General features: G+C 43.2%; 1 protein-coding gene across 1 annotated transcript; it reads right to left on the bottom strand.

Annotated features, from left to right (window-relative positions):
• Window positions 1–20,317: 20,317 nt before the first annotated feature.
• Window positions 20,318–64,554, bottom strand: LOC138250286 (eukaryotic translation initiation factor 1A, X-chromosomal). The gene is made up of 7 exons (XM_069205009.1): window positions 64,334–64,554; window positions 48,535–48,618; window positions 47,798–47,901; window positions 47,071–47,121; window positions 27,961–28,042; window positions 27,780–27,871; window positions 20,318–22,794 (listed from the first exon to the last, which is right to left on the bottom strand). Exons 1-7 carry the CDS (start codon window positions 64,347–64,349, stop codon window positions 22,789–22,791), a joined length of 435 nt encoding a protein of 144 aa, XP_069061110.1. The 5' UTR covers window positions 64,350–64,554; the 3' UTR covers window positions 20,318–22,788.
• Window positions 64,555–72,089: the final 7,535 nt, after the last annotated feature.

Below are 72,089 nucleotides of genomic sequence, written 5' to 3'. Positions count from 1 at the left end.
TACATCATAAAGTGAACATATTCCATATTGGAATCTTATGATAACATATCTAACCATAGTAACCACCTTCCTCTTTTATTAGCTGCTCCCGTACAGATAAGTACCTGTATCCTATTTCTCAGAGTTTATGATGTATCTCTATTCTTAAGGTTTATGTTTGGGTTAGATTGCCAGATGCCATTCTAATTTATGGAAAATGCTATTGCCTCTAGTGTTAGGAAAGTTTGTTGGGTGAATCTTGCAGTATCCGGACAGACCACAGCTCCTCGGCACCTCCAGGTGGATTTCTACTCCTTCCAAGCAGGTTGGACCCAGGAGGGAAGAGGTTTCCCACATCCCCCTATCCTCTGTGTACCCTGGCTGATTTTTGCTCCTCCCGAGGAGATCGGACCAAGGCCTCTCTGCTTCCTAAATGGCTCCAAACATTAGAGAGGAGCAGAGAGGCACTGTTTGGGCACCGGACCCAATCAAGGGAAGTGTTTTCCCATATCCTGCCTCTCAAATGTTTTTTTTTTCTGCACATACCGCTCACTACTGCACAGACGCAGGCCTCTTCCCACACCCATTTTTTTTTTCTCACAAAAACTAAAGACAGACTAAAGTCTGCCTTTGTTTTTGATCTCATTGAGGCTTGTTTCTATGGCTAGTTGCCAAAGTTACCTGGCTTTGATAAAAAAGAAAATAGCATACGAGGTATCCGTCTTACCAGACACCATTATATACACATAAGAATATTTTCTCTTCATACATTACAGCCAGAGTCGGTTTATTTGCTTATAATCAGGAGTGGTTATTATATTTGGAGTGATTATTACTATTTTTTCCCCCCAATATTACTATATTGTCCCCAGATTTAATGACTGGGGAGAGTAATGCTCCTCAGCTAGAATTTGGCAAAGAAATGTTTTAAAAAATATATATATGCAGAAGATGGTTTGAAGAAAAAAAAAACATTGAGGAAGCAGTTCAAGCTGCTATACGTAAAAGAGAGATAGAGAAGTAGCCCCTCCAAGGAACATTTCTCAATTTCTGATGAGAAATCTAGCAGCGTCCCCAAGAAAGGTGGTAAGCCCCCATGGAAAACAAGACATCTTAAGAGACCCCATGACTCTGGGTCGAGGACAACATAGAATGATACCCAGTCCTCAAGGCATGGTAGCCATAGCTCTACAAAAGACACTGGTGTCCAACACAGCACAAGAGACCAAGGTGTCTTCCACCACACAATAGACAACCAGGACGCTCCAAGCCTCGATATATTTGATGCCATTGATGATAAGGACACGGATGAATTTGTTTTTGATTTAGAAGAGGACCCCGACACTCTGGGCAGCCTCGATGACGACTTACATGGTACTTCTTATAAAAGGCCAGTTAAAGACCCCTTGGGTAATGAGATGTTTTCACTTTATTTGATTAAACATCCTTAAAGCTCAGAATGGTGGCCACTCGCACATGGCAACATTTATTAAACAATGGAAAAAGACCACTCGAGACACACAAAAGAAGCCGGAGGAGGGAAGAATGCCCAAGACCAAATATTGACAAAGCATGTCAGACACCAAACCTGGATCCAGAATAGCTAACGTTCTTATTTAGATCTGTGAAGGACCCACTGAAGGGTCTACAACATTGTTTGCAACTATGCCAGGACCGCCTACTAGATGTAATGGGGCCTTTGGCTAGGGCATTAGACTTGGCTGAGGAAGCACACATAAATCAGAAATAGATCTGGAGCTCCTCAGAGGATGAGCCAGAGAGCAACTTGTATGCTCAGAAATGCCAACGCAGCCCTCATAATGGAGGGAAAGAAAGCAATCCTTATGAGGATGAGCCCGAAGTTAGCTGATCTAGGCGCCAAAAAAAAAAAAAAAAAGGGAGATTGAAGGAGAACTTTGAGGGCTACTGTTTGGTCAAGATTTTATTAAATCAGTAAGCAAGTATGTTTTCACATTTACCACTCTGAGAAAAGCCCAGTACAAATTGAGACGTGTTTTTGGAAGGGCTAACAGGAGGGGACTGGCTGCCAGCCATTTTGTCAACAGGTCCCATTTTTATTCCTGAAATCAGCAGCACTCTCGAGACTTCAGGCGATATGGTACAGGCTCACAGACCCCAACAGGTTTTTACCCACAAAGAGAGAGCTCAAGGTTTAGAGGAGGCAGATCTAGATCACACAGAACAACTCCCAAAGGTAGGTGGAACAAATGGTTTGGGTTCTTCCCCAATAAAGGTAGGTGGAAAGTTGAAAAAGTGTATTCACAGATGGGAAGCTATAACAAACAATGCCTAGGTCAAAAAACACTAACAGGTTTCAGTATTGATTTCTTGGAAATACCCTCCCAAACAGCTCTGCCCAGAGAAATTGTTTGACAAAAAATGATGTTAGTAGATGTGAAGGTTTCACAAATTGTACTAAAAGGGGCAATAAGGGTGGAAGACTCCCACGGTGGAATTGTAAGTGCAATTTCTTTTAGTGAAAAAGACAGACTAGGGATATGGTCCAGTTATAAATCTGCAAGAACTAAACAAATATCCGTTTTACAATCATTTAGAAATGGAATGGATACACATGCTATGAGATGTTTTACAGGAAGTGGATTAGCTATCGAAACTAGATGTGAAGGATGCTTATTTCACGATACCTATGGCAAAGATCTCAGATTCAGATAGAGGGGAGTGTAATATCAGTTCTGTTGTCTTCCCTTTGGTCCTTCCTCTGCTCCATGGTGTTCTACCAAGTTGTTAAGACCTTTGGTGGCCTTTTTAAGAAAAAGAGGAAATCAATTAATATACCTAGGCGACATTCTGTGAATGAGTCAGGTGAAATCAGATTTATTAAACCATTTACACTTATCAAGGAATCCCCTGGAGAGCCCGGGGTTTCATTTTCAACACAGAGAAATCAATTCTAGTTCCAAGTCAATTGCTGGAGTTTCTGGGATTTCAGGAAGATACACTACAAGCTAAAATTTTACTTCTACAGAAAAAGATAACCAAGAAAAAGATAACCAAGATAAAGAAGGAGGTGAGACACGTTCTAGCAAGACAGAATATGCCTATCAGATTTAGCAAGGATCACTGGCCTGCTTTTGTCCCCAATTCAGGCTATTTCACAAGGTCCCCTACATTACAGGGCCCTCCAGAGACTGAAGACAGTTGGTTTACACAGGGACTCTGGTATGCAGATCTAACTTGTCCCCAGAGACTCGTTCAGATTTGGAATGGTGGCTGAACAACCTAGAGTGTTAGATTGGGATGGCAATTTTTGGAAACATGCCAGAGTCTATCTTGGAGACAGATACCAGTTCTTCGGGTTTGGGGTGCCCGCTTCAACAATTTAGAAGCAGGTGGCCATTGGTCTGGCTCGGCAAGTTCTTTGCATATAAACTGTTCGGAGATATTGACAGGGTTAAACGATTTAAGGAGCGTCAAGCTTAGTTGACAAACAACTTGGTCCTAATTCCCATGGACATGTCAGCAGTGTCCTCTAGCAATAGAAAGGAGGGAGGGGGTCAAAGATAGAAAGTTTAGCAGATCTAGCAAAATAAATCTGGTATTTTTGCTGGGAACATAGGATTGTATTGTCAGCAGCTCTTATCCCAGGGAGGTTGAATCTGAGAGCAGATTGGAATTCACAATACCACAGGGACTACACCAACTGGAAACTAAATCCAGTAATATTCAGGAAAATTCAGAAACTTTGGGGGTCCGATAGTTTTAGATCTTTTTTGCAAGGAGGCATTGGGTACCCAGTCAGGTTTTTCCAGTTGGAGACCAGATCCGCTAGCCATGGCAGTAGATGCATTTGTGCAGGATTATAAAATCAGAGAAGTTATGCTTTCCACCGTGCACAATGATCCAGAGGGTAATATGGAATGTTCAGGAAGAAAGATGCAAAATACTTCTAGTAAACACCCCCCCCTCCCCCTTTCTGGAACTCCAATTTTGTTCCCAGGACTGCTAGATTTAGCAATGCAGGAACCACATCCCATTCCAGCCCATTTGGGTTTGTTGATAGGCTCAGGAGGAGAACTTCCACTGGCCGTAAAAGGAAAGCTGGACCTTCTTGTTTGGAAAATTTCAGAAGCTCAACAGGACTCTGATCTTTTGGGAAAGGCTAGAGACTTACTGAATGAGTTACAGGCACCAGGAACTAGGACAAGATATAAGAGAGTTTGGTATAGATGGGGTAGATGGTGAATAGAAAGGAGTCTGGATCCCATGGAAGAAAGGTTTATCCTACAAGACAATTAACTACCGTAGTTAGGGTATTTCACCTGGACACACCTTATTAAGCAACAGCACAATTGGGAATGGCCCTATGATTTGCAATAATAATAGAAAACAACTTACCATAGAGCAATTTAAAAAAATCATCATTTATAAGAGTTTCTGATGTGAATGTTTTGGAACTTTGTAACGGGTTTTATTCTTTAGATCGTGTACATTTTGACATATGGAAAAGGACAAAGAATATGTCTAATCATGATTTTTTTTACCTTTTACCCCTATTTAAGGATTGCCCAAAATTATTTGTGGTAAGTTGTACTAAAGTAAATGAACAAAATATGTTAGAATGTAGAGATCATGGTGAAGAACAACTTTTGATATCCTATGTTAAACCACATAAAGCAGTACCTACCACCACTATAGCCAGATGGATTAGAGAAATAACTAGTGAAGCAGATGAAGACCTGTCACATTTTGGTGCCAATTGGGCAAGGGGTGCTACGGCCCGTAAAGTATTGTGGGCTGGTGGTACTCTAAGATTTTAAAAGCAGCGGACTGGTCAAATGCCAATACCTTTGCCAGTTTGGATCTAAAACCAGTTAAGCATGTAAGTAGCTTAATTGTTGATAGCTTTAAACATGCAGAATGATAGCCTCTGGTTTTGTAATGAAATGGAGATTCTCCAATTAACATGACGAGAATCTGGATTTCATTAAAGACAGCAGAGGCTATCCTCATACCACCCCCCTCACCCTGTTTAGGTTATATCATATCAGGTGGGGTGTGGTACTGAGTGTGAGTGTGTGTGAGTGTGTGTGAGTGTGTGTGAGTGTGTGTGAGTGAGTGTGTGTGAGTGAGTGTGTGAGTGTGTGAGTGTGTGAGTGTGTGAGTGTGTGTGTGTGTGTGTGTGTGTGTGTGTGTGTGTGTGTGTACATATATATATATATATATATATAAAGAAAATGTCACTTACCCAGTGTACATCTGTTTGCGGCATGTTCCGCTGCAAATTCACATGCTGTGCACTGTTCCTGCCATCTAGTGTTGGGCTCGGAGTGTTACAAGTTGTTTTTCTTTGAAGAAGTATTTTCGAGTCACAGGACCGACTGACTCCTCCCTTTCGGCTCCATTGCGCATGGGCATCGACTCCATCTTGGATTGTTTTCCCGCATAGGGTGCGGTAGGAGTGGTAGAATGAGAATAGTAAAGATGTCCATGCAATGGAATAGATATGTATGTACATAGTTTAGTCTAAAGGAATGTTTATTTACATATGTACAGTTTTCAAATTGCAACTTAAACGGCTACAGGCTCCCGGGGAGGTGGGAGGGCGCATGCAGGACATGCCACAAACAGATGTATACTGAGTAAGTGACATCTGTTCGATGGCACGTGTAGCTGCAGATACACATGTTGTGCATAGACTACAAAGCAGTAATCCTCCCAAAAAGCGGTGGTCAACCTGTAGGAGTTGAAGTGGTTTGAAATAATGTTCTTAGTACAGCCTGTCCTACTGTGGCTTGTTGTGTTGCTAACACATCTACACAGTAGTGTTTGGTAAACGTATGAGGTGTGGACCAAGTGGCTGCCTTACAAATCTCTGTCATTGGTATGTTACCTAGAAAGGCCATTATTGCTCCTTTCTTCCTAGTGGAGTGTGCCTTTGGTGTAAATGAGTAGTTCTCTTTTAGGTAACAAGTCTGCATGCATTTAACTATCCATCTGGCTATACCTTGTTTGGATATAGGTTTACCAGCATGGGGTTTTTGGAATGCGAACAACTGTTTAGTTTTCTGAAATGGTTTTGTTCTGTCTATATAGTACATTAGAGCTCTTTTTATGTCTAATGTATGCAGTGCTCTTTCTGCTACTGAGTCCGGCTTTGGGAAGAAGACTGGAAGTTCCACTGTTTGGTTTAAATGAAACTGTGAAATGACCTTTGGTAGAAATTTTGGATTTGTGCGTAGAACCACTTTATGTTTGTGTACTTGTATAAAGGGTTCCTCAATAGTGAAAGCCTGTATTTCGCTAACTCTTCATAGTGAGGTGATAGCCACTCGAAATGCTACTTTCCAAGTTAAGAATTGGATTTGACAAGAATGCATGGGTTCAAAGGGTGGGCCCATGAGTTGTGTAAGTACAATATTAAGGTCCCACGAGGGTACCGGTGGTGTTCTTGGCAGTATGATCCACTTTAGTCCTTCCATGAAGGCTTTAATAACTGGTATTCTCAATAGTGATTTTGTGTGTTTAATCTGTAAGTAAGCAGAGAGTGCAGTGAGATGAATTCTGATGGAAGAAAAAGCGAGATTTGCTTTTTGTAGGTGTAGTAAATAACCCACAATGTCTTGTATGGAGGCATCTAACGGTGTGATTTTGTTTGTTTGGCAGTAGAAAACAAACCTTTTCCATTTATTAGCATAGCAATGCCTTGTGGTAGGTTTTCTTGCCTGTTTAATGACTTCCATACACTCATTTGGAAGATTTAGATAGCCAAACTCTAAGACTTCAGGAGCCAGATTGCTAGGTTGAGCGCTGCTGGATTGGGGGTGTCTGGTCTGTTTGGGAGTTTGATGTGAGGTACCACTGAGGTCCAACAGTGTGGTGTACCACAGTTGGCGTGCCCACGTTGGTGCTATGAGTATTAGTTTGAGTTTGTTTTGACTCAGTTGGTTGACTAGAAAAGGAATGAGCGGGAGAGGGGGATAAGCGTAAGCAAATATCCCTGACCAATTGATCCATAGAGCATTGCCCTTGGACTGAGGGTGTGGGTACCCGGACCTGAAGTTTTGCCATTTTGCATTTTGTTGCGAACAGATCTGTCTGGTGTCCCCCCCCCACTGGTGAAAGTATTCTTGTAGTATCTGGGGATGTATTCCCCACTTGTGAGTTAGCTGGTGATCTCGGCTGAGTTTGTCCACTAATTGATTGTGAATGCCTGGCATATATTGCACTATTAGGCGAATGTTGTTGTGAATTGCCCAATGCCAAATCTTTTGTGCTAGTAGGCATAGTTGTGATGAGTGTTTTCTCCTCTTCCTCCCCCCCGTTTATTTAGGTAGTACATTGTTGTCATATTGTCTGTTTTGACAAGAATGTGTTTGTGAGCTAGAAAAGGTTGAAATGCTTTTAGTGCCAGGAACACCGCTAGCAGTTCCAAGTGATCGATGCGTAGTTGTTTTTGTTGCTTGCCCTATTGCCCGTGTATATTGTGATTGTTGAGGTGTGCTCCCCACCCAATCATGGAAGCATCTGTTGTGAGAATGGCATGAGGCACAGGGTCTTGCAAAGGTCGCCCTTTGTTTAAATTTACAGGGTTCCACCATTGAAGAGAATAGTGTGTTTGGCTGTGTATCAACACTAGATCTTGAAGTTGACCCTGTGCCTGTGTCCATTGTTTCGCAAGGCACTGCTGTAAGGGGCGCGTTTGAGACAATTGCGATGCATGATGCCATCATGCCTAGGAGTTTCATGACAAATCTGACTGTAGTGCTGATTTGGTTGTATGTTTGATAGCCAGGGTCAGCTTACCCAAAGAGGTTACCCAGAGCTGGAGTAACCCCACCATGACCAACAGGGTCAGGGGGCCTAACATGCTATTTGGCATGGGGTCAGACCACCATGCCAAGGATAGTGCAGCCATAAAGGCTAACACCCAGCAGAGGCCACTGACAGCTGTCAGTGCCAGAACCACACCTTTAGCTCTTCACCTACAAGGGAGGGGGCTAAGTTGCAGGCTTCTTTGGGTTCAGGGTGCCGGTCTGCTGTATTAGAGTGGGGAGTTACCACATCTTGTAGTAAACACCCTTCTTCCACTCTTTCTTCTGTTAGCTGAGGAGCCACCCACTCAGGCTTAACAGTTGCCTGACTAGCCAGGACTTCTTGTGGGTCAGGTTGGACTTTAACAGTGCCATTTTTTGGAGTTCTCCCCTACTGGAGCAGAATCTCCCTGGCTTGCTGGAACCTTGGCTAAAGGTTGTCCACCTTTCCTACTCTGTTTTCCTTTCTTTTTCTTCTGGGGCCTAGTTGCAGTTACTGCAGGGGTAGCACCTCCAGAGTCCTTGGGAGAGGACTGGCACTGGACCAGTTCCTCTCTTGGGCTCTGACTAACCTCTGGGTAATCATTTCCAAGGAGACAATCAAGGGGGAGGTCTGTACTGACTACCACCCTTCTCCAGCTAAAAGTCCCACCCACTTCTATGGGCACAAAAGCCACAGGCCTATCAGTGACCCTGTCTGGGCTAACTCTTACTCTGGCCATCTCACCTGGGATGTACTGGTTTGAGAACACCAGCCTGTCATGCACAATAGTGTGACTGGCACAAGTGTCTCTCAGGGCAGTGGCTGGGATTCCATTCACCAGTAGGTGGTGGAAGTGTCTACTTCCCTCTGGAATCTCCAACTCACCTGTTGGGCCCTTTTTCCAGTTGAAGGCTATGAAGACCTCCTCATCTGAGGAGTCATCCCCAATGGCTACACTGGTCACCCCTGGGATTTTGCTAGGGGGTTTGTTTTTGGGACAAGAAGTGTCCTTGGTGTGGTGCCCTGTCTGTCTACAGTTATGGCACCATGCCTTAGTGGCATCCCAGTTCTTACCCTGGTACCCACCTTTGTTTTGGGTTGTGTCCCGGGGCCCACCCACCTGGTCTGGTTTTTGGGGGCCTACAGAGGACTCTTTTTCTTTGTTTCTAGTGTCACCCACTTTCTCCTGAGGAGGTTTTGTAACCCCTTTCTTTTGGTCACCCCCAGTGGAAGTTTTGGTTACCCTAGTCTTGACCCAATGGTCCGCCTTCTTTCCCAATTCTTTGGGAGACATTGGTCCTAGGTCTACCAGATACTGATGCAACTTTTCATTGAAGCAGTTACTTAAAATGTGTTCTATCATAAACAAATTATAAAGCCCAACATAGTCATGCACTTCATTTCCAGTTACCCAACCATCCAGTGTTTTCACTGAGTAGTCTACAAAATCAACCCAGGTCTGGCTCGAGGATTTTTGAGCCCCCCTGAATCTAATTCTATACTCCTCAGTGGAGACTCCAAAGCCCTCAATCAGGGTTCCCTTCATGAGGTCATAAGATTCTGCATCTTTTCCAGAGAGTGTGAGGAGTCTATCCCTACACTTTCCAGTGAACATTTCCCAAAGGAGAGCACCCCAGTGAGATCTGTTTACTTTTCTGGTTACACAAGCCCTCTCAAAAGCTGTGAACCATTTGGTGATGTCATCACCATCTTCATATTTAGTTACAATCCCTTTAGGGATTTTCAACATGTCAGGAGAATCTCTGACCCTATCTATGTTGCTGCCACCATTGATGGGGCATAGGCCCATCTCTTGTCTTTCCCTTTCTATGGCTAGGATCTGTCTTTCCAAAGCCAATCTTTTGGCCATCCTGGCTAACTGGATGTCCTCTTCACTGAGGCTTTCCTCAGTGATTTCAGAGGTGCTGGTCCCTCCTGTGAGGGAAGCAGCATCTCTGACTAACACAGTTGGAATCAGGGATTGAGGGTCCCTGGGTTCCCTAGTTAGGACTGGAAGGTGGGAATTCTCCTCCATGTCACTAACATCATTCTCTGGGTTATCATCCTCAGAGGGGTTGGCTTTTTCAAACTCTGCCAAAAGCTCCTGGAGCTGTTGTTTGGAGGGTCTTAAGCCAATTGTGATTTTCTTTATTTTGCAGAGTGACCTTAGCTCCCTCATCTTAAGATGGAGGTAAGGTGTGAGGTCGAGTTCCTCCACATTCACATCTGCATCAGGCATTATGTTTCTAAAAGTTGGAATACTTTAAGAATCTAAAACTAGTTCTAGAATCTAATTCAAACTTTTACAAAAAACTTTTAAACTCTAAAAGAAATGCTAAACAGGGACTAACACAAGGCCCTAGCAGGACTTAAGAATTTAGAAAAATTTCAAATTGCAAAAAATCAATTTCTAATGACAATTTTTGGAATTTTTTCGTGTGATCAGGTATTGGCTGAGTAGTCCTGCAAATGCAAAGTCTTGTATCCCACCGCTGCCACCAATGTAGGAAGTTGGCTCTGTATGCACTATTTCAAAGTAAGGAATAGTATGCACAGAGTCCAAGGGTTCCCCTTAGAGGTAAGATAGTGGCAAAAAGAGATAATAATAATGCTCTATTTTGTGGTAGTGTGGTCGAGCAGTAGGCTTATCCAAGGAGTAGTGTTAAGCATTTGTTGTACATACACACAGGCAATAAATGAGGAACACACACTCAGAGACAATTCCAGCCAATAGGTTTTGTTATAGAAAAATATATTTTCTTAGTTTATTTTAAGAACCACAGGTTCAAATTCTACATGTAATATCTCATTTGAAAGGTATTGCAGGTAAGTACTTTAGGAACTTTGAATAATTACAGTAGCATATATACTTTTCACATAAAACACAAATAGCTGTTTTAAAAGTGGACACAGTGCAATTTTCACAGTTCCTGGGGGAGGTAAAGTATTGTTAGTTTTTGCTGGTACGTAACCCACCTACAGGGTTCAGATTTGGGTCCAAAGTAGCCCACCGTTGGGGGTTCAGAGCAACCCCAAAGTCACCACACCAGCAGCTCAGGGCCGGTCAGGTGCAGAGTTCAAAGTGGTGCCCAAAACACATAGGCTTCAATGGAGAAGGGGGTGCCCCGGTTCCAGTCTGCCAGCAGGTAAGTACCTGCGTCTTCGGAGGGCAGACCAGGGGGGTTTTGTAGGGCACCGGGGGGGACACAAGTCCACACAGAAAGTACACCCTCAGCAGCGTGGGGCGGCTGGGTGCAGTGTGCAAACAAGCGTTGGGTTTGTAATAGGGTTCAATGGGAGACCAAGGGGTCTCTTTAGCGGTGCAGGCAGGCAAGGGGGGGGGGAGGGGCTCCTCTGTGTAGCCACCACCTGGGCAAGGGAGAGGGCCTCCTGGGGGTCACTCCTGCACTGGTGTTCCGATCCTTCATGTCCTGGGGGCTGCGGGTGCAGGGTCTTTTCCAGGCGTCGGGATCTTAGAGTCAGACAGTCGCGGTCAGGGGGAGCTGTGCAGTGTTGCAAGTCTCACGCTTCTTGCGGGGATTGCAGGGGTCTTTAAATCTGCTCCTCTGAGACAAAGTTGCAGTCTTTGTTGAACAGGGACGCTGTTCTTGGGAGTTTCTTGGTCTCTTGGAAGCAGGGCAGTCCTCTGAGGATTCAGAGGTCGCTGGTCCTGGAGAAAGCGTCGCTGGAGCAGGTTTCTTTAGAAGGCAGGAGACAGGCCGGTAGGACTGGGGCCAAAGCAGTTGGTGTCTTCTTTCTTCTTCTGCAGGGGTTTTCAGCTCAGCAGTGTTCTTCTTCGGTAAGTTGCAGGAATCTGATTTCCTAGGTTCTGGGGAGCCCCTAAATACTGAATTTAGGGGTGTGTTTAGGTCTGGGAGGGCAGTAGCCAATGGCTACTGTCCTTGAGGGTGGGTACACCCTCTTTGTGCCTCCTCCCAAGGGGAGGGGGGCACATCCCTATTCCTATTGGGGGAATCCTCCTTCTACAAGATGGAGGATTTCTAAAAGTCAGAGTCACCTCAGGACACCTTAGGGGCTGTCCTGACTGGCCAGTGACTCCTCCTTGTTTTTCTCATTATCTCTCCTGGACTTGCCGCCAAAAGTGGGGGCTGGGTCCAGGAGGCGGGCATCTCCACTAGCTGGAGTGCCCTGGGGCATTGTAACACGAAACTTGAGCCTTTGAAGCTCACTGCTAGGTGTTACAGTTCCTGCAGGGGGGAGGTGTGAAGCACCTCCACCCAGAGCAGGCTTCATTTCTGTCCTCAGAGAGCACAAAGGCTCTCACCGCATGGGTTCAGAAACTTGTCTCTCAGCAGCAGGCTGGCAGAGACCAGTCAGTCCTGCACTGAACAATTGGGTAAAATACAGGGGGTATCTCTAAGATGCCCTCTGTGCGCATTTTTTAAATAAATCCAACACTGGCATCAGTGTGGGTTTATTATTCTGAGAAGTTTGATACCAAACTTCCCAGTATTCAGTGTAGCCATTATGGAGCTGTGGAGTTCGTTTTTGACAGACTCCCAGGCCATATACTCTTATGGCTACCCTGCACTTACAATGTCTAAGGTTTTGCTAAGACACTGTAGGGGGATAGTGCTCATGCACATATGCCCTCACCTGTGGTATAGTGCACCCTGCCTTAGGGCTGTAAGGCCTACTAGAGGGGTGACTTACCTATGCCACAGGCAGTGGGAGGTTGGCATGGCACCCTGAGGGGAGTGCCATGTCGACTTAGTCATTTTTTCCCCACCAGCACACACAAGCTGGCAAGCAGTGTGTCTGTGCTGAGTGAGGGGTCCCTAGGGTGGCATAAGACATGCTGCAGCCCTTAGAGACCTTCCCTGGCATCAGGGCCCTTGGTACCAGGGGTACCAGTTACAAGGGACTTACCTAGGTGCCAGGGTTGTGCCAATTGTGGCAACAATGGTACATTTTAGGTGAAAGAACACTGGTGCTGGGGCCTGGTTAGCAGGGTCCCAGCACACTTCTCAGTCAAGTCAGCATCAGGCAAAAAGTGGGAGTTAACTGCAACAGGGAGCCATTTCTTTATATGTTTGATACCATGGTTTGGCATGATTGTACTCTTTGTGGGCTTGGAGTGGCAATCGCTCTTTGAGTGTTGCTCCCAATTATTGTTGTAATTGGCATGGTTGTAAGTGAGATTTTTGGTAATTTATAGAGAACCCTAGTCTGTGTGGGGTATCTATTACATACTGTGTGTGATTTTGACACTGTTTTTGAGTGTTTGCTTTTTTAGCCAATCATCGAGATATTGGGAATATGTGCATGTGATGTCTCCTTATATGGGCCGCTACTACAGAGAGGCATTTTGTAAATACTCTGGGGGGCTGTTGTTATCCCGAAGGGCAATACTTTGAATTGGTAATGTTTCCCCTGTATGACAAACCTGAGGTATTTTCTGTGAGACGGGTGGGGGGGGAGGGGGGTAATATGGAAATACGCATCTTTTAGATCCAGTGTTGACATGTATTCGCCGTGTTTTAGTAATGGGACCGCATCTTGTAGTGTAACCATGTGGAAGTGTTCTGATTTGATGAATAGGTTGAGAGTCCTGAGATCTAAAATTGGACTTAGTGTTTTGTCTTTTTTGGGAATAAGGAAATATAGGAAATAAACCCCTGTTCCCTTTTGTTGGTGAGGTACTAGTTCTATGGCTTGTTTTGTTAATAGTGCTTGCACTTCTATTTGTCTAGATGTTGCGCCAACAGTTTGTGCGCTCTTGGGGGGAAATGTGTGAATTCTATACAGTGACCATGTTGGAGAATTGATAGGACCCATGTGTCCGTGGTTTTGTCTGACAATGTTTGTTGTAAAATGTTAGTCTTCTCCCGCCCCCCACTGGTGATATGTGTTGGGGAAGGGTGATGGGCAAGTCACTGTTTGTTATTAGTGGCCTGCTTAGTGGGCTGAAATTTTCCCCTTGACCTTGGCAATTGTCCCCTGAAGGACCCGTGAAAGCCCCCTCTCTGATATTCGGTAGGTGGGTTTTGCTTGAGAGGTGGATGCCTCTGAAGGCTGTTGTCTGAAACCTCCCCTATATTGCGGTTTCCTGAATGTCCCTCTATATTGGGACGAGTAGAGTGCGCCCATGGCTTTGGCCGTGTCAGTGTCTTTCTTCATCTTATCGATGGCTGTGTCCACTTGTGGCCCAAACAGTTGTTGCTGATTAAAGGACATGTTCAGTACTGCCTGTTGTATCTCACGTTTGAACCCTAAGGACCTTAGCCAAGTATGTCGTCTAATTGTGACTGCCGTGTTCACTGTTCTTGCGTCAGTTTCTGCAGAATCCAATGCCGAACGAATTTGATTGTTCGATATTGCCTGCCCTTCCTCTACCACCTGTTGAGCCCGTTTTTGCTATTCCTTGGGGAGATGCATGATATCATCACTCATCTCATCCCAATGAGCTCGGTCATAACGAGCGAGGAGGACTTGAGAATTTGCAATACGCCACTGGTTGGTAGCCTGTGAAGCCACACTCTTTCCTGCTGCATTGAATTTCCGACTCTCTTCATCTGGAGGTGGTGCAACTCCTGATGATTGTGAGTTGGCTTTTTTTCTTGCAGCACCAACCCCTACAGAGTCCAAGGGCAGCTGCTGTGTGATTAACACTGGGCCCAACAGGGGTGGCTTGAACTTCTTCTCCACCCGAGGGATGGCTCTCCCCTTCACAGGCTCTTGAAAAACTTGCTGAGCATGTTTAAGCATGCCTGGGAGCATAGGCAGGCTCTGGTAGGAGGCATGCGTGGAGGCCAGGGTTTTAAAGAGGAAGTCATCCTCCAATGGCTCCGAGTGCATGCTAACATTATGGAATGCAGCAGGCATGGCCAAGACTTGGGTGTATGAGGTGCTATCCTCCAGTGGAGACTATTTTGAAGGGTAGCACTCAGGGTTATTGTCCGAGACAGGGGGGGGGGGGGGGTGTGGTGTGGGGTGGTGGGGTGTGTGTGTGTCAATAGGTGACCCTGTCCTTTTTGGCGAATGTGGGGGAGAAAGTTCTGGCAAAAAATGGCAAGTTGGCGATTTGTCCCGGGCCACTTTGGCCTTTCAAAAACAGAGACCGATCAGCCAAGAGCTAGTTTTCTCTTGAATTTGAGAGGAGGGGCAGTTTGGATCTTCACAGTATCTTATGGATCTGTCTCATCACCTGCTTTTGATCAAACTCTTCAATTTGAAGTTCCTCCTCAAATCTGTGCCTCTCTTTTAGCTGCTTAGAGAGCCCATGTTCCTCGGTGTACGAGGCCTTTTTCGGCTCCAAAGCCGGTTCTCAGCACCAAAATGCCCATGCTGATGGAAGGCCTCTGCTCTGAAAGGCTCTTCTTTAGAGGCTTTGCCGACTCAACAATTCTGTGTCTTGTTTTTTTCTACGCCGGGTTCTCGGCTCGAGTCCGAAGACATAGGCACGATTTTGGCCTTTTTCAGTGCCGAAGGTGTTGCTTGGCCACCGCTTTGTTTTTTATGGGTCGAGCCATGGCCTTCAGGCTGTGGCATCCCGAGGCCTTATGTTTCTTAGGCTGACTGTGCTTGGGTCGGGGCAGACGTACTCACTTGTTGGCCTGCTGTAGGTGGTCGGTCTCCGTCCGAGTCCGATCCCTGGATGGAGATAGCCACCTCCTCCTCTTAGACGTCTAGGTGTACCCAAGTTTGACAACATCTGCATCCGCCTCCCTCTCCGATCCCTCAAGGTCTTCTTTGATCGAAAGGACTTGCAGGCCTCGCAAGTATCTTCTCTGTGCTCTGGTGATAGACACAGATTACAGACCCGATGCTGGTATGTATAGGGATACTTAGCGTGGCACTTCGGGCAGAAGCGGAAAGGGGTCCGGTCCATTAGGCTTCGACGATGTCTGTGGTCAGGCCGACCAAGCCTCGGCTAGGCGCAGAAGCCGCAAAGGGCCACCGAAACTGAGTCTCGTTGGTGGAAGATGTTTCCCCAATCGCAAATAATACAGACACTTTGAGGATTTATAGTCTTTTTCCCGATTCAAATAACAGAGCGAAGAGGAACACGTCCGAACCCGATGGCGGAAAGAAAATCTGTGATGGAGTCGATGCCCATGCGCAATGGAGCCGAAAGGGAGGAGTCACTCGGTCCCGTGACTCGAAAAGACTTCTTAGAAGAAAAACAACTTGTAACACTCCGAGCCCAACACTAGATGGCAGACGTATGCACAGCATGTTAATCTGCAGCTACACATGCCATCGAATGAATATATATAAATAAAAATATGGGATTATTATTTTTTACATTTTAAAGAGGCAGATTATCTCAAACATTTTTTCTTTGTAGGGAAATCTACAATCCTCTAATTGGAGGACGAATACGATCTCAAGTTCCATGTTTTATCACAAACAATTGTATTTCTGTCACAGCCTAAAAGAGGAAGTTGCTATGGTTAGATATGTTATAGTAAGATTCCAATATGGAATACATTCACTTTATGATATATGTTTATTCTTTAAAGAGCTGCATGTTGGGGCAGCAATAAAGGACTTATGCATAGTTATCTTTAATGAAATCAAGATTATCTTGTCATGTTAATTGGAATCTCCATTCCTGACCAACTGTTGTAACAAGAGAGGACTTATTAGAGTGCACTATACAGGTACACAAACTTGTACAGCGAACTGACCATGACATGATTCTTGGGAGTGCCAGAAACTCCTGACTTAAATCTTGATTGTACCTGCTCTCCTGTAGTACTTGCTGTAAAGCCTGAAAATATACAATATTATGAATAATTAAGTAATTATTTTATGCTGAGAACTGTTGGTAAACTATTTGTTATTTCCAGGGCACTACATCCACGCCAACAGAAAAGGTCCAAGGAGTGCAGAACCTCTTACACAGTGTTGCGAGGTAACAAAGCAGGACTATTGCCGCGAGTATATTGTTTGTTGTTCCAAGTCTTATTACATCTCCCCCCCCTCCCCCCCCCCCAATTGGGACTGGCATGGAATAACTTTCTAAAGGGATCCACTACTCACTGCTGGAGACTCCCAACATAATTCACCACTGCATGTCAGTTAGCCACATACTGTATCACTCCTTTTCTAGTGACGTTCACAGAAATCATGACAGTAATACAGTTTCTCCAGACAGATCACTGACAACATGACTAACATGTTATTGTTGCACCAATGCTCCAGCTTAACTTTAAAAGTTAACAGCCCATCACAGTCTAAATAGAACAAGTCCTAGGAAGACACCTTTATAAACCAATCTTGCTTAGCTCTTCAAAAATGTCAAAATATATAACACTCACAAGCAGCATAGGACAGTCATCCAAGTGTATGAAGGAACATAATTGAGGCAATAGGACAAAATGGGGAAGGGGAGCATATGCTTGTGAGATCTGAATAGAACACACAAGCCAACGATAGACCCCCAGGATATGGGAACTTTGCCTTCCATCTTCCCTGCTATGATGTGCAGGGTCAGACTGGGACAGAAATTAGGCCCCACACCCCAAAATTAAAGCAGCCCCCATTCATGAAGAAAAAGTGCCTCATATTTGCAAATTGGGGCCACAGTGAATTTATAAAGACACTCCAAGCACTTTGCATGGTGTGGGAGGCTGCATGTATTTGAGTTTGTTGCAGGAAATGTTTGTTTTAATACCAGGAAATTCAAAAGCAAACCTACAAAAATTAAGCATGCTCAGACCAGCCCATCTGGCACTGCCGGAATGTCCAGGTGGTCAGTCCGATCCTGGTGATGTGGCACTGAAACAAAACTGAAGTAGGATAAATCGTGTTAAAACTTTACTGATGGCAATGTAGCAGCCACAGCTTTCCTTTAACTGCTTTCTTCAATTATTACACTTGTATTAGGGATTTGCAAACTAGAGTGTTAGACATGATTTCATGTGACTTAAATGTTAGGACGGTCTAGACCAATTGGGTACCGAAATTAAATCATACACGTAATGCAATGAGATTTAAATATATTCCATCTTACCTTAAAACTGAACAATGGAAATTTTACTATACGTCTATGCAAGATCATAGGACTGTTTGAACCAAAGCGAGGGCTCAACCTTCTGAAATCATTGGGAAAAATGAAAGGAAGTCAAAAATACTGGAGCATGTCACATGCAAAAAGAAATTTGTATACCCAAGCACAAATTACAGACGCAACAGTACTCTGAATCGGTCACAGACTACACTTGTAGAGATGTGGAACTTAATAAAATATATACATGTACATGGGACAGGCCACATAATAAAACTTTGCCTGTTTAAAAAAAATACAAAATACTTGTGCCTTTGGTGCCATGTATTGCGGCAACAAATTATAGCAGCAATCTCATTAAATAAGAGATCTGATATCCACCTCTCTGATTATGCCAGGGCTAATGCCATAATAGAGCTTGAACTAGCAATTTCCTTAGTTTGCCACCATTCTGCAGATCTACATACTGCTGCTGGAGGTAGCGATAAGCAAGTGCTCCAGGGTTGGAATGCCCTTTTGAGTCTGCAAACCTACTAACTTGTCTTTTAAGGGTTTTCACCAGCTCTTCTCCGATTTTTTTTTCTATGCTGAGAAAAGTTGGAAATGTACTCCTGTCAGGGACAGCTCCCACAACAATATAGTTTTACAAAAGCCATTTCAAAATAACACATGCATTGACAAAGCTATAAGAAGGGCCACTTGAATTGTGCGGCAGGAGAGAGTAAACTTATGCAGCAGGAGAGAGTAAAACTATGCGGCAGGAGAGTAAATTTGTGCGGCACAAAAAGGCAAATTATGCTGCATAATTTGTAATAGTATTACTTCATTATTTTTAAATTTAACACTCTAAGCATTGGTTACAACTCAAAAGTGTCAGTATAACACCCAAATATAGCAGTAGGCAACAGAAAAATGACAAACCCAGCTTTGCAAAGGGTCTTCCACTGATTGGCAGCACGTGTCTTTGCATTTTTAGTAACTTTTGGACCATTTGAGATAGAAACTAAGTTTTTGTTAAAATCTGTAAATTAAGCAGCAGATGACGGAGGATGTGGCAAATTTATAATTATGCAAACATTGATGCAGCAGCACAATCACATAATTCCAGTGGCTGTGGCCATAAGACTGACCACCAGTTTAGGACGTAATGGCTTTGCCAATGCTGGTTTATTTTCATGTTTCCCATAATCTTGTTGAAAATGGTTACACTGATTTTCAGTTAAGAATATTTTTCGGGAGTACTGCCATGCATCAACACATTTTACTAAATGATGCTGCAAATAAACAGTACCTGAAATTTCACAGTAATTTTGCAAAACATTTTTTCCTAGATGCATTTTTTGTGAACATCTTATTTTAAAAGCAAAAAGTCACCAATCTTGATCAAGCTTCTGCAAATATTTGGATCTTATCAGTGCATTCTGGGAGCTTTACACGCTGCCTCATTTTAAAAAGTTTCAAACGTGTGTGTACATTTTTTTTTTTTTTCTGGCACTGTCAGTAGTGGAGTCCAAGCTTACATTTATATTGCTCACTCCTTTAACAAAGGCTTTGCATTAATGAACCATAAATACAAGTTCGATCAACATTAACAGATGGACACAAATATTACCTGAAATGCAGACAATTCCCTTCCCTGCTCCATAGTGTAAACTGGCAGCCAAAGTGTTTGTGCTGTTGGGCCTACTTGTCCCAAGGAGAAAAACATTGAAAACCTGTTGTCCTTCACACCAAACAATATGTCCAGGACCTGCAGCTGGCAAAATTCAGAAGCAGGTGGGGGTAAGCCTCACGACAGGTGTTGGTGGCAGGCAAACTGGTGCTATGGAAGTTGCAGTGACAATACTAATAAAAAGTTATTTACTAAGGCATGCAGTGTTTTTTCCACACTTCTCACCTTGCACCTATATAGTCAGTCAACTGTACTGTATTTGCATAGTTCTTGTATTCACATGGCATAGCAATGCTTTCAGATGTCTTGTTGCGTCACCCAGCATTAAAGACTTGTTCCAGGTCTTCATACAGTAACCTGGTCTGTCTGTATTAGGTTAGGTGGCAGTCTCAGTCAACGAGTTGTGGCTGTATATGTCTGGAAGAAAGCATTTACTGATTGCTTTGGCACCCTTTTAGGGTGGACATATGCTCTTTGATTAGAAATTACAGTGATGCAACGAGGGACGGAATTCAAACAAACTCATTGGTCAATGAAATATGGTATTTTTTTTTTTTTCTTTCTCAAGTAAACATGACATTCCGTAATAGGATTAAAACAGAGGCACAAATCAGGAGGCGCAAAAAAAAAAAAAAAAAAAAAAAAAAAAAAAAAAAAAAAAGAAAGTGGTCAGTACAACTATAAGAATGTTAGATATACACAAACCTCACTTGTGAATCTGCTCCTAACTAGAGATATCCATTGTCACAATTCGCAACACATGCATATAGGAGGCAGGCCACAATTCGTCCCTGCAGACAAGAGCTAGTTTCTTAGAAACCTTGTACTATGTAGTAGAATAACTATAGTAAAATAATTCAGTCATGCAACATCTTTCATCCAATTCCAAAAGCTTGAACAAAACAGAGCCTGTATTGTGTAGATAAACATGACAGTCTTTATTTGTGGTTTTGCAGTCACATCAATCATTCAAAGATTCTGGTTTTAACCCCCATTAGAGGATATCAACGTATTGGGATAAGTGAAGAGCTTTCTCCCTTCAACAGTGTGCTAATATTGGCAATATATAGTAACATTCAATGTTGGGACTCGCAGCAACTACAAAACCCTAGTAAGGGTTTCAAGGGATAAGGGACAGAATAACCATGCATCTTAGGCTGATGTCTTAACTACAGTCTACATATGGGTGTATACAGTCTCACTATTTAACAGTATACTCCCTAAGTCTTAAGTCAATGACCACTGCAGACTTTTGGAAGTAGTTAGGTTGGCGCATGGCACAGCAACATAGGCTGGGGAAGTCCATCGATGCCAATCACAAGGTTATCAGGCAGGAAAAGTAAAACCCTTGAGGCCAAAATAGGTACATCTTGATCAGATTCTTTTCACCTACATGCTACAAAGCTTAAAAGGATGGCATAGCAAAACATTTTGCGACAAATTATTTGTAGGGGTTGTTGAAACGAGGCTACATGAATATTACAAAGGCTCTCGGACTGCATTAAATGGAAGTAGTAGCATCACACTTAACTTTCTCTATCAAGCCAATTGATTTTGATGTAGTGCAAAAAAAAAAAAAAAAAAAAAAAAGACCGACAAGAACTAGTTCATTTTGGCGAGCATTTCTTAAAATGGGCCGTTGATTACGATCCACAGCTAATGTTAGGGTTAAATATAAATGGTCTGAAGCGGGTGACAAAGGGTGTACCAATTTAGATAAAGATATTAAAAAGTGGAGAAAGATCCCAAGCTAGTGAGAGTATTAGAGAACAATTCTGGCTTCACCAGCGTGCAACAAGTGAATCAACTGTGTTGGGAGAACTCTTCAACCAAGAAAGCAGGTAGCAAGCTCATGCAGAGTCTGGAACAATCTGTGCCACCTGGCTTGCACTAACGCTTCAAATCACCTTCTTACTGGAAGAGTGAATAAGGCTTTTCTAAATTCTTAAGCTATGAATAAAGAATATGCAGCAATAAGTGGATTAGGTATCTAAAAAAAATTTGTGATGGTTAAGTTGTTACTGCTCAAATATCTAGACAGGACTTTTAGCTTTAAGGTTAGAATTACATTTTGAAATTGCAATCTGCTAGACCTATTTTGAAACACAAATGGTCAGCATACATTTAGATTTGGGCAACTTAAAAATAAAAAAAAGAAGTCCTATACAAAAGGTCTGTTGTATAGGGATGAAATTCGTTCAAATACAGATGTGCACAAAACTGTTTAGATTAGAAAGCAAATCAGTTATTTGGACACCAGATAGCAATCAAACTTTTAACAGAATCTTTGCTTGAGAATGTTTCGAACAAGGCCCAAAGTTGGTTTCCAAACTAGATTCATGAGAAAATACAAGCATATTTTACCTGTGTAGGAGCCAAGAGGGTGTATTGTTTGGGCAAAAGGGTGGGAGCTATTTTATTTGTTGTTAGAATGCATGACGTCGCCACAAGAGTCTGAGGTCACTAAATACCAACAATGAAGATGCAGATTTACCTTGCTCGCAAGATCTAGATTACGTGCTTACTCAGTTTAGTGAGCAGTCGATGCACTACAGTGTAAAACCGTATTTCAGTTTTGCCCAGGGTCAAAGTCTATATGTGTAATAAAAATGATTTTTATTTTACACATTTGTATACTGTAAAAACATCCTTATAGATTCAGTTCAATACTTCAAAAGAAAAAAATAATTCAACCACCCACTGCTCCAAGACTGTCCTACAAGAAACAAAAATTTCTACAACCAATTATATTCTTTGAATCGGCACCACTCGACTTAAACCTTTTATCTACTGCACTTGTTCAGCAGCAAATGTACTAGTTTTAAGCAAAGGCAAAATTGGAACCAAGCCCCTTCAGGTCACGGCAAGAGATGTAATCTTTTTTAAGAAACTTTATTTTCAAAAGTGTATAAAAATAGCCAAGAGACTAAAATAGTAGTGCCTTACATTGGTCAATAAAGATGTCCGCCATAAGAAAGAAAACCATATAAATTAAATGGGCAGTGAGGGAGGAGGAGCGACACTGACTGTAGCTGGGCACCATCTTATGATTTCCATAATTAGACTGAAAAGTTTTTTGTTTTTTTTAAGCAAAACTACCGGCACACAGGAAATATACTGCAGCGAGCATGAAATTCAATGATCCAGACTGCACAAAATAATTCACATCCGGATGCAAGTGTTTTAATCAGTAAAAAAACCATACAGTTCATAGATGTTCTGGCTTGCAGGTTATCCAGTTTGAGCCGGCCTCCTTGAAAAAAATTTAAATACATTAAAAGAAATATTGAAAAGCTGACTTATGGAGAAGTAGACAGCTTCTCAAGGGGAAGTCTTCGTCAAAAATCAACACTGCAGAATCACTGGAATGGAATAGTTGCTCAGTTTAGATCTGTGAAAGGAGAAAAAATGAAACATGGCTTCAATTACATTAAGACAGAAAATTTTAAAACTGCAGTGGTGATTTTTTTTTTATGAAATCTGTATTTTGAATAAAGCACAATGGTATGTATGCACATTTCTATAAGATGTGCATGTTATCAATCTACAAAAGTAACGTACTGGGACCAATACGTCAACACGTGTCCCATCTCCCTCAAAGATTTAGCCAGAAGGATTTGTTCATTTTGAGCTAAAGTATTGGGGACGCAAAAAGGACTTCTTCCCTCTACCCATCACAAAAATGGCCTTACAACAGTCTTTCTGCCTTAAATACTTACCATGTCCATCATAAGGTAGTTGAAGGCATGAGGCCAGCCTCCAGAGAAAAACAGAGGAAATGCTCTAGTCTCTTACTGCCTAGTCAGCATTCCAAGCTGGTGGTTGGCTGTGTCACACAGGGAAAACTAAAGAACTGTAGAGGTAGCCAGGGGCAACTTAGTGGTGGCAATGAAAAAAGTGATACAGCACTACAATCAGGGAACCAGAGGGATTGTCGAAGTAGTTTGTGAACCCAAAGTCTCATCACATAGCAGTGGTCTTCAGTCTGTAGGGTAGGTACTCTGGGTGGAGGGACGAAATGTAATGGGTTTATCCTAGGCAGAGAGGGCACCAGGCTCTAGTAGACAGCAGCACTGAGCATGCTCTGACAAGCAGAGAAGCTAAGAATAACCATAATAAAGATATAGAACTGCTTTAAGCCACTCTTTAATGGCCGACCAGTACAACTTTTGACATTCATGTTCTAGCTGACAGTAGGTGTCAAAGGAGAGCCTATATATTGTGCCCAACACTTCACACCAGTAGGATCAAAGTGGACACAATATGGTGAAATGTATGCCTGCAGAGTGTTTACAATCACGTATTTACACTTGCGTTCTGTTATCCCTTTTAAATGTGCAAGATTCAAAATTATCTATATGTTCATATTTACCAAGTAGTCTCATGTGTAGTACAACACCTTCAACAAGTCTCGTTTTTTGCTTAATATACTGCATTTCGGGATTTGTAGTTCAAATTCAACATTTACTATGGGCTCAAAAATCTCACCACACAGGTTTCAGCTAAAAAGCAAGTACCTCTGATGTCACAGGCAGGGGTGTATAATTTAATAAAATATCTACTAAAAAATAAAAATCTACTTGTTCCTTTGGTGCCATGTAGTGTGGCAACAAATTATGGTGGCAAACTCATCATGTATGAGCTTTGATAACAGCCTCTTTGATTATGCCAGGGCTACTACTGTAGTAGGGCTTGAATACAAGCAATTGCAATAAAGTGACCAGATGTAATGACGTTAAGTATATTTGACCACTGACTGTTTCACCACTGTGCATATTAGTTGTTCAATGTTCACCAGTAGCACATTACATTCTGTATTCAGTTTAGCTGCCTATTGGCTTTAACGTGGCACTAGACATTTTGTATTCAATTTAGCTGCCTATTGGCTTTATCATGGCGTTAGACATTGCAGATGAGCTGTTTTTTTCCACAAGGTAAACCAAGCTGTGTTTTTCGTAGATTCTCTCACCGAACACTAATCATAAGGAAGCGCATATTTTGTGTTTTTTCTCTAGTGCAGCCTTGGGAGAGACAGCCTTGAAGGCCTGGCAACCTTCAACACTGGTTTCTTCCAACTCTGACATACAGTAGCCAGCATGTTTTGACTATTAGGGGGAAGGGATAAAAAGGTGTCGCTAGGCAGCAGCGATGGGAATTTTCAGAGACTTCAGTCAGGAGCAGACGTCAGCTGCCTGACCTGTCACGTACTGGTGGAAAATCTTTCTCGCAGTTGAACAGGAGTCATCAACTTGCAGACACGAGAAAGATGACGAGCAGTGATAGGCCCTACGGTGATGAATTTTGACTTTTCTTTGCTCTGAAATTATGCTATAATATAATCACATATATTTGCTGTGTACATTGCAATTGAGAATCACTTTGATGTATTTTCCTTTCATTGCTGTGACTATTTTTAAACGTGTGCCTCCAACCTACTAATCTCTTCTCTCAGGAACCTCGTGGTGAAGTAATAATAAATGTCTTCTTTAAAGTAAGAAGTGCATTCCAGAGATTGTTTTCCGCTCAGTTATTAGTGAAAGCAAACCACCAGATTAGATCAGATGCTCCTATACCTTCTTAAATATTGGAAGATTCTTAAACTCCAATTGGGTCACATATGTCTTTTTTGCAGATCTTAAGTTGGCATTCAGGAAGATTCCTAGGTCGGAGTTATGGGCAAGCATGGGAGTGCACTCAATAGTATTTTGCCCATACTAATCATTGACTATACACAAACTATACCCTGGTCAGAAGAGGGGCGGGGGGGGGGGGGGGGGGGGGGGGGGGGGGGGAAATGTCGAAGAGAACCATCTGATCGATTTGCTAACAAAAAAGTTGTTAGAGAAGTGTGCTGGTGGCAACTCTTTCTCTATTCATTAACGGTGTTATAGACCATTTAAGCACTATTACAAATGATGCTCAACAATAGGAAGGTGATAGGTTTCCTGCTCTTCACTGAGGACATCAAAAACTCCAATTGGATTTCAATGCCTACTGGATACGTTTGTAGTCTACTACAGTGACTAACCTGGAGTTAAATCATTCCACACCGAAATATAGGAGCTTTCATTCCCACAGACATAAGTGACCACCGACCCTGGGTAATTCAAACTACAAAAAAGTAAAACGTTTGGCACTTCAAGTATTTTGGGGTAAAACTCTAGCAACAGGTCATGGCCTGCACAAATCTCAAAATGCCGGTTAGCATTATAGCACAAAGCCTCAGAAATATTAAACATTTGTATATGTACCAGCTCAAGATGCAGGATATTAAAATATATATATTTTTTTCAGATCTGCCAGCTCCAGATCAGCACTGGAGGAGTACCGTGCTAGAGCCTTGGGAGCTCCTTTATATGGGGCATAATTGCAGGCGATAATGTTCCAGGAATAATGAACGTTAAAAATACGTTTCTCAGGGTGCTGGTCAACCTACCCCAAAGTGGACACATAGTTAATCAGTATATTGCTAAGAGTATAAAAGGCACACAGGACAAACAAACCTTGGACTTACTGGTGAAGATTACGGTACTCAGAGCCTCTTGAAGATATGCTCTATAGAGTTTCAATTCCTCAATCTTTGAAGAGTGCGAGTCAGACGGCTAGAAAACGTGAAGGCATGACTATATACTCTGGGGGAGATATTGGCCATGTGATCAAAAGTAAGCATCGCTCATGTGAGTTGGAAGGCACCATTGATTGTTATTTACTTCTAAGGCACATTTAAGTTTGAGAGCTTTATGGACATTAGCCCTCCTGTTACTAAAAAAAAAAAAAATGTAAATAAAATGTATATAAATTATTCTAACATTAATTAGCTTTACTTGCAATGGACTGGCTTCAGTATTAGCCCCTCTTCTGATCTTGCCCTACATGCCATTAAAGGGCAACAGAAGCACATTTGTTCTTCTGTTCTGTTTACATACAAGAGCAGAAAACGTAATGGCTTTGGTCTAACGATTGATAGTTGTGTCATGATACATACTTGTGCTACATATACTCCAAGCAGACACGAGTGAGCCAGTTATGTACAGTGTGGCACTATTGTTTTGGGAAGCATGGTGCTGGAGGGAAAGAAAGTGATGTTAGGCAAATATTAAATGAAATTTTAAGAGTTGAGCTGACCTTTTATACTTTGTGTTTTGGTCTTGTGTGGCATTTATCATTGTGATATGTACTTGTTTTAAGGGCTGATTCCCCAAAATAAAAAATAAAAATCGATGGAGCCTTTGGCTATATGCAAAAGGCTCAGGAGAGCCCCTCTAAGAGGTCTCCCTGGCAGAAAACGATGTATCTCCTTTAGATGGCTTAAATATAAAACAACCGGGGTTCCCTCTTTGAGCAGCACTCTTCTTCCATCTTGGAAAAGTAATTTTTACATTCAAATATATTTATGATCAATCATAGTAACCCTAAAAGCAGGTCCACCCGAAATGTTTTCTATAAATTCACCCACACCAATATTGCCAAACACAAGAAGGGGACGGTCTATGCAAAGCGCAACATTTCAGTTTACACATGAAGGCCTTTAGGCAGCTTGCCTTAAACCCACTGAACACCCCAAATGACATTCACTATGTTACCACCACCCATGGGTCATGCAGATGCATCTAAGGAGGCCTACACTCTTGTGAATACAAGGGCGGAAAGGAAAATGGCAGCCTCCTTTTTGCAGGATTCACCAAAAGGGGTACCCTTACAACCACTAATCTGATTTGAGGGGTCCCTATGAATTGAGGGTCCTGCAAACTATTGCTAAATGAAACATACATGGCAAAGTCGGAGGTTCTAAATTTCATATGGTCAAGGGGGGGTGGAGTGAAGCTTAAGGATGACCTTTGTTTTCCTTGGAAAACAGGGCTTACTTTAGGACACGGAGATGGGGCCCTTGGCAGCCATTTCACCTTTTTTAATCACTCCAAGCACAATCTAGGCAAATCATGTTTTTCACTAGATTTTTTCCTCTTACTGGGTGAGGGTATTTAGAAGCAGAGGGGAGGAGGCTGAGATCGTGGAGTCACAGGAAATCAGCTTCATGAGCATTTATAAATAAGCCCAAAATAGTGTTTAACTTTTCTAATCCTCACTGAGTGACATAACAAGGGATGAACCTGCCTGAGACAGAATCCTAGACATAGTTAACGAGCGATAACCAGGAGCAAGACTGAAAACTGTAAAGCAATACAGACAGCAAGAGACAGATTATGTAATAAAGTACAGTTTAACATTAAAACTTATCTGTTGAAGTTGCCTAAACATTAAGCTTCAGATGGAGAAAACATGAATGTCATGGATCACAAACACTTCTGATGGGGGGCAGCAGGCTCAATGAACCACTCCACACAGCTGGTACGTGACCAGTGCTGCACTACTTACATCATCAATGTCTTCATCATCATCTCCAATATCATCGAACTGAATGTCTTCATCATCACCAGGACCAAATGTGTCTGTCTCATTGATTTTAGCTACAAAAAAACACAAACAAAAAAACAATTACTAAATGTCTTGTATAAACAAAACAAGCAATTTCCAGTGAAGAAGGTAGGTGTGTTACCATGTTCAGGAAGTTCCCCATATGCTTTCAAGCTTCTGGCTTCATCTGCATTATATTTCAGGATGACATCAGCCTTATTATCCTGCCAAAGAAGAACACTTCTCAGTATATGGCTGAAAATGCACTCGAAAAAACGCACAAATGTCTGTTTCAGGACAGGACCTACCACACATTAACAGTAGATATTTATGCTATCCAATAGTTACAAGAGCCCTTGTATAGAACAAGCACTATCACAGCCAATAGGTCTTATGTTTGTGTCCTGCTGGTCTTGACAATACCTGTTGGTCACACTGTACAGGATTCATATTACTGAACAGAAAGTGTAGATAAGGGGGGGGGGGGGGGAGGGTTACTTTGTAAATCTGCACCCACAAAAAGACGTCTGTGCTTTTTATTCCCCTTTAATTTGCAAATCCAACTCAGACAGGCACATAAAAGGCATAAGAAAAAGTGAGGCTATTTCTTTTTTTAAGTTTGTGGGGGGAAGCAAGATGGGGCAAAGCACATGGAGGCGGACAAAAGCAATGCGGAAGTCAGTGGGGCAGTTTGGGGTCAACAAAGAGGGGGAGGAAACAGGTGACAGGGGGAGCAAACAGGGAGAGGGGGAGCAAGAGGGTGAGGCGAAAAGCAAATGGGCGACAGAGCAATGTGGAGCTGGGAGAAGCACAGGGACAAGAAAATGCAGGTGGGGGGGAGGGAGCACACAAGGGTGGGTGCAACAGTGTGACCTGGGGAGAACCACATGGGTGAGCGCGCAGTGTGGAGAGAAAGAAGCACACTAGCGAGACAGCTGGAAAACAAACTCATGGAGAGCTAAGCAAAAAGAAAAAAGTAGCACCTAAAAAAAAAGGTAGCACTGTAAGGACACGGTAATGGGCCCATGCTCCACGGAAGGGACAATCACAAGCCCACACATGCTAACAAATAAGAAGCAAGCAATTGTGACCGGCAGTAAACACAACCAATGAATGGGTTCCAAGCCCACTGTAAGCTACAAATGCGCCATCTAGTAGGCACGACCTAAAAAGTGGTCTTCTATACAACCTAAATAAAACTGCTTGGAGAGGGGAGTGGAAATTGTATTCCCCAAACAACTAATGCCCCAGATCACCAGCTCTGTTAGAGGCATGACAACTAAAGTTTGTTATCTCAATTTTTTTTTTTTTTTTTTTTTATAAACAATGAAGCATAAAATTAACATTATGGTGTGTGCTTCGCGAAAATATTTCCAAGTATCAGCCCTTTCGAATGGAAAGCAAACTGTACAACTATTTTAAAAGTAACCAGAAGTATCTTACCTACAGCACAGCAGCTGGTCTATCCACGACAGACCAATTAAGGAGAAAAGGGATTAAACAGACATTCGGTTTGAACCAAGGCAGTTGCCTCCATACAGCTACACACTGTCCATTTTCCCCAAAATGTTTGGTAAAAGTGTTTGGTTTGCTTCACATTCAAGCAAATGCATCTCAGACAGTCTCAAACAACTACTTAAAATAGAATAGTTGAAGTGCATCGAGAAGAGTGCATTTTGTCATACTGAAGTTGTCACTTATCACTAGTTATTTTTTTTTTAATCAATTACAAGAAATATGAAACAGTTCTTCAAAAATTGTTACATTAAAGTGTTTATTTGTAGAAAGTCAAGACATTCTCCGAGGCGCAATGAAGAGGTTAGCAGATGGCATAACGACACAATCACAAGCATTTGGTCAGAGTGAACTGGGAGCGCAGTGCAATTCTGCTCGTATGTGGGGCGATAGGGAGTGAGCAGCACTGGCCCACTATGGCCTATCTCCCGCCCTCATCTTTATTTAGGAGCATAACAAATCCCGATTCTACAACCCACCCCTTTTACATACAAGTTTTGCTAGACAATGAGCTCTCAAACTCTAATGGACCGAGTTATGACCAAGTTAGAACAGTCCACTACAACCTTTCACAGCTCAGCACTGCAGTACCTGTCAAGTACTGGTGAACGAATGCTCAAGAGTCCAACCAACTCGATGCAGACCACAAGTACACTACCCCCCCACCCACCCTCATCAGCTTTTAGCGAATCGTAATTTTGTTGCAAAAATGTGGATTACCGCAATGCCCACAATTGTTTTAATAAACATGCCTCAAAGACAAAAGAAACGGTCTCCGTGTGGTGTTTAACTGTTTTGCTTATTGTGTGTGAAACTGATACCAGGCCACACGAGAACAAGAAAACAAAAACACCTCTGGCAGGCTCATTGTCTGTGGAGCATTACACTTATAGTGCTTCACTCCATTTGGCCTTTAGAATTACACCCAGGACATCCCAATGGCCATAGTATTAGCATAGCAAGTATTGTCAAGGAGCAGACAGGGATGACCCCGTCAAACATGAACTCTCATTTACCCCCTGCCTCAATGCACCTTCCTGTGCTATGTAAATTATGATTTTTGGGGGGGGGGGGGGGGGGGGGGGGGGTGGTGGGGGGGGGAGAAATAATACTAAGCAAACACCCAGCAACTGTTTACTTTCAATACAAATCAATGGGTGAGGTTCGGGGGGGGGGGGGGGGGGGTATAAAATCTCCCTCTTTAGGTTTCAAAATCGCCCTCTTTCTAGAGTCATAATTTTGGCATGTGTGCCAAATGTGTGGCATCCAGATGTGCAACATTTCTAAGCTGTTCTTCAAGTCAGACATTATTACCAAAAGGAACACTGTCAAAAGCAATAAATCAAACTTTTATGGGCTGCAATCTCCAAATACACCACTCCTCCCCCCCCCTCTTATATAGACACCACTCACTGAACAAGTTGTTCACCCTACAGTAACAGACAATGCTTATCCAGAACTCACAAGAGCGCACCTTTCTGCTGGACTGAAATAGTACACAATGCACTCTGAACTCAGAAGCACTCTTTGAATCCACATCTCTACAGGCCTCATTCTGCATGCAACTCTCCCTGCATATATAAAAGGAAAGGCATGAAACTCTGGCACTTTGCTCACAATGCAATCACACAGGCACGTCTCCATACTCTACTTAAACACACCCCTTGCACTCCAGCATATTGCTCACTGTGCACTCAGACACCACTCATTGCATTTTCCCATTGGCAGTGGCTCCTTGCAATCATACCTCCATATTCCCTCAGACAGCCCTAACCTATCCTGGGCGGGAGAGGGGACACAAGACACTTGACAGCCTGCTCACCCCTCTGTTTTGCCAACAGTTCCCTTCGGGGAATCTAAGCCTGGTAAGTGGAGGGCAGCTACACACTGGCAGGGTAAAACAAGCAATGGCAAAGCCAAAAGGTCTTGCTTTTTTTTAGTGCCCTGTAGTTATGTACACAGTTCAGACTTAGTTTATACATTAATATTTAGTTTTTATAAATAGTTGTCATTTTTTGCTTTATATTTTAATTGCATTAAAATATCACATTTAGATTAATGTTGGTTATGCCATTGTATTTATAATACATTCTATTCAAAAATTCTCTTTATTGCACTAAGATTGTGGCAATATCTTAATATTTGTTTAATAATTCTGCTGCAGAATATTACTGCAAGAGTGAGCTAAAGGGGTTAAAAGTGGCTGTACATCTTAAAAATGCCCGAGATGGCTTTAGAATAAATGTGGCTCAGTCACGTTGAACTACAACAGCCACACATTGCAAAGGAAAACTTTAGGCACCAGCACGTGATTATTTACAAATTAATCACTGCAAGAGTGAGCTAGGTTAAAATTGGCTGTATATATATATATATATATATATATATATATATATATATATATATATCTATCTATCTATCTATCGAAAAATTGCTTTTCAAGCCCGATAACATTCATAATCAAGATCAAAATAAGGTATCATCACCTAGACTGTTCTTAGAGTTTAATTCTCAACATTCGCATTTAAATAATATCATACAGAAAAATTGGCATGTTTTGAGACATGATTCTGCCATCAAGGACAGTATAGGTCCACATCCATGTATCACATATCGCAAAACTCAATCTTTGGGTAACCATCTTACCAGAAGCCTATTTCAGAGTCCCAAAACTAATATGTCATGGTTGGCTAAAAAAAGCTTGGGCTTTTGGAAATGTGGACATTGTAAATCTTGTTTGTATGCACAGAATACTCAGACATACACCACGTTTGAAGGAAAAATTTGTGACATAACTGAACGTATCACATGCGAAACTGAATACGTTGTATATGTCATTGAATGTGGGTGTCGCAAAAAATGTGGGCAGTACCATTCATAAACTGAAAGTCAGGTTCCTGCAACATCTCAGAGCCATTAAGAATCATGATCCATCTTATCCTTTAGCTAAACACTTTTGGGATGTACATGAAGGTAACTGTAGTTCCCTAGCATTTTATGGTGTTAAAACCATTGCGGCCCATCCCCGAGGAGGCAATAGAATTGCACATTTGAGACAAATGGAGTCCAAAACTATTTTACTTTTAGGCACAGAACACCCTTGGGGTCACAACTTGGACGCAGAGCTTCATGTACATCTGTAAGTTTTTAGATTTTCCCATACAGATATATACACATTTTTTCACACAGATTTTGTCCAATAGAAAACATGAAATGAAATTGATGACTTTTTTAGAATATTGTGTTTTGTTAGGATCCTTACTGATTGACTTTATCGTTATGATTATTATTATTATTAGCATGTTGCCGGATTGAAACTTAGTGTATTTTGGTAATCATTTTTTATTAATATTTTATTCACTTTTAGGGTGTTATACTCATCTATTTTATTCCTATACTGTTGCATAGGTCTTTGGGGAGGATAGCGGCGCACATATACATTCTCCTGTTGCTGAATTTGTGGGGTTTATTTACAATTTCCTAATCGATAACAATTTGACCTATGATATGGATCTATTAATTAATCTCTTCAGATTCCTTTTAGAATATATTAATTTATAGGACTATGACTAATTTAATGAATTATGATGATGAATATCCATTTATTTATTCCACGTTGAAATCCCTTTAACCTGTATTTTATTTTGTATTTTTAGAATTGACTGAATTTACTCTATTTATTTGTCATCATTTGTCATCTATTTATAGCCTGTATATGGAGTGGATGTATTGCAATCAATTGGCAGTACATATATTTATATTATTAATTACATTTATATATCAGGCTTTTAAAATTAAAACTAAAATCAAAATCATTAGGTATAAGTGGGCAATATGTGGACATCAAGAGTAAGAGGAAAAAGGAAAAATGAAAATTGAAAAAGAAAGAGAAAAAAATAGCATACATGGGATTTGTTTTGTATTCCAGAATTGTAGACTGTGATTACAATTAATTAATTTTTTAGTGTTCACAGGTGACCAGACTATATTTGTGATAATGTATTATAATATGAGAGAAATATATAATGTCACATTTTTAGTTCATAGTTTATTTCAAAACATGCACAGGATTAGGAGTTTCTCATTTTTAAGTTAAAATTGTGACGTTATAAAATGGCCGCTCCATTTGCACTTCTCTTGAGCTATGCAATGAACATCAAAGAAGGACTATATGGTTTAAATAGTTGAGTGTAAAATGTCTGCCAATGTCCTGTTGAAGGCTTCGGCCGAAAATTTGATTGGGACAGCGTGTGTGTCTTTTGAATGGTGGGCACATTGTCGATCTTCTTTTTGTACCAACTTTTGCTGGTGTGATTTACCTGCAATCTAATCTTTTTTCAATAAATAGCAGCCGATGAATTTATCGATAATAAGTGGTTTTTTGAGTATTTTACCAGCTGGTATTGAATGATGTGCAGCCCTTGGTGTGCGATTTAAATACACCATTTTTCTGTATATATATATATATATATATATATATATATATATATATATATATATATATATATATATATATTTTACAGGTAATTAAGAAAATGGAGGTGAGGGAGCCATGCCGAAAGAAAGGCACAGCCACCATATGTAAACAAAGCACGGCGTGCCATGCTGCAACCAGGGGGGAAAAAAAAGTAAACAAACCCCCCCCCCCCCCTAACAAATGAAGAATGCAAGCGGAAGGAAACTGTAGTTCAGCAGTGCTCCGCTACGAAAAACAGAAGTGACGTATGGCTGCATAAACCACCTAGGAGGCAGCAAAGAAGCGCAACACTGGACTAAACCAATGGAAAGCAGCAGGTGGGAGCAAAGGCATTTTTTAATAAATCCAGTCTTCCAGGCAGTGCATGCGCACTGTTTAGGTGTGCCCTAAAAATTACATTTTCCAAAAGGAGGCTCAGTAAGACAATGAGGCAAGAGCCTGGCCTGCAATATGTGAAAACAATGTCCTGTGCATTAGGGTGTTCCGTCAAGAAATGTACTAATCTCTCTATGATCTGACAAGAATAAAGTTGTGTACTTGCACCAATAAGCAGACACTGGATTGTTTATTTATGAAAGTGGTGTGAAGCTGCATTTGATTTTTTTGTATAACCAAGAAATACACTATTGAAACATGAAATATTTCTACTACTGCTGCCTTCTTTGGGTAGCACAAGTTTGTCTTCTCAGTGACTGGTCAGTAGACAGGGCTGGATTAAAAAAAATAAAAGAAATAAAAAAAATAAAAAAAGTTGGAAATGCTAGAACAGAGTAATAGTTTAAGGTTCCAAGTAGAACACAAAGTCAATGCAGTCCAGAGAGCTGTTCAGATATGTAGTGATTCAGGTGGTATGGTCACTTAGGTTCACTGTTTAGATTCCTGTAAAATACCTTTATTGATTTTCCTAAAAAAATATTCACTCTATGCACTTCTAGAATTACAGCAATGAACCCGAACACTTGCTGCAACGTACTTGATTTCACCAAGTGGGAGGCTCTGTAGCAAGAAAACAGCCGTAATTAAAAAAAAATTAAAAAAAAACTAAAAAAAAAAAAAAAAAACACAAACACGTTATTTTCGTTTTTTCATAAATGTTTGTTTTCTGTAGAAAAAACAAGATAGTGGCCGATAAACCATGCCACGCCCCTCCATACGTTACTGTAATTACCAGATACATATTGTTCTGAAACAGTTTAATCATACATCTGGTTGTACATTATGGGAATAATCGTATAATGGATCCCATATTTTGAGATTTTTCTTTCGCAGCCATATAACCAAAACATTGATTTTTCAGCAGCCGCAAAATAAACCATGCTTTTCAACCATTTGCTGAGTGGAGGGGGAGACACTACATACATGTAATGTCTACCAATTCGCTTTTGGCTTCCATCAGCCCAGCTTCAACACTGGACCAGGCCCATTATTTTTTTTTTTTTTAAAGTGCCTAATAATGAAAATGTCACTTACCCAGTGTACATCTGTTCGTGGCATTAGTCGCTGCAGATTTACATGTTTGGCACAGTCCGCTGCCTGGTGTTGGGCTCGGAGTATTACAAGTTGTTTTTCTTCGAAGAAGTCTTTTTGGTCACGGGACCGAAGGACTCCTCCCTCTTTGGCTCCATTGCGCATGGGCGTCGACTCCATCTTAGATTGTTTTCCCCGCAGAGGGTGAGGATGGAGTTGTTTGGTATAAATAGTGCCCATGCAATGGAGTGAATATGTATGTATGATAAGAGTTTCTAATAATTATTTACAAATGTTCAGATGTTTAAGGTTTATGATCTACTTCTAAACGGCTACAGGCTTCCCGGGGAGGTGGGAGGGTACATGTGAATCTGCAGCGACTAATGCCACGAACAGATGTACACTGGGTAAGTGACATTTTCAGTTCGATGGCATATGTTGCTGCAGATACACATGTTTGGCATAGACTATAAAGCAGTTACCTCCCCTAAAAGCGGTGGTTTAGCCTGTAGGAGTTGAAGTAGTTTGGAATAATGTTCTTAGTACAGCTTGGCCCACTGTAGCTTGTTGTGCATTTAGTACGTCTACACAGTAGTGTTTAGTAAACGTATGAGGCGTAGACCAGGTTGCAGCCTTACATATTTCGCTCATAGGAATGTTTCCTAGAAAGGCCATTGTAGCACCTTTCTTTCTGGTTGAGTGTGCCTTTGGAGTAATAGGCAATTCTCTTTTGGCTTTAAGATAGCATGTTTGAATGCATCTGACTATCCATCTAGCAATGCCTTGTTTAGAGATTGGATTTCCTATGTGTGGTTTTTGAAAAGCTATGAACAGTTGTTTTGTTTTCCTGATTAGCTTTGTTCTGTTAATGTAATACATTAGTGCTCTTTTGATGTCTAATGTATGTAGTGCCCTTTCAGCCACAGAATTTGGTTGTGGGAAGAACACTGGCAATTCTACTGTTTGATTTAAATGGAATGGTGAGATTACTTTTGGCAGACATTTTGGATTTGTTCTTAGAACTATTTTATTGTTGTGTATTTGAATAAATGGTTCTTGTATGGTAAATGCCTGTATTTCACTTACTCTTCTGAGGGATGTGATTGCAATGAGAAATGCGACCTTCCAGGTTAGATATTGCATTTCACAGGAATGCATGGGTTCGAAAGGGGGACCCATGAGTCTTGTTAAGACGATGTTAAGATTCCATGAAGGAACTGGTGGTGTTCTTGGTGGTATAATTCTTTTTAGCCCTTCCATGAATGCTTTAATAACTGGTATTCTAAATAGAGACGATGAATGAGTAGTTTGTAGGTAAGCAGATATAGCTGCGAGGTGTATTTTTATAGATGAAAAAGCGAGATTTGCTTTTTGCAAATGTAGTAAGTATCCTACTATGTCTTTAGTAGAGGCATGTACTGGTTGTATTTGATTGGCATGGCAGTAGTAAACAAATCTTTTCCACTTAGATGCATAGCAGTGTCTAGTGGAAGGTTTTCTAGCTTGTTTTATGACCTCCATGCATTCTTGAGTGAGGTCCAAGTGTCCGAATTCTAGGATTTCAGGAGCCAAATTGCCAGATTCAATGATGCTGGGTTTGGATGTCTGATCTGTTGTTTGTGTTGTGTTAACAGATCTGGCCTGTTGGGTAGTTTGACATGCGGTACTAGTGAAAGGTCTAGTAGAGTTGTATACCAAGGTTGTCTTGCCCATGTGGGTGCTATCAGTATGAGTTTGAGTTGGTTTTGACTCAACTTGTTTACTAGATATGGAAGGAGAGGGAGAGGGGGAAAAGCGTACGCAAATATCCCTGACCAATTAATCTATAGAGCATTGCCTTGTGATTCGCGGTGTGGGTACCTGGATGCGAAGTTTTGGCATTTTGAGTTTTCTCTTGTTGCGAACAAATCTATCTGGGGTGTTCCCCAAATTTGAAAGTACTTGTTCAGGACTTGGGTGTGAATTTCCCATTCGTGGACTTGTTGGTGGTCTCGCGAAAGGTTGTCTGCTAGTTGGTTTTGTATTCCTGGAATAAATTGTGCTATTAGGCGAATGTTGTTGTGAATCGCCCACTGCCAAATTTTTTGTGTTAGGAGGCACAATTGTGTTGAGTGTGTTCCTCCTTGTTTGTTTAGATAATACATTGTTGTCATGTTGTCTGTTTTGACAAGAATGTATTTTTGTGTTATTATGGGTTGGAAGGCTTTTAACGCTAGAAATACTGCCAACAGTTCTAGGTAATTGATATTAAATTTTGTTTCGTGTATATCCCATTGTCCTTGAATACTGTGGTGATTGAGGTGTGCTCCCCACCCTGTCATGGAAGCATCTGTTGTTATAACGTATTGAGGCACTGGGTCCTGAAATGTCCGCCCTTTGTTTAAATTTTTGCTGTTCCACCATAGAAGCGAGAGGTATGTTTGGCGGTCTACCAACACCAGATTTTGAAGTTGACCCTGTGCCTGTGACCATTGTGATGCTAGACACTGTTGTAAGGGTCGCATGTGTAGTCTTGCGTTTGGGACAATGGCTATGCATGATGACATCATGCCTAGAAGTTTTAGCGCAAATTTTGCTTGTATCTTTTGGTTTGGAAACATAGCACTTATTAGCTTGTGGAATGCCTGCACTCTTTGTGGACTTGGAGTGGCAATTCCTTTTGATGTGTTGATGGTTGCTCCTAGATATTGTTGTGTTTGACACGGTTTTAGGTGTGATTTTGTGTAGTTGATGGAAAACCCCAGTTTGTGAAGGGTTTGTATGACAAAAGTGGTGTCGTTTGCGCATTTTTTTACTGTGTTGGTTTTGATTAGCCAGTCGTCTAGGTAAGGGAACACATGTATCTGTTGTCTCCTGATGTGTGCTGCTACTACTGCTAGACATTTTGTGAACACTCTTGGTGCAGTTGTTATTCCGAATGGCAACACCTTGAATTGGTAATGTATTCCTTTGAATACGAACCGTAGGTACTTTCTGTGAGAAGGGTGTATTGGTATATGAAAGTACGCATCCTTTAGGTCTAATGTGGTCATGTAATCTTGCTGTTTGAGCAGTGGAATGATGTCTTGTAGTGTGACCATGTGAAAATGGTCCGATATGATGTAGGTATTTAGTGTCCTGAGATCTAATATTGGTCTCAATGTTTCGTCTCTTTTTGGAATTAGAAAGTACAGGGAGTAAACTCCTGTGTTTTTTTGTTGTACTGGTACTAATTCTATTGCATCCTTTTGCAGTAGTGCTTGAACTTCTAGTCCTAAAAGTTCTAAATGATGTTGTGACATTTTGCGTGTTTTGGGGGGGATGTTTGGTGGGAAGTTGTGGAATTCTATGCAATAGCCATGTTGGATTATTGCTAATACCCAATTGTCTGTTGTAATCTGTTGCCAAGATTGGTAGAATTGGCTTAGCCTTCCCCCCACTGGTGTTGAGTGAAGGGGTTGCGTGACTTGAAAGTCACTGTTTAGGTGGAGGTGTTTTTGGAGTCTGGAATCTTCCCCTACTCCTTGGGAATTGACCCCCCCCGATATCCCCTGAAACCTCCCCTTTGGAAGGAACCCTGATATGGTGTGGTTCTTGATTGTTGGCTGGTGGTGTCTGTGGGTTGGCCACGAAACCCCCCTCTAAATGGAGTTTTTCTGAAAGAGCCTCTGCTCTGCGGGGAGTAGAGTGCGCCCATGGCCTTGGCCGTGTCTGTGTCCTTTTTAAGTTTTTCAATGGCTGTATCCACTTCCGAGCCAAACAGTTGTTTCTCGTTGAAGGGCATATTAAGGACAGCCTGCTGGATTTCAGGTTTGAAGCCTGAAGTGCGTAGCCAAGCGTGTCTCCTTATGGTGACAGCAGTGTTGACTGTTCTTGCTGCAGTATCGGCTGCGTCTAGTGAAGAGCGGATTTGATTGTTTGAGATTGTTTGTCCCTCTTCCACTATTTGCTGCGCCCTTTTTTGGTATTCCTGGGGAAGATGGTCTACGAGAAGTTGCATCTCGTCCCAGTGTGCGCGGTCATATCTGGCCAGCAGCGCTTGTGAATTTGCGATGCGCCACTGGTTGGCTGCCTGTGATGCCACTCTTTTCCCTGCCGCGTCAAATTTTCGGCTTTCTTTGTCCGGAGGTGGGGCGTCGCCAGATGTATGTGAATTTGCTCTTTTGCGAGCTGCCCCTACTACCACAGAGTCGGGTGGTAACTGCGAAGTAATAAACACTGGGTCTGTGGGTGGTGGTTTGTATTTCTTATCCACCCTTGGGGTGATGGCTCTTGATTTTACGGGCTCCTCAAAAATTTGTTTTGCGTGCCGTAACATCCCTGGTAGCATTGGGAGACATTGATATTGGCTATGTGTAGCCGAGAGGGTGTTAAATAAGAAATCATCCTCTATAGGATCGGAATGCAGTTGGACATTGTGGAAGTCTGCAGCCCTAGCCACCAGTTGCGAGTATGAGGTACTGTCCTCTGGCGGTGACGGCTTTGTGGGGTATGACTCGGGATCATTGTCCGGCACTGGGGTGTCATACAGGTCCCAAGCGTTTTGATCCTGATCGTCATGACTTATGGTAGTTTGCGCTGGTGAGTGCATTTGTGGCGGTGTTTGTGCCGGCGATGCCTGTGGAGGAGAGGGCGGAGGCGTGACTTTAACCACTTTGGCTTGTGGTTGTGTGTCATCCTTTGGAAGTCCGATCCTTCTTTTCCTCATGATTGGGGGAAGGGTTGATATCTTCCCTGTATCTTGCTGGATGCACAGTCTCTTTTGTGTGTAGTCCGATTCTACACTTTGGAGCTCTTGTCCAAATTTGTGCATTTGGCCACTTAGTCCTTGTTCCTCTGAGTAGGATGAAGGTGTGGTATTTTTCGGCGCCGAGAGAGAATCTTTTTTCGGTTTCGGCACCGACAGAATTTTTGTTCCTTTCGGCATGGATTCTCGGTGCCGATGTTTTTCGGTGCCGGTATCTTGTTTTTGTCTCTCGGAGCCGCTTTCTCGGCTCCGAGGTTGCTCCATGGCGGTCCCTCGACCGGAGTCGGGTGTCTTCGCTATGGGCGTGCCCTTTTTCGGCCCCTTCGACGGGTCGCCTGATTTATGGGTCGAGCCATGGCCTGTTGGCAGTGGCGTCCCCTGGGCTTTCGGTTTGTCGATGGATTTACTTTGACGTCTTACTCACAGTTTGTTGCTGTTGTTCGACGTCGGAGTCTCCGGATTCTGATTCCGGAACCGAGAATGTTTCCTCTTCGTCGTCGAAACGTTGTTTTGTCGACGTGGACGCCATTTGGTGACGCCTGGCTCTTCGGTCCCGGAGTGTTTTTCTGGACCGGAAGGCTCGACAGGCTTCACAGGTATCCTCCTTGTGCTCGGGGGACAAGCACAAGTTACAGACCAAGTGCTGATCTGTATAAGGATACTTACTGTGACATTTTGGGCAGAAACGAAACGGGGTCCGTTCCATCGGCTTCGATGTCGCACGCGGTCGGGCCGACCAGGCCCCGATGGGGGATCGAAACTGCCCCAAAGTCTTCCGATGATCGGTGTCGATGTACCTAACTATCCAGATACCGAACGGAACAATACCGACGCTTTCTTCCGAGATTCTGACTAACTTTCCGAACCGAAACACGGAGCGAAAAGGAATACGTCCGAACCCGACAGCGGAAAAAAACAATCTAAGATGGAGTCGACGCCCATGCGCAATGGAGCCAAAGAGGGAGGAGTCCTTCGGTCCCGTGACCAAAAAGACTTCTTCGAAGAAAAACAACTTGTAATACTCCGAGCCCAACACCAGGCAGCGGACTGTGCCAAACATGTGTATCTGCAGCAACATATGCCATCGAACAGAAACTTTCTTGCATCAGATATATGTAGGTCGGTGTGAAGAGATAAGAGCCTACCACAAATGGAAATCTACCAGTTTTCATTCACACTCCTTCTCTAGGCAAGTCAGATTTTTTTTTTTTTTTGCTGTATTATATGCAAAGACTAGCAACGCATAAGTATCTTACAGAAAACTATACATTTTCTACCAGCGTCCTCATTGGTGTCTCACTTGAGTGCTTAGGAAAAGATAATGGTGATTTTAGTACAACGTAGATGGCAAAGTCCAGCTTAAATTCTGACAAGTATTTACTGGCCTGTTACAGAATTGTTCAAATACTGCAGAGAAGCATATACTTAAAAGGGAGACTATACCTTGACTTAGTATTGCGACTGGTTAATTTAATGCAAGATAGATACTGTTGATGTAAGTGGTGAATTTCTCAATTTCTTTTTCCCCCCCGATTTCCACTTTTAGAAATAGGTTAGTTTATCTTTACCTCACAAAGGTTTTGACAATGGTGGTACAAGTACAAATGGTCCTCTTGCTTGTTTATGAAGAGGACAACAGACGATGGAGCTGATGGCAGAGTGCACAAAGTGTCCTGTATCTGCAGCTGAGGTTTACTACCGAGTAAAGTTGTTGCATTTAAGTACGAGTCCTGCTAAATTGAGAAGGATTTCCGTTGAATGTTTTCCAGTATATATTAAGTGTTTAGATAATGACACAGGATCATCATAAATGCAATATTAAAAGCAACAGATGGCGTCATTAAATATATACAGGGAGTGCAGAATTATTAGGCAAATGAGTATTTTGACCACATCATCCTCTTTATGCATGTTGTCTTACTCCAAGCTGTATAGGCTCGAAAGCCTACTACCAATTAAGCATATTAGGTGATGTGCATCTCTGTAATGAGAAGGGGTGTGGTCTAATGACATCAACACCCTATATCAGGTGTGCATAATTATTAGGCAACTTCCTTTCCTTTGGCAAAATGGGTCAAAAGAAGGACTTGACAGGCTCCGAAAAGTCAAAAATAGTGAGATATCTTGCAGAGGGATGCAGCACTCTTAAAATTGCAAAGCTTCTGAAGCGTGATCATCGAACAATCAAGCGTTTCATTCAAAATAGTCAACAGGGTCGCAAGAAGCGTGTGGAAAAACCAAGGCGCAAAATAACTGCCCATGAACTGAGAAAAGTCAAGCGTGCAGCTGCCACGATGCCACTTGCCACCAGTTTGGCCATATTTCAGAGCTGCAACATCACTGGAGTGCCCAAAAGCACAAGGTGTGCAATACTCAGAGACATGGCCAAGGTAAGAAAGGCTGAAAGACGACCACCACTGAACAAGACACACAAGCTGAAACGTCAAGACTGGGCCAAGAAGTATCTCAAGACTGATTTTTCTAAGGTTTTATGGACTGATGAAATGAGAGTGAGTCTTGATGGGCCAGATGGATGGGCCCGTGGCTGGATTGGTAAAGGGCAGAGAGCTCCAGTCCGACTCAGACGCCAGCAAGGTGGAGGTGGAGTACTGGTTTGGGCTGGTATCATCAAAGATGAGCTTGTGGGGCCTTTTCGGGTTGAGGATGGAGCCAAGCTCAACTCCCAGTCCTACTGCCAGTTCCTGGAAGACACCTTCTTCAAGCAGTGGTACAGGAGAAGTCTGCATCCTTCAAGAAAAACATGATTTTCATGCAGGACAATGCTCCATCACACGCGTCCAAGTACTCCACAGCGTGGCTGGCAAGAAAGGGTATAAAAGAAGGAAATCTAATGACATGGCCTCCTTGTTCACCTGATCTGAACCCCATTGAGAACCTGTGGTCCATCATCAAATGTGAGATTTACAAGGAGGGAAAACAGTACACCTCTCTGAACAGTGTCTGGGAGGCTGTGGTTGCTGCTGCACGCAATGTTGATGGTGAACAGATCAAAACACTGACAGAATCCATGGATGGCAGGCTTTTGAGTGTCCTTGCAAAGAAAGGTGGCTATATTGGTCACTGATTTGTTTTTGAATGTCAGAAATGTATATTTGTGAATGTTGAGATGTTATATTGGTTTCACTGGTAATAATAAATAATTGAAATGGGTATATATTTTTTTTTGTTAAGTTGCCTAATAATTATGCACAGTAATAGTCACCTGCACACACATATATCCCCCTAACATAGCTAAAACTAAAAACAAACTAAAAACTACTTCCAAAAATATTCAGCTTTGATATTAATGAGTTTTTTGGGTTCATTGAGAACATGGTTGTTGTTCAATAATAAAATTAATCCTCAAAAATACAACTTGCCTAATAATTCTGCACTCCCTGTAGATTTGGCTCAACCCCTCAGTCAACAATAACTAACTATCCTCAAACGATGGAAGCTCAAAGACAATGGGTTTGATGTGCAAGTCAGCAGATGTATTTTGGTTTAGAAGTATGGCCATTCATTAGCAGTCAGTTTCCCTCTTACGCATAAACGCATTTTCCCAGCAAACAATGTGCCAACATTTGTCTGATTGTTTTGTTACATGGTCCATTCTCTAAAGGTCCCAAAGATTTTTATTTTTTTTTTAAACTAATGAGGTTAGCATAAATCCTTTAAGAGTGGAGTCTTAAAAGAATTTGCTGATAGACTGTTATAAGAACAGGATTACCACCACGTTGAGGAGTCTGATTTGAGAAGGCAAAACGTTGATGGATTGGGAGTAGTCTGCTTTTTCTCAGACATTTTTGTTCTCCTATAAATGTTGACAATATCATGGAGAACATGCTCAATAAGCTTAATTTAACAGGTCATAGACGTCAGTTAAGTCGATTACTTGTATTGTGCTTAGAAGTGACACGGTTGATTGATGCAATGCAGTCTAGTGTCTAACTTCTGTTCTTTTTATGCCGTGTGGGATTGATTATTACCTAAATGTCTCAAAACATGCTTTATCAAAATGGGAGATGGTAATTAAATCATGACCGGTCTCAGTTTAGCATATTCAATTATGAAAATATACAGACTGATCTTTTACAGTTATTCAATCCTCTTTAGTGTATGAAGCAGTTCAGAATAACTTTTTTTTTTTTTGTTAAGTACCAGTTCTTATTTGTTGCTTCGTTTAAGGCAACTGCAATTTCTCAACATAAATGTGTGCACATAGGAAACAAATTATAGAGTGTTCCTCTTCAGAGTACTTGACGCAGTGCATCTTCTAACCAGGCATGATTTTTGGATTTGGCATCACAATCTAGTATCAGCACAGAGGACTAGACTTGCCCCAAATATGTGCAGGACCTCAACATTTCCTGTGACCTGGAGGGGCGCACAAAGTATGCCACCCTCATTACGCGAGGGTGGACTACTTACTATCAGTTTAGCAGAAGCGAACAGGTTTTTCAACAGAATACGGTGTCTTGGGAAACCATAGTGTGACCAGACCACCTCATCTGATTCACACAAGTGGAGGCCTACTGGCCATCTCTTGTAAAGTTCAATTTTTATGCGCCTTCCCAGTCTGCTAACATCTTGACCAGACATTGTGTGTAGCCCGTCTAGAACATACAAGGTACGTGTAGGCGCTAGAGTAATTGGTTCATACTGGTGAAATTCAGCTTACACAATGCAGCTAGTATAAGCATGCTAACCCACTGACTTATGTAGGACCAAATGTACTAAAAAAAAAGCCCAGACTACTCTGCACTACGACTAACGTGCTGAGCTTATTTTAAAGGTCAGCACTCCAGACAACAGTGGTCTATAGTAGCGTTCTCAAGAAGAGCAATGGTAAACTGTTTTTGTATCAAAGACTCCTTTGACGTGTACAAGGAAGTTAAGTTAACTACGGGCCAGATGTTGTTGGCACAAGTCTCCACTGACCATAAGTACAACCACTCATTTCTGCCTCATGGCTTATCAAATGATTGAGGCAAGACTAAGCCTCAAAAAGAAAAAAAAGAAAAAAACCTTATGTACCCACTGACTCTAAATATATTAATCCAGTATAAAGAAGTGTCAAACTGTCAGAGTATACTGGTGCCTGAGAGATAGCTTAGTGGATTAAGGTACACAAATGCATAAATGAGCATAAATGAGCATCTTGACAAGAGTGAAGCTGCAAACTTGTATTGGTTTAATCTACCATGTCTGAAACTGAATATACCAGTTAAATGGCAGGGTTCCCCATCTAGCTGGCAGGGTTCACTCCAGTAGGGTTACCATTCAACACTTCGAACTAGAAATTGGGGTTCAGCACCCATTGAAACAGAGGGCTGCTAGTACTTGCGTGAGGCGCTAATGGCTTGTAATGTTGAATGCCTGTCAGATGCCACCAAACACACAGTTTTGTATGAATTCTAACAGCTCTCGACTGCAGAATGAGCACAAAGACAGAAGTGGAGAAGACAGTGGGCAAAGAGAATCAACCAGCAGGTGTCTTGCGGCGTTGGAGGAGCTCAGCAGAGACTCATCTTGCTCAGCAACCTCAGGACATGGGAAAACAGACTGCATGTGGGTACCACGTGGTATCACGGATAAACCAGCACAGTAAGAGGCACGCATACAAATATGAAGCACAATGGAAAAAAAAAAAAAAAAAAGAGAAGCACTCCCAGTAACAAATAAATACAAATCCAGGAGCCATTGACAAAAATGAAAGTGGATTATAGCCACACATTGCTGTGTATTTTTCAGTATTTATAAACAAAATACACATCACTTAACTTTTCTCATAGGACCTACTTCACACTGTCAGTGCTGCACAAATTTCACAACTCCTCTGCCGATACCTTGCCCGAGATAAGCATTTCAATAGGGCAGATAAATCGTGGCTGGTTAATTGGTAAAGTGAATCAGTTCATAGCTGCTTTGTGGCCCCATGTCACGTTACCTTCAGTTGGTCCTAAGTACGTGTGATGGTCATGCTGCATTTGCCTTGTGTGAGGGGAAACTCCCTGCAATACTGCTGGCACCTGTAGTGCGTTTCCAACAGGATGCCTGGGCTGCTATTTGAGAAGAGGGAAAAACATGTTGCTACTTACTATAACAGTGCGGGATACTGTGTTACAAAGGACTGGTTTGAGAACCAACTTTTACTTCCTCTGGAAAACTTCAAACCAAATCCGTAATAAAAAAAAAAATAATAATAATAAAAAGAGTGGGGGCGTGTGTCTGTGCAATCAGTCCTCATGGCACCCAATCAACATAGGTACATGTATGGCCGCTTTCCCTGCGCTCACAGAAGCGAGAGGCAATGTAATAGAGTTCATGATTGGTGTCCGACACTCCAGTTACTGTTTTTATGGCAATTGCGAGTCAGGAGATCCAAACACCATAACGGGGGTGGGGAGACAGTCCACATCAGAGCAGCGCAAGGTAATTTTAAAATCTAAAACTAGATTCAAGTGTGGCACAGGACCTTTGCAAATAAATTTTGGGTATGCAGATTTAATTTTTTTTTTTTTTTTTTTTTTTTTAAATGCTGCATTCACGAAATAGTGTTCTCATAACAGTGTGGATGGACGACTGTCAGCCACTGCCTACAGCTGAAGCACAGTAGGCAAAATTCAAGGGGTTTCCCAAACCACCCTTTCTGTTTATCTGTATGTTGTATACGGTGGGCACCGGTGACCGATAAAGCTGTAAGAACTGACAATTGAAAAGAACGCATTACCGCTTGTGTGTTACTTTATCTTTCAATAAACACTCCCATGCAACTGGCCAGGAACAGGTAAAGGAGGTTTAGACATAAACCATCTACGTTATGTGTTCACGCAAAATACAAACGAATCAGAAGGAAGATGATAACATCGGATATCATCATAAAGTGTCTGTCTAGGCAGGAAGTGCGGGAAAGAATTACTATGAAATACATAAGATGCTACTGCATTGTAACCGGTATGTAAATTAATGGAGACCCAAGCATCTTCAACTTTATACACCAACAGCACAATCTGGAGTACACACGACAAATTCAGCTGTTCAAAAAAAGCTAAACAAATATTTACCTGGTAGTCTCTCAAACCAACCAATATGATATCAGATGTGTTTATCCAAACCTACAGGCAGAAGAAAGAATATTGAAGCCTATTAACATTAAGCAACAGGTTAAAACGAAGCATACTCAAGTTACTGCCTAATTCACGGATACACTGGAACCTTCTTTGCGGCAACTATGTCCCTTTTTAAACAAATTTGAGTGAGACTAGACAAGATCCGACTAGTGTACAGCAAGTCCTACTGGAACACTCAAGTCAGTTTCCACATTTGAAGAATGCTTGAATTAGAATGTGCCCCAAAGAGCAAAGCTAGCTTCAGGCTTGCAACTTTGGTACTCGCCCACATGAATGCTGGTATTGCAATTGGGGACAGAGGCAGCTATATAAAGAGATGAAGTGCAAAATCATGGGAAGATAAGGTACAAAAACTACGGATAGGAACACGTTTGGGGACAGAGGCAGAAAAAGTTTAGCCAGTCCCAGGATTTTTCCCCCTCTACCTCTGATTTTTACATTATATGCACCTGTGGAGCTCTGCAAAGTAGAAAACTAATCTATGATAGCGTACATATGCCTTATTTTTTTCTAAACATTGTACCATAGTGTGGTGCTTCAGATATTCAACAAGTTGCAACAAACTCTATAAATGGATGCACTCCCGCTAGCAGCGACCAGTAAGCAAACAGCCCACTTTAATTATTATCCTAACACATTTCATCAAGTTACTCAATCTTACCTTTTTTCGTAGTTTCCCTCTAATGTGACATAACCTCTTGACACCATCAAAGCACATTGCTTCCAACCGGCCATTTCCCAACATCTTGATCACCTGGGCATACTCTAAATGACAAGAGGAAAGAGCAAAAGTCATCAAGAATATTACTGATTTCCTCCAAACATCAACTGCCGACTCCATACGTACATCAATAGCACCGGGAAAGTAAAATGATCAAGATATGGTATACTGGACTCATTCACCCCAAAAAATTATTAGTCAGCCAATGTTTTTTTACGACGTACAAGTTTATTTCCAGATGGGAATGCACTATGGATCATCAAGTCCAAACTGAAAACACAAAATCTGCACATTGCACGTGCAAAGGGTTGTGCATACTAAGGCAGGTCACTAGAGGCAATAAAAATAAACACTCATCCGTACTTGCTATCAGCTCTAGCAGATGCAGCAAGTGCCATTACGGCCTAAACCAGGGAGCAAGTCTTTCCACGAGAAATTCCACTGAGCAACTGTAGATTCTTTAACTTAACTATATACAGATGTTATCTGCTTCTAGCCCTACAAAAAGCGGTAATATTTTTGAGAAGTTCATTTATGGGCAGGGGACAACAGGACCATATGCTACTCTGACAACATGGGACTGAATTTTCGTACAGTAAACGCGTTCTAAGCAGGCTGGTACCTTGGTAACCTAAATGCTGATCCCCAACAGTAAAGAGATATCAAACGAGCCTTACCTTGTCCATCTTCTTTAAACACCAGTTCTCTCTTTTCAGATTCATTTTCATTCTTACCTCGTCGCCTGTTTTTACCTCCCTTACCTAGATAGAAGAAAACCAAAAAGATAAATACATTTTCCACATAAGATACACATATGCAATGACACTGTCAAGAGTAATGGTCTTCAAGCTTTTTGATGTAGCCCGTCCATACAAACAGATAAAAAAAAAAAAAATCATCAGGAGGACACAGAATGACGAAATACCTTTTTTCACAATTATACTATGTAAGGAAATGCCTCCTTGGCATGGTTACCCCCTGACTTTTTGCCTTTGCTGATGCTATGTTTTGAATTGAAAGTGTGCTGAGGCCTGCTAACCAGGCCCCAGCACCAGTGTTCTTTCCCTAACCTGTACTTTTGATTCCACAATTGGCACACCCTGGCATCCAGATAAGTCCCTTGTAAATGGTACCCCTGGTACCAAGGGCCCTGATGCCAAGGAAGGTCTCTAAGGGCTGCAGCATGTCTGATGCCACCCTGGAGACCCCTCACTCAGCACAGACACACTGCTTGCCAGCTTGTGTGTGCTGGTGAGAACAAAACGAGTAAGTCGACATGGCACTCCCCTCAGGGTGCCATGCCAGCCTCTCACTGCCTATGCAGGCATGGCACTCCCCTCAGGGTGCCATGCCAGCCTCTCACTGCCAATGCACTATCGGTAAGACACCCCTCTAGCAGGCCTTACAGACCTAAGGCAGGGTGCACTATACCATAGGTGAGGGTACCAGTGCATGAGCACTGTGCCCCTACAGTGTCTAAGCAAAACCTTAGACATTGTAAGTGCAGGGTAGCCATAAGAGTATATGGTCTGGGAGTCTGTTTTACACGAACTCCACAGCACCATAATGGCTACACTGAAAACTGGGAAGTTTGGTATCAAACTTCTCAGCACAATAAATGCACACTGATGCCAGTGTACATTTTATTGTAAAATACACCCCAGAGGGCACCTTAGAGGTGCCCCCTGAAACTTAACCGACTATCTGTGTAGGCTGACTGGTTCCAGCAGCCTGCCACACTAGAGACATGTTGCTGGCCCCATGGGGAGAGTGCCTTTGTCACTCTGAGGCCAGTAACAAAGCCTGCACTGGGTGGAGATGCTAACACCTCCCCCAGGCAGGAGCTGTAACACCTGGCGGTGAGCCTCAAAGGCTCACCCCTTTGTCACAGCACCGCAGGACACTCCAGCTAGTGGAGTTGCCCGCCCCCTCCGGCCCCGGCCCCCACTTTTGGCGGCAAGGCCGGAGAAAATAATGAGAATAACAAGGAGGAGTCACTGGCCAGTCAGGACAGCCCCTAAGGTGTCCTGAGCTGAGGTGACTAACTTTTAGAAATCCTCCATCTTGCAGATGGAGGATTCCCCCAATAGGATTAGGGATGTGACCCCCTCCCCTTGGGAGGAGGCACAAAGAGGGTGTACTCACCCTCAGGGCTAGTAGCCATTGGCTACTAACCCCCCAGACCTAAACACGCCCTTAAATTCAGTATTTAAGGGCTCTCCCTGAACCTAGAAACTAGATTCCTGCAACAACAAGAAGAAGGACTGCCTAGCTGAAAACCCCTGCAGAGGAAGACCAGAAGACAACAACTGCCTTGGCTCCAGAAACTCACCGGCCTGTCTCCTGCCTTCCAAAGAACTCTGCTCCAGCGACGCCTTCCAAAGGGACCAGCGACCTCTGCATCCTCTGAGGACTGCCCTGCTTCGACGACGACAAGAAACTCCCGAGGACAGCGGACCTGCTCCAAAAAGACTGCAACTTTATCCAAAGGAGCAGCTTTAAAGAACCCTGCAATCTCCCTGCAAGAAGCGTGAGACTTGCAACACTGCACCCGGCGACCCCGACTCAGCTGGTGGAGAACCAACACCTCAGGGAGGACCCCCGGACTACTCTACGACTGTGAGTACCAAAACCTGTCCCCCCTGAGCCCCCACAGCGCCGCCTGCAGAGGGAATCCCGAGGCTTCCCCTGACCGCGACTCTCTGAAACCTAAGTCCCGACGCCTGGAAAAGACCCTGCACCCGCAGCCCCCAGGACCGGACTTTCACTGCAGAAGTGACCCCCAGGAGTCCCTCTCCCTTGCCCAAGTGGAGGTTTCCCCTAGGAAGCCCCCCCTTGCCTGCCTGCAGCGCTGAAGAGATCCCTTGATCTCTCATTGACTTCCATTGCGAACCTGACGCTTGTTCTAACACTGCACCCGGCCGCCCCCGCGCCGCGGAGGGTGAAATTTCTGTGTGGGCTTGTGTCCCCCCCGGTGCCCTACAAAACCCCCCTGGTCTGCCCTCCGAAGACGCGGGTACTTACCTGCTGGCAGACTGGAACCGGGGCACCCCCTTCTCTCCATTGAAGCCTATGCGTTTTGGGCACCACTTTGAACTCTGCACCTGACCGGCCCTGAGCTGCTGGTGTGGTAACTTTGGGGTTGCTCTGAACCTCCAACGGTGGGCTACCTTGGACCAAGAACTGAACCCTGTAAGTGTCTTACTTACCTGGTAAAACTAACAAAAACTTACCTCCCCCAGGAACTGTGAAAATTGCACTAAGTGTCCACTTTTGAAATAGCTATTTGTGAATAACTTGAAAAGTATACATGCAATTGAAATGATTCAAAGTTCCTAATGTACTTACCTGCAATACCTTTCAAACAAGATATTACATGTTAAATTTGAACCTGTGGTTCTTAAAATAAACTAAGAAAAGATTTTTCTATACAAAACCTATTGGCTGGATTTGTCTGAGTGTGTGTACCTCATTTATTGTCTATGTGTAGGTACAACAAATGCTTAACACTACTCCTTGGATAAGCCTACTGCTCGACCACACTACCACAAAATAGAGCATTAGTATTATCTCTTTTTACCACTATTTTACCTCTAAGGGGAACCCTTGGACTCTGTGCATGCTATTCCTTACTTTGAAATAGCACATACAGAGCCAACTTCCTACATACTATAAAATTGGTAGCTATAGACAGATTTAATCATTCAAACATTGCAGTTCTGTTCAGTTAACATTGCTATCAAATAGGTTGCTACCTACGTGCTGTGGGGGCAGCCCACTCTTCATAAAGTCTAAAAGCATCCAGTGTGATCATTTATTAGAAATGGCGGTAGGGACTAGGAGGGTGATTTGGACTTCTCATGCCTACTCCAATTCAGGGCATGAGTTGCAAGAGGTTCCTTACTGATGGTCCATTGCAGAATGGTCTAATGGCATCCTTTTTCTGTCACTAAAAGGCAGCAATGTTTTAATCAAGAGGCTCCTCTCAGCCAAAGAACTAAACAGTTTCAAATAAGAAAAATAAATCCGATCTAGATTGCTAAAATGAACAAGTTTCTTGCTGCCTGTAACACTCTTTACGGTTAATAATTTAATCAGTTGTTGGACTGTATCAAGAGAAATCTTCCAACAAAGCTCCCACACGCTAGCAGATGGCACTGTGTGCCTACGCGATGACTCTTTACAGCTCTGGAAGGGACCGATTAGATCTGAATAGAAGCACCCCCCTCTGAGTACATTTAAGTTTCTAGTATCTTTCTCTTCCGTGCCCTCAGACATGGAGCACAAAATAAACTTTAAAACTGTACGGTTTCCTAAATCTGGACTTCTTAGATAGCAGAGGCCGGGACAGGAAGGAGGGTGCGCAGCGAGAAATCTACCTTTAGATGGAGTATTCACTCCAAAGAGTTACTGAAACGTAAGCAACTTTTCGAATGATACCTGAACCACTGATCAGGCACGTTTAAAACGGAACCTGTTAGCAGTAACTAACAAATGATTGAGAGGCTTTGGTGAGTGGACTCAGAAAACATCCCTGCAGAAATGAACATGCGAAGTGATCTTCCTACAAGTTCTGCAGTCAATCTTTTAGTGTTTCAAGAGCGTATGAACAGATACCCACGTCTAAGCCTGGCAAATGTTCAGAATAGGTACCCCCATCGCCAATGCCGTTGTAGGGACCTTAGCTCTGATTAAATAAGCCACATGTCTTCAGTGGGTTGCTTCTTGGCAAGTGCATAGCAAAGTTTGATTCAGAGAACTACCCAACTTGACAGGATCCACTTCATGTACTGTTCTACCCTTTTTATCACCAGAATGCACCAAAAGTTGATCATCCATGCGTTGGTCCTTTTTTAGCTGAATGCAAACACTCAATGCCCTCCTATGGTCTAGGCCAGTGGTCTCCAAACATTTCAATGCCGCCCCCCTACCTCCCCCCAGTGGAAGAATACAAGATAACTACCCCCTCCCCCCAGAATTTTTCTGAAATATTTTATGAAGATGACAATGTTTAAATATGTCTAGACGTATTAAAAAAACATTGCATTTAAGTACCGTTACCTTTTTAAAATTGGAATAACATGCTTCTGTATAAAACATTTATCTGTAGAATGCTTCTTTTGGCCAGGGCCTGGCGCCCTCCCTGGGATCACTCGAGGCCCCCCTAGGGGGGGCCACCCCTCAGTTTGAAGAACCCTGGTCTTGGCGATGAGCCTCTTCATCTCTGGAGGCGAGAGGAGCAAAAAAACGCTGGCAATATAATTGCTTGGCCAATGTGGAAATGAGTGAAGACTTCAGAGAGGGAACCCACCCAGGTCATAAGCACCAATTTGGCCATAAAGTTGGTGGTGTGTCCTGCCGATCACTCCGGCATCATACCAGGGTGATGGCAATGTGGAGATTGTTTAAAGTGTCAAATACCTAACGTAGCAGCAGTGCATTAGCTCAAAGGGTGTGTGCACACAAGAAATGTCAAGACCACGTTCACGGGCAATTGTAGCATAACAGTTGTGAAGAAACATGGAAGTAACCTTTCACAAAAGGTATCTCATCCAGTAACTTAAATATCAGTAATAAGATGCAGCCGAAAAGGGCAGACAAATAACCTTTCACTGTGTCAACCGCAAGGTCTTGCTGAACCCAATGAAAAAACAGGCAGGAGGACATCAGAAAGTTGTCCCTTGGAATAACTCCGGAGTAATAATAGGGAAGTTGCTTAGCAAACCTCAAGTGGCCCAAATATAGAGTTGTGGTGTGACTATCCTTTAATTGTTATAGCACTAAGTCAGCCTTTTCTCCAAACAGACAGTCATTGAAAGGCATGTCCATCAAGATTGCTTGCACGTCAACAGAAAACATGGTTGATCACATACCTACATGGTTCCGTGGCACAACAGTGGTGCCAATATCTACATACATGGCTGCGTCCTAACTATGTCTAGTGTGTGCTGGTGACAACCTGAGGTCCTCTTGTAAGGCCAGCAAGATGTTGCCCGCCTTTTTTCCACAATGCATAGTGTACCTCTCCAGAAGGCAAACTGCATTAATAGACCCGGCTGCTATTATCTCTTTTTGATATCCTCAATTAATTTTGATGATCTATCCAGAAGCTCAGTTGGAAAGGAATTTAGATTAACTTTGCTTGTTGAGGCTTGAACAATCAAAAGTTCCACTGAAGCGTGCTTAGTTATGATGTTTTAGTCACTTGCCTAGCCTGGCAAGCCACAGTTTTGACTGGTGGGCACAGGCACGGTTTAGACCATGTAGCAACATGTAGCCATAAGGGTAGCCACAAGGGCAGCCACAAGGGCTTCGATAAATGCAACAGTTCAGAAGCAGGCCCAGATTGAACAGCCCCAGTCATTACATTTGTCTTTGTCTCTACACCTGGCAACTGTAATTTAAGTGCCTAAGCTGACCCCTAAACCAAACAAACTGCGTTCTTCCAATGGTGGCCAAGATGGAGTCTCTCTAGTTAAGTTTCAGGAGACAACTAACCTACTGGCATTTTTTTTAGTCTGCATATCATGAATCACCAGTATAGTGAAGGGGAAAAAGGAACCTCTCTCCTGCCTCATCAATGCCTGTAGGAGGATAGTGTGCTTCCTGCACTGGGACAGAGCCAGAATCAAAATTGATCCATGCTTCAACCTCAACCTCTTCTTGTACTCTTCAATGGAGTTTTGCCTTCTGGTACCAAATCTCCTATATATGGACACATCTGTCACTATGCAGTCATGCCCAGAAAAAAAAAAATAATCATACAAGTGACCAACATCATACTGCAGTCTCGATATGGTTCCTAGATACTTTTTTTTTTTTTTTTACAAATGTCTACAGACGCAAACATGTTTTTCTAGATCATTCCCCCACCCCCACCCAATCATGAGTTTCGTCAGTTGTAGTCGATGACCTAGATCTAGTGGCGGGCAAGCTGTCTTTGGAATGAGAGAACACTCACTCCTGGAGGTTCAAGTCTCTCAATGTACATAGACAAGCCCTAAAACCTGTAAATCTAACACTATAAAACTGTGGGTCACTTACACTGCATTCTAGACAGAATGTTTGTCTTTCAATCTGAACTTCAGTTCAGCCAGTTATCCTAAATGTAATTTTGTCTGGTATACTCAATTATTGATCTAGGGGCTTGGCAAAATTAATCTGTTGTGTTTATTCATATAAACACTTTAAAAAAAATGTGTAGCTTTGTTTACAATAATGAAATTCGCAAGTTATGGTTAGCTCTCAAAACCGCCACGCAAACCATGCATTGCACATCAAATGCAATGCACAACCTAGTTTTTGATGTATCAAATGCTATTACAAACGTCAAATGATCTTTCTTATCACATTACATATGGTATTTTTCATTTGTTCTATACTGCAGCATCACTACTTGTTTTAAGTACTGCGATATCGTAAGCACTGCATTCAGTGTGCAAGTTGTAAACTATATGGTTGCTGTGATGATGCCCCCAGTGTATATTGTGGTCAGCGCTAACGCTCCTTCTTAATCAGTGTATGTTCCTGGCTTGGCACATGTGAGGTATGCCAAATCCCATGACATGCTGTAAAGTTTGGCATGTCTGGGGATTGGGGGGAAATCCCACTTTGCTATTCTTCAAGACACTCACCTCATTAAAAAGGTAGAAAGTGACTAGCTAAAGTAGCAATGGGGAAGTCAATTACACTCTACTGCCTTTTCCAATGACCGAGTGTAGGAAGTTGGCTCTGTATGTGCTATTTCAAAGTAAGGAATAGCATGCACAGAGTCCAAGGGTTCCCCTTAGAGGTAGGATCGTGGCAAAAAGAGATAATACTAATGCTCTATTTTGTGGCAGTGTGGTCGAGCAGTAGGCTTATCAAAGGAGTAGTGTTAAGCATTTGTTGTAAATACACACAGGCAATAAATGAGGAACACACACTCAGAGACAAATCCAGCCAATAGGTTTTGTTATAGAAAAATATATTTTCTTAGTTTATTTTAAGAACCACAGGTTCAAATTCTACATGTAATATCTCATTTGAAAGGTATTGCAGGTAAGTACTTTAGGAACTTTGAATAATTACAGTAGCATATATACTTTTCATGTAAAACACAAATAGTTGTTTTAAAAGTGGGCACTTAGTGCAATTTTCACAGTTCCTGGGGGAGGTAAAGTATTGTTAGTTTTAGCAGGTAAGTAAATTACCTACAGGGTTCAGTTTTGGGTCCAAGGTAGCCCACCGTTGGGGGTTCAGAGCAACCCCAAAGTCACCACACCAGCAGCTCAGGGCCGGTCAGGTGCAGAGGTCAAAGAGGTGCCCAAAACACATAGGCTTCAATGGAGAGAAGGGGGTGCCCCGGTTCCAGTCTGACAGCAGGTAAGTACCCGCGTCTTCGGAGGGCAGACCAGGGGGGGTTTTGTAAGGGGGGGGGGGGGGGGGGGGGGGACACGAGTCACCACAAAAAGTACACCCTCAGCAGCGCGGGGGCGGCCGGGTGCAGTGTGTAAACACACGTCGGATTTCCAATGGTTTTCTATGAGAGACCAAGGGGTCTCTTCAGCGGGGCAGGCAGGCAAGGGGGGGGGCTCCTCGGGGTAGCCACCACCTGGGCAAGGGAGAGGGCCTCCTGGGGGTCACTCCTGCACAGAAGTTCAGTTCCTTCAGGTACTGGGGGCTGCGGGTGCAGGGTCTTTTCCAGCCGTCGGGACTTTAGGTTCAGGCAGTCGCGGTCAGGGGGAGCCTAGAGATTCCCTCTGCAGGCGTCGCTGTGGAGGCTCAGGGGGGACAACTTTGGTTACTCACGGTATCGGAGTCGCCAGAGGGTCCTCCCTGAGGTGTTGGTTCTCCACCAGTCGAGTCGGGGTCGCCGGGTGCAGTGTTGCAAGTCTCACGCTTCTTGCGGGGATTTGCAGGGGTCTTTAAATCTGCTCCTCTGTAACAAAGTTGCAGTCTTTTTGGAGCAGTGCCGCTGTCCTCGGGAGTTTCTTGTCTTTCTTGAAGCAGGGCAGTCCTCTGAGGATTCAGAGGTCGCTGGTCCTTGGGAAAGCGTCGCTGGAGCAGGTTTCTTTGGAAGGCAGGAGACAGGCCGGTAGGACTGGGGCCAAAGCAGTTGGTGTCTTCTTTCTTCTTCTGCAGGGGTTTTCAGCTCAGCAGTCCTCTTCTTCTTGTAAGTTGCAGGAATCTTAATTCTTAGGTTCAGGGGAGCCCTTAAATACTAAATTTAAGGGCGTGTTTAGGTCTGGGGGGTTAGTAGCCAATGGCTACTAGCCCTGAGGGTGGGTACACCCTCTTTGTGCCTCCTCCCAAGGGGAGGGGGTCACATTCTTATCCCTATTGGGGGAATCCTCCATCTGCAAGATGGAGGATTTCTAAAAGTCAGAGTCACCTCAGCTCAGGACACCTTAGGGGCTGTCCTGACTGGCCAGTGACGACTCCTTGTTTTTCTCATTATCTCCTCTTGGACTTGCCGCCAAAAGTGGGGGCTGTGTCCAGGAGGCGGGCATCTCCACTAGCTGGAGTGCCCTGGGGCATTGTAACACTAAGCTTGAGCCTTTGAAGCTCACTGCTAGGTGTTACAGTTCATGCGGGGGGGAGGTGTCAAGCACCTCCACCCAGAGCAGGCTTTGTTTCTGTCCTCAGAGAGCACAAAGGCTCTCACCGCATGGAGTCAGAAACTCGTCTCTCAGCAGCAGGCTGACACAGACCAGTCAGTCCTGCACTGAACAATTGGGTAAAATACAGGGGGTATCTCTAAGATGCCCTCTGTGTGCATTTTTAATAAATCCAACACTGGCATCAGTGTGGGTTTATTATTCTGAGAAGTTAGATACTAAACTTCCCAGTATTCAGTGTAGCCATTATGGAGCTGTGGAGTTCGTTTTTGACAGACTCCCAGCCCATATACTCTTATGGCTACCCTGCACTTACAATGTCTAAGGTTTTGCTTAGACACTGTAGGGGCATAGTGCTCATGCACATATGCCCTCACCTGGGGTATAGTGCACCCTGTCTTAGGGCTGTAAGGCCTGCTAGAGGGGTGACTTACCTATGCCACAGGCAGTGTGAGGTTGGCATGGCACCCTGAGGGGAGTGCCATGACGACTTAGTCATTTTCTCCCCACCAGCACACACAAGCTGGCAAGCAGTGTGTCTGTGCTGAGTGAGGGGTCCCTAGGGTGGCATATGACATGCTGCAGCCCTTAGAGACCTTCCCTGGCATCAGGGCCCTTGTTACCAGGGGTACCAGTTACAAGGGACTTACCTAGGTGCCAGGGTTGTGCCAACTGTGGAAACAATGGTACATTTTAGGTGAAAGAACACTGGTGCTGGGGCCTGGTTAGCAGGGTCCCAGTACACTTCTCAGTCAAGTCAGCATCAGTATCAGGCAAAAAGTGGGGGGGTAACTGCAACAGGGAGCAGTTTCTTTACACCAAGGGATGCTCATTTGCATGAAGCCCGGATTGCCATTTGAAATTCTGAAAAAACAGGGATGAGCAATATGTGACTGAGTAACCCATCAAGATCTATATTTAGGCAGCCAATTTTCATCTGGACGAGTTCCTGCATATTTGGATGAGAACAGTGGTTGAATATGGAAATCCCACTGCATTACTCAGGTTGGTTTTAATTGTGTTGTATGTTACAGACTTATTGCTCGACAGGTGACCCAACCATTGACATCTGGGGAAAATGTTATAATAGATATGAAAGAATAGCCTTTGTGTTGCCGGCAGAGCGTAATGGGGTGCGAGACTCATCTATAGATTCACTTACTCCATCCGATGACAAATTCATTCCCGATTGTAGTAATCATGGTTGGATGTTTTTCAAGTGTAGAATATTTAAGATTATACCCAATCACAACCACCAACTATGGACAGTCACGGGGTAGACCCTTGCAATAATTCAAAACTACAAGTTCTGACTATAGACGATCTGGCGTCCAAAATTATTGTCAGGGATAAAATGGATCATAACTTTAGGAAAAATGTAGGTCTGGTGGAGGATTGTAGATTACACCTGGAATATTTTAAAGTAGTGAGCTGCGAAGCATTTATTAAGACGTCAATGAGCTTTTACTGAACAACTTAGCATCCCCCGATAACGAATTAAGGAGACTGTAGTTATGAGGTACCTAGAATATGGAGTGTGTAACTGATCACATGAGGACCACAACCTCCAGGCTAAGTTTAACACCTGAGGTGTCTGGGCAGTACAGCATAAAATATGTAGAGCACATGTGAGGAGGTGAGGTGGGGGGCAACTTCTGGAAGATGTATTCTATATGTAAAGGGCTACACTGGAATTAATCGATGTAACGGCCTATGTGGTATGCTGATTCTTACCCCCAACAAAAATACATTCAAAGACTTATACTCAGTTCTCTATGTGACCATCATCTCCACACCATGCTGAAGCAGCGATTGGACAGGGGCCAACCTTCAGAATCTGTTAAGGAAATAGTCAAAGTATGCCATCACAGCTAATTTTACAAGTGACGTAGGTCCAAAATTGTTTATGGATAGCTGAAACAAATTTATTGCAGTTTTCATGGCGTTTCAGGAGCTTTAAAAAAAAAAAAAAAAAAAAAAAAAAAAAAAAAAGTTCATTTCAGGTACCAGGGGTGCTGCACAGACAGCACAGGGCAGATTTTGAAATAAACATGTGAAAATGCATCTGGATTGCACTGTACTGATGTCACGAATTGAAAAGGAACATAAGCCTGCAACATGTGCCGTAGACAGGTTGGCCCAATTATTCAATGCATAGAAAATACTAAATTATTTCAGACACTACATTATACATCACTAACATAATGTAAAGTCAATGAGACAGATAATCTGTGATATGTTGTGGCTCTGTACTGATCTCAGTAACACCTGTAACAAAGCTGTCTGTGACCAGGCGCTAAAATGTTGACATTATCAGTGTCTGATCTTCTGAATGCTTAAAAAAAAAAAAAAAAAAAAAAAATCTGACTAACACAAACACACAGCTTCAATTAGTGTGCACCGGCATTTTCTGCGTATCATGCATTTAAGTGTGTGTGTCACATTCACATATATCACTCTGCTGCATGATTTGCAAATTTAAAACAAAAAAAATTGTTTACAGCTCAAACTGAAGATCGGTGACAAAAACAAAAAAAAACACACAAACATGCATCAAATAGGCAGACAATTTACTAAGGATAAAAAGTCATCTTTCAGATGTTGATTGTTGAACCGAAGTATTTGGTTTCAATGAGGGGAAACCTTTCGAGGCAATATTAATGGCAGCAATTAAAGTGTTGTTTTCATACGAGTTATGAAAAAACCTGATATACCTAAATGTAATTCGAAGAGAGTAAATAATAACTACTTCTTTAACATAAAAACTTTTTGGCTTTATTTGTTTAAATTCAGGTTGCACCAATGTTAGAAAATGGGGTCTTTGGTTGGCAGTCTGGTTACCCCCTGCCCAAGCAAGGACCCTCACTCTAGTCAGGGTAAAAGAAAGTCACCCTTGGATAACCCCTGCTTACCCCCTTGGTAGCTTGGCACGAGCAGGCAGGCTTAACTTCAGAGTGCTAGGTGTAAAGTATGTGTCCCAACACACACACAGTAACTCAATGAAAACACTATCAAATGACAACACAGGTTTAGAAAAATAGAGAATATTTATCTAAACAAAACAAGACCAAAAACGACAAAAATCCGCAATAAGCAATTCAAGTTATCAATTAAAAACCAAAAAGAGTCTCCATGTAATTTTAAACACAACGCTAACCCTGTTATCTTGGAAATGTACCTGGGTGCGTCAAAAATAACCCCGCACAGGAGTGCGCGTCAAAAGGAGCTTGCAATGCGTCGAGATCACTCGTGAGCAAGATCATACGTCGTTTCTCCTTCCTTCAGGTCTGCGTGCATGGGTTATTAACAGGAGTGATGCGTCGATCTGAACAGAACTCTTGGGTCCAGGCAGGCCATGCGTCGTTTGAACACACCCAGCGATGTTTGTATCGGAAATCCTGCTGCACAATGATTAGAAAACCATGCAGCATGGTTGCGATCTCACAAGCCTCTGTCCGTGATGCTACGCGTGGTTTCTCCAGTCACGTGCATCGATCTTCCAGGAGCACTGCAGGAGAGTGTAGATTTCAGCCACAAAGCCGGCTGCGCTGCAACTTTTTCAGCTTGGTCTCGGAATTGTGTCAAACTTTTCCCCGCACAGCAGTATGCGTGGATTTCATACTCGTTCTGCCAGCTTCTCCTTTCAGATCCCAGGAACTGGACGGCCACCACTTGGCAGGTTAGGAGTCTCAGCAGAGGTTCCAGGTGCAGGCAGAGAGAGGTCTTTGATGTCCTCGAGACAGCAACTACAGGAGGCAAGTTCAGTTTCAAGCCCTTGGAGAATTCTTCACAAGAAGGAAGGCACACGAAGCCCAGTCTTTGTTCTCTTGCACAGGCAGAGGCAGCAATTGCAGGATAGCTCCACAAAGCACAGTCACAAGCAGGGCAGCTCTTCTTCCTTAGCTCTTCAGCTCTTCTCCAGGCAGAGATTCCTCTTGGCTTCCAGAAGTGATCTGAAGTCTTTAGTTTTAGGTGCCCCTCTTATACCCAATTTGCCCTTCGAAGAAGGCTTACTTCAAAGAAAAGTTTCCCTTGTTTGTGAAATCCTGCCTTGCCCAGGCCAGTACCCAGAAACACACCAGGGGGTTGGAGACTGCATTGTGTGAGGGCAGACACAGCCCTTTGGGGTGTGAGTGACCACTCCTCCCCTCCCTCCAAGCACAGATGGCTTATCGGGATATGCTGGCTACAGCCCAGCTCCCTTTGTGTCACTGCCTAGTGAGAGGTGTAACCAGCCCAACTGTCAAACTGACACAGACAGGGAATCCACAAACAGGCAGTCACAAATGGTTTAAGCAAGAAAACGCTCACCTTCTAAAAGTGTCATTTTCAAACACAATCTTAAAATCAACTTTACTAAAAGGTGTATTTTTAAACTGTGAGCTCAGAGACCCCAATCTCCACGTCTATCCGCTCCCAAAGGGCATCAACACTTTAATCAGATTTAAAGGCAGCCCCCATGTTAACCTATGAGATGGACTGACTTTGCAACAGGAAAAACTAATTTAGCAGTATTTCACTGTTGGGACACAAAACACATTAGTATATGTCCTACCTAAAGCATACACCGCACCCTGCCCATGGGGCTACCTAGGGCCTACCTTATTTATGTTCGAAAAAGGGAAGGTTTAGGCTTGGCAAGTGGATACACTGGACAAGTTGAATCTTACAGTTAAAACTGCACACACAGATACAGCAATGGCAGGTCTGAGACATGATTACGGAGCTACTTATGTGGGTGGCACAACTAGTGCTGCAGGCCCACTAGTAGCATTTGATTTACAGGCCCTGGGCACCTCTAGTGCACTGTACTAGGGACATACCAGTAAATCAAATATTCCAATCATGGATGAACCAATTATATAAACGTTTTGTATAGGAGCACATGCACTTTAGCACTGGTTTGCAGTGGTAAAGTGCCCAGAGTAACAAAAACAGTAAAATCAGAGTCCAGCACACATCAACAACCTGGGAAACAGAGGCAAAAAATTAAGGGAGACCACGCCAGTGATGAAAAGTCTAACAACCACATATACTAAAACAACAGTCAATTCAAAAGCAAAGCAACATTACATGTTACTTCCCTTTGTAAGGTCGGGCCTGAACCTTACAGCAACTCCTAGTGAGACCCTTACATTATTCTTAGGCAAAGGAAAAAATGCTCAGCAAGCTTCTGCTTAATGTAAAGACCTTCTTTAGAGGCTCGCTGCAGACGCAGAGCAATAACGGAACCAAAAAACAGTTTTATAACAACTGGAAAACGGAGGTTGTTAAAGGCACACTTATTAAAAGGTGTCTCATCCTACTACAATCTTGCTCTCTTCTTAATGCAACATTATGTTTTATACAAACAGTTATTCTGGGTGTTAGATGGGACAGAATCATACAAAGGTTTGCTACCCATAATTCAACATACTCCTACTTTACAATAGAATTTACTCAAGCAAGCCACATAATCTGGTCCTCGGTGCCACATAATTCTAGCGCACCTACAATTGGCACAGAAATGTGAATATTCACGTATGGCTACGTGTGTGCCGACTTTAACGATAACTCCAAAATGTCCCAGCTCAAAAAACATCTCAGGCCATTTTAGAACTCTCCAGTCAAAGGTACTAGGCATAGTAAAACGCACAGAACCAGCCCCATTAAAGGAAAAGCACAACTAGTAGTAAACAGTGTTGGCTAAAAGGGAGAGGCAGCTGAATGTCTTACATTTCATAACACAACCTGGTAACCACAGCACAGATCACATGTAGTCAGTTGTGATCTTCTGAAGAAAATACCCATAACTTTTCTTGTCAATGGGGTGCCTCACAAACGCACATCTCAGTCGGCAACAAGGCACTCCTGGGCGGAATAATGGGGGGGGGGGGGGGGGGGGGGGGGGGAAGATACAAACATCGTTGGAAGATAGCCCAGTGAGCAAGGTCTGGGCATGATTTTTAGGCACCAAAGAAACAGTATGATACCTGACAAACTGAAAAACACATTTAAGCATAGTATTGAAGTTTTGTTCTGACCATTAATGTTCTTCTGTTCCTGTGTGGGCAACCATAAAGTTTCTGATTGGCTGGAGACACTTACATGGAGCACACAACCTACATACATCCTTTTTTTGCAGATGTTTACAATCACATTTGGAGGCAAGGCACCAGACATTGGGCTAGTTCAGGATCTGTGCTCGACTGACACTAAATACACCCCTCTTCTGTGGACTATAAAGGCAGCATTAAGCAAACAGACAGGTTCAGGCGCAGGTGGCACCTATACAGCGTCAAAACTAGATGCAGCCATTAGATATAAAGCAGCGTGTAAAAACGAAGCCAACCATCACGAGCCAAGTGGAAAGTCTTGGGCTTTCACAAAAAAAAAAAAAAGCACAAAACACGCCATGAATGAATAAGACCACAGAGCCTATGAAAAGTAATAAGAATGTCGGACCATAACTGCCAACTAAACACCCCCCCAATAAGGCGCTAGTCCAGAATTCTAAAGTCAGCGGCACCTTGGGATTTTAGGGCTATACTGATAATGCAAAATTACAAGGTCCGTAATGATATCGACTAAATGTTGGGTGCCCTTGGAGGTGTTGCAAGACGCGCCTGCCACTTGGCAGCTGCGTCAGCTGGGATACAATATACCTTTGAAGAATACAGCTACCGGAACTGACAGGCACTATGTTGCATCACAATTGCTTCATGCCTAATGAACAAAGTAAAAAACTACTGAAAAACAATAGAAAACTAGGTGGTGGGGGAGGCTCAAAACAAGACCTGTATGCCTGCCATACTGGCAACCGTGAGAGGCCTAGTGCGGACATTTGGACAACTGCCCCTCCACCAAGCTCCTATCCTTTCCGCAGACTGCGCCTCACCTTTATTCTTGGGCATTTCGTCGGCGGGAGAGAGGGGTTTTTCGCGAGCTTTCCAACTATAAACACACGATCATATAGGTATAGTTAGCGGTGGGTGAAAAAGCTGCAGGTACTCGTGCCGTTCAAGCCGGGTGCTGTAGTCCTACAGCAGCGAACAGGCGCTTTCAGGCACGCACGAGCAAAAAGGAAGACGCTGCTGTCGCACGGCTTTTTGACGTCACGCAACTTGTCTGACCGCGCACGCGCAGCCAGTTTCTCAATCATCGCAACTTTTGCACGTAGATGACAGACCTACAAACAACGCAGTTGGAATAGAAGAAAGACGTCCTCAAGTCTTCAACTAGACCCTGTAAATCGAATGAAGCAGCCATCTTGAGAAAATGTTGTTTTCTTTTTACAACAAAGTTAGTTTCAGGGGTCTTCTCAATTAGATACAGTTTCAGGTAGACAGAATTACAGTCATTTGAAAGAACGCGAATTATGAACATTTTTATACTGGGAATTTGAACAACATTCTTTACGGTGTGAGATCTCTTATTTTTCCATTTAGTTTTTCCACTACTTTTGTTTCTTGTTCTACTTGCAGAGCTACACTAAATTTAAAAAATGCTTTATAAGTTAACCTGTATAACGGTAGAAAATTCACTCCGTCTATTCCTTATGTTTTGAGCCCATCTGTTAACACGTCATGCCCATAGCTGCCAAGGTTTCAGAATACCTATGTGTGACATTTCTGTGTTTTTAGTGTGCTCATGTGTGACATTTCATTAACTTTGATTCTATGTCGGGACTGGAGGTTTCAGATTATGCTTCTCCTTCTTTGCTGGTTATTGTAAAAACACACATAGCAGTCAATCAAATTAAACTTTTTTTAAACTGCATTTCCCATGTTTCATAATGTCATGTCCTCTGTGCCATTGACGGTCCCAGCCATATATATTCTTCTTCCGGCATCACCTTCTCCCTCTTTCTTTGCTGCTCTGCAAAAGATAAGTGTCTTTCCTATTTTCTCATGTTGTTCAGTGTGTATTCTTCTCAGATTGACGAGCGAATGACTCGTAACATCGTCAACGGCACCTAACAGGGGATCTCAGGAGGTGGGAGGTGATGCGCGGTAGCGCAAGGACTGTCTCAGTCCTATTTTTAGCTCACTGCCTGTACGCATTCATTATGCAGCGGGCATGTCCCCAGCAGATATCGGGATGCGAGCTCCACGCTTCGGCTCGGCAAGAGAGTGCCATCTGCATCGACTAGAGGCTTCATGTTTAATGTTCAGCCTCTGCAGCCACTGAAATGTCTCCCATACACCTTAAGCCAGGGCAAGTTCTGGCAATTAGAGGTTTATCCTGAGGGGCTCATATCCTTGTTAGCCTGCAATACCCTGCAGCTGGGATCAATACTTATACATATTTCTCATTGTAGCCTCCAGAAAGCGACCCATTCCTAACTGGGCTGCCCCACTTTGACTGTTACCGCTTGATAGGAGCCAGTTATTTTTACAAAATATCATGGCCCAAAGTGACTTACCCGAAAATCTCCCTCAAGATGATGAGGATCTGCTTCTAGCTGGTGATATTGTTCATGCTTTGGACGCTTCTGTCACACAATCTGTAAATAGAGCATTGGCAGTCGCACTACAACCTATAGCGAGACAATTTAAAACATATGTTCTATCTGTGCCCCCCCATGACACAGAGCCCAATGCCCCTCCTCCCCTTCCCCAACAAGGGGCCGAAATTCCTTAATCCTCGAACTGGCTCCATGCAGCAACCATGGCGCACATATCCCAGGCCCTCTCCTCAAACCATGCCTACTCAACGCCCACAGCATTTACCAGCACACCCCCTACCCAACTGTCCCCGCCAAGACAGCGACACAAGGGCTTCTGGCTCCAACAACTCAATTCTGACGACGTCCACACATACCGAGCTCCAACAAGTCATTGAGACACTTCACACGGCCAAATCGCCTCCCTTTCAAACACCTTACTTCCTCAAGAGTCCATCACCCTGACAACATTCACCCAGACAACATTGTCCGTCACCGTTCCTCGGACTGGTTGCCACTGGCAGCTGTATCTGACTATGCCCATGACAGATTATGCAAGGCCTTCAATAAAGAAGTCTGAAATAGACTTTGATCTGAATGTCCACGCCCAGACATCCCACACAAAGTCGCTGAAACCCCAGAGTTGGATGTCAACCTGGCCACTTTCCTTAAACACTCTTCAAAAGATCCAAAGAAAGGGATAGACAGATCCTGGAAAGCCTGCCAGGAGAAACTTCTCAATATTTCAGGGCCCTTATGTAAAGTTCTTGACGTGGCTGTGACAGCTAAACACTCTAAAACTCCTGTCGACCCTGAAATTTTTTCAGGCTGGGCCCAGTGAGCTTTATCCCTTTTAGGTGACACAAATTCTGCATTATCTGTGAAGCTCAGACGGTGTGTGCTCATAGATCCCAAGTTAACCGAACTATCCAACGCAAAACCCGGACCTTTGCCCAATGGTTTGCTCTTTGGCGAAAAGTTTGTGAAAAATCTTGGAAAGTTCATCCACACGTTTACTACCTTGGACAAAGCTCAGAGCTCCATACAAATAGTGCTGAACCAATGCCTTTTTGCCAGGGCCGGCCGTTTCAGAGGGGGAATGTCTGGCCGATTTGTCTCCTGGAGCTCCCTTCCTTCCACCTCAACCATAGTTCATGGTTATTTTACCCAGAGCAGAGACACCTTCTATCTATCCAGACATTGAGGTGGATGATCTCATTATAACAGAGGCACCTTCCGAGCCCAAGCTAGCTTTAGCTCCGGAATGAATGCCAAAGTTAAGCTTAATTCAACCAACATCTGTGATCTAGGGGGCAGGACACAGTTATTCCTGGCCAATTGGTCTCTTCTGACTTCAGACCTGTGGGTCCTTGAGACAGTACTGGATTTCAAACTAGAATTCTTCGGAGTTCCCTGGCAAACCCTATCACCTCCCCCTATCCATTTTTCCCAAGCAGATCAAGCCTTTATCCAACAAGAGATAGAGCAGCTCCTTATGAAAGAAGGAATATGCCCCTGCCTCCTGGAACCCTCAGGATTCTGCAGCAATATTTTTGCTGTAACAATAAAAGGAGGAGGCTCTCACCTTGTCATAAATCTGAAGGATTTCAACAGTTGGATTCTCTACCGCGCCATTTCAAAATAGGGAGAATCCATCTTTTGAGAGATATCCTTCGGGAAGGCGACTGGATAGTCCGTCCGGAATCGAAGGATGCATATATCTCTTGATTCCAATTTGGCAACCTCATTGGAAATGCTTCCAATTCCAATGGAAGGACCAGTGGTTCAATATCAAAGTCCTCCCTTTCGGCCTATCTTCCGACCCACGGTGTTTCACCAAAATCATGCTCCCGGCTGTAGAGATCCTCAGCTCCAAGGGTGTTCATCTCATTATTTATTTTTTGTCATACTCTACATTCTAATAATGGCCTAAGAGTTTCAAATTCTCGTGACTCACCTAGATTGGACCATCCAATTGTTTCAGGATTTAAGCTTCATTATCAACAAAAATAAATCGGTCCTTTCCCCTTCCTGCTGCATAGAAATACTATGTTTCCAGATCAACCTTTCCGCCCTTCTATCCCTTCCTACACAAAAACTTAAAACAGTCCAAAAAGAAATCAAGTCTGTTCTACACAAGGAGCAGTTTTCCCTCAGGACTTTAGGCCTTCTGGCATCCTCGATCAAAGCAATGTTCCCGGCCCCTCTACAATATGGGGCACTTCAACGCTTAAAAATACAACATCTACAGAAAGGTCATTTCTCTCAATACGGAGACAAAGGCCGAGCTTCTTTGATGGCTAGATCACATGTCACCATGGAATGGCAGAGCTGTCTTCTTTTCCTGACCAGGTGTCGTTCTGGAATCTGACACCAACGGTGAGGCCGGGGCACCAGGTGCGGTGTAATTTCCACTGAGGGTCGATGGTTTCAAGAGGAATCCCAGTTGCACATCAACTGCTTAAAGCTCTTGGCTGGTTCCTTCTCAATTCAGACATTAGCACCCCTCTCTGAGTGTTGCGTTCTGCTGATGATTGACAACATCTCAGCGTTCCAATATATCAACAAGCTGGGGGGAACACATTCCCAAATCCTGACAGAGATTGCAAATAACTTTTGCCAGTACTGCCTCCAACATCACATTTCAGTGACTGCGGAATATCTCCCTGGCCAATGCAATGTGGTGGCAGACTGGAACTCAAGATATCTCAGAGATTCCAGCAAATGGAAGATAATCCATTCAGTGTTCGAGCTCTTCAGGATCAATGGGGACTGTGCCACACAAATCTGTTTGCATCATGTCTGTCCCGCCAACTGCTCCGGTTCTTATTGTGGATACCGGACCCACGAGCCAGCGCACCAGATGCATTCTTTCAACAATGGAACGGTCATCTGCACTATGCCTTTCCCCCGTTCCTAATGATTCAGAGGATCGCAACGCAAGCCCTCCATCAACAAGTGGAACTGATATTGATTGATCACACTGCTATGAAGAGCACAACCTTGGTTCCCTAGTCTGTTAGACATGTCTCAAGATTGTCTGGTGCTTATACCTTCTGTGCCAGGTCTATTGATGGACCCGATGGGTCGCACGCATCCTCTTCTACAGCAGGGCAGCCTTCAACTCTTAGCTTGGCACATTTCCTGACAAGATGGTTTGTGCCGAACCTTTCAGAACAAGCTATTAATTTCATCTCCTTATCTTTGCTCGAATCCACTCACAAGAGTACACCTCAGCTTGGTGAAAGTGGCTGGGTTGGTGCAACCCACAGAGTGTGGATCCCTGGGGAGGGGGGCTCATTACCTCTGTCATCAATTTCTTAGCAGAAATGGCTTCCAGTGGCCTTAGTTATTATTCAGTCAACAATTATTGCTCTGCTATTTCCGCAGGTCATGTTTTTATAGAAGTGAAACCTATTGGGGAACACCCTCTGGTGAGTAAAGAGTCATAAGAGGCTTTTGCCTCTCCAATCCTCCCCTGTCAAGATGTTCGACTTTGTGGGGCGTTAACATAGTTCCAAAATGTTTGCAATATTGGCCATGTAACCCTGATCAGTCCAGGAAACAGCTTTCAGCCAAATTAACTCTCCTATTATGTTTGGTATCTTTCAGGAGGGTGTCAGACGTCAAAGTCCTAGACTTTTCGAGCCAAGTTTTTTCCACAGGTGGGGTCACATTTTCCACTTCGAGGCACACAAAGGCATTTTCCTAACAAATCACTTGTCCTAGTTTCCCAGATAATCCAAAACTTTGCATTGTTCAATGCCTAAAAAAATATGAAGACTGCACAAGAGAGTTTCACCAGCCTAATGGTGGTCAACTCCTGATTGCCCTTCAGAAACCAGCGTCTTCTGCCACATTAGCTCGCTAGGTGAAATGGATTCTTTCAGAAGCTGGCATAGACACTTCCATGTTTGGTGCACACTCAGTGAGAGGAGCCATGGCTTCTAAGTCATTCAACTTAGGTTCACAGTTGCAGGACATTATGAAAGCAGTAGACTAGTCAGCCGATTCTACATTGAAAACATTTTATTATAAACCAATTCTAGATGTTGTTTCTTTAGTCATACAACAACTTTAAACAAGCATAAACCATTGCCTCCAGTCCTGACATAGAATAAAAACGTTTCTAGCTAGCGCGTCAAGAATTTTAAATTATATTGGGGAAATGGAGGCGAGGATTACCCCACCCAGTCATCCATCAATATGAAAGTTAATTTGGAAAGGTAGGTGAATGCTCTGATGTCTTTAAGCTAGCTAGGGGAGTCAGGCAAGGGTGTGTTATGGCACCAATCCTGTTTTTATTATATATCAATGATCTGAATTCACATCTAGTTACCCATGGCAAAGATTTTTTAAAAGTCAAAAATATTCCTGTCCCCTCTTTATTATATGCAGATGACGCTATCATCCTTTTTCGAATACCGAATGGTCTTAAAGTCCTAAATTTTATGGGCGACTGCAACTGGATGTTAACTCTTTTATGGTTTGTGGGACGCAGAACCTGAAACTCAGACCGATCTTAATTAAGGATCAGGTGGTAAGAAGGGTAACCTCCTTCTCACATCTGGGTGTCACCTTTGAGGAGCACTGAACGTGGACCAAATGTCTAGCAAACTGCAGTCTGCGCTTTGACCAGTCATGGGACGCTCTTTAGATTTGTTTGTTTAGTTGGGAGCAAGCCTGTTTTACCATTGCTGCAGATCTATAAGATGAAATGTTTACCTATACTATTACATGGCGCGGAAATCTGGGGGTACTCCAACTGTATATCTATTCAGCGCAAGAAAATCTTTTTTGCACAAAGCTATTAGGGGTGGGTCTGGCTAGCTCAAGCCGGTATATGCATGAGGAGTTGGGTCTGGTCTTTTCAGAAGATCATGCTAAAATTGAGCCTATGTTGTTGTGGATATCTGTCTGGAGTGGGGAAATGGCAACATTTAACAGGGAAGTCATTGAGGACTGCCTCAGGCCTAAAAGTCCAATGGCTTAACTATATTAGATCTTTAGCCTTATCAGCGGGGCACCCAACATTATTTTTTAATCCTGGAGCATTGAAAAGGCCTGACAAAAAGAGTGTGAAGGAACTGCTATTAACGCAGCTCAGTGAAAGTAGAGAAAAAGCGGCCTTGCGTAGTAAGTCAGCCAGGCCCTGATGATTTTAAATACTAATCTTGACCCAGAACCTCATCTTTCCTTTGTTAGAAACCCATGGGAAAGAGTCCTTCGCACCAGGTTCAGACTAGGGGCCAGATGTAGGTAGGCTTTTGCACCTCGCAAACGGCGAAAAACGCCATTTGCGAGGTGCAAAAGCCCTCAAGCGATGCAGAAACACATTTTGCGAGTCGGAACCGACTCGCAAAATGTGTTTCCGACTCGCAAATAGGAAGGGGTGTTCCCTTCCTATTTGCGACTCGCACCGCGATGTAAGTTGATCCACTTGAAGTGGATGGTAACTCATTCGCAAAGGGGAAGGGGTCCCCACGGGACCCCTTCCCCTTTGTGAATGCTCACAAAATTATTTTTTCAGAGGAGGCAGTGGTCCTATGGACCACTGCCTACTCTGAAAAAAAACCGAAACAAAAGGTTTCGGTATTTTTTTCTATTTGCAGCTCGTTTTCCTTTAAGGAAAACGGGCTGCAAAGAGAAAAAAAAAAACTGCTTTATTTAAAAGCAGTCACGGAGATGGTGGTCTGCTGTCTCCAGCAGGCCACCATCCCCGTGAGTGCCTAGACTCGCTATGGGGTCGCAAACTGCGACCCACCTCATAAATATTTATGAGGTGGGTCTTTGCGACCCCATAGCGAGTTGCAGAAGGTGTCTGAGACACCTTTCTGCATTCCAAATTGCGACTTGCAATTTGCGAGTCGCAGGGACTCGCAAATTGCAAATCGCAATTTGGAATCTTTCTACATCTGGCCCCAGGTTCCATCCATTGCAACTTATGCTTCCTGTCTGGCCAATATAAGCCATCTGCGCTAAAAATTTGCCCATGTGACAATGCTTTGCTCCAGACCTTAGAACACTTAGGTGGTCATTACAACCCTGGCGGTCGGTGTTAAAGCAGCGGTAAGACCGCTAACAGGCCGGCGGTAAAAATTTTGCAATTACGACCGTGGCGGAAACCGCCAACAAAGACAGCCACTTTAACACTCCGACCGCCACGGCGGTACAAACATACAGTGCAGTGGTCACCGCCAACAGACAG

This window comes from Pleurodeles waltl, chromosome 8, assembly GCF_031143425.1.
Source record: "Pleurodeles waltl isolate 20211129_DDA chromosome 8, aPleWal1.hap1.20221129, whole genome shotgun sequence".
Taxonomy (NCBI): domain Eukaryota; kingdom Metazoa; phylum Chordata; class Amphibia; order Caudata; family Salamandridae; genus Pleurodeles; species Pleurodeles waltl.
Note: the sequence above shows the minus strand (reverse complement) of the source record. Positions and strands in the feature narration are given on the sequence as shown.

What these genes read in the sequence shown, in the direction of transcription:
- LOC138250286 (XM_069205009.1), bottom strand. An exon ending in TTGGTTTGAGAGACTACCAG is followed by an intron (nt 28,043 to 47,070) that starts GTAAATATTTGT and finishes CTTCTTTGGCAG; the next exon opens with GATAATAAGGCTGATGTCAT. An exon ending in TGGGGAACTTCCTGAACATG is followed by an intron (nt 27,872 to 27,960) that starts GTAACACACCTA and finishes GTTTTTTTGTAG; the next exon opens with CTAAAATCAATGAGACAGAC.